Below are 72,089 nucleotides of genomic sequence, written 5' to 3'. Positions count from 1 at the left end.
TCACTCTCAACCTTACACTGCTAGAACACTACAGGCCGGTGTAGTGTGTGAAAATGCATATCTTCCGTCAAAATGTAGATGACTGATTTTAACCTCTTATTATTTTCTGTCTTCTTAAAAAAAATTTTTTTACTTACCTCACTATTCTTAGCTTTGTATACTGTGCTAGGCTTTAATGGACTGGATTTAATGAACTTATGCATTTTGTTGCCTATATTGTTATAATTGCTTCAAATGTTTCCTCGTCTGTAAGTCGCTTTGGATAAAAACGTCTGCTAAATGACTAAATGTAAATTTTATGAAATGTGTAATGTCATGTGTAATGTGTAGTGTGTGGCCTTGAAATTTTAGCATGTCTACGTAATCATGAATTAATGCTTCTTGAGACACACAGTGTTGCTTCTTTGCATGCATCAAATGAATTGTTTCTGGCTATATGCATCCATGCATTAGTTTGAGAGGGGTGGAAATGGGACACTTGGGTGAAACAAAACTGCCCCAAAAGTACCCCCCCCACTTTAAATACAGTTTTTTCTAAGTCAATTTGGTACATTTCTCTGATCCGATTTGAAATTCTCAAAACTTCTTGTTCAATCCTTACATCCTTGTGTCACGTGTGCACATCAAACAAGCATTTTCTCATTTCTTTGAACAAGTTGCAAATGCTTTGGTACATCCATGCAAATGATTATGACAAAATTCTGTGCAGATTCCTACATTATCAATTGCTTATGTCATGTTGATCAAAATGCATTATAATGGGTCTCTGTAGAATAGTATAATCCCCACGACATTTAAGCACTAGTTTTACAATATACAGTAAGTATACTTTAAGTAAACAGTGGCATTTTATTTTACTCAATTTAGTGTTTTGCATTGCTATATTCTTTCCACATAGGACTGCAAGACAACGTCACTGTGTTGCAGACGGCCCCTTTTCACACCTAAACAGTCTTTTGACACTTTCTACAGGGATCTCATCCCTGAACAAGAGAGGGGGCAGATTGGAGATGACCTGCCAAAGTACGTGTTAGTTTGGGACAATGTCAGTTTCCATCGCTCCAACATCATCAGGCAATGGTTTGCGGCCCACAACAGGATGCTGGTGGAGTTCCTCTCACCCTACTCAACCCCGTTGAGGAATTTTTCTCAGCATGAAGATTAAAAGTATATGATGGCCAGCCGCATACACAGATGACCCTTCTGGCTGCCATGGATGTAACGTGTGATGACATCACAGCTGATGCCTGCAGAGGCTGGATTAGACACTCTGAAAGATGATTTTCACGCTGTATCGCAAGAGAAGATATTTGTTGTGATGTGGATGAGAATCCGTTGGCCAAAAGACAGGAACGTCAGGAGGTGTAGGAAGACTGCACTGTAATTCCACTGCACTGCATGTACAGTTTTCCCTAAGGAGATTGTCTTATGTTCAGATTTCTACATTTGTTTGTTCTATGCAGTGCTGTCTTTTCCTGTCTGCATCACAATGACACTGTCTGTCAATAAATTATTGTACAAACAGTAAAAGCGTTAACGTGAATCATGTGCCGTCTCTTGCAATCAAACAATCAAAACCAGAAATGCACTTACTGTTTTGCAAATGACAAGGATGATTCGAGAAATGCTCCACTCATCACTCTCAGGTCACTCCGCTGCACACGTCTGATCACTTCTTTGTCACCCCCGACCTCACCGCTCCAGACAACGCAGATGTCTTACCGCTGGTCACTTTCCGGCGCTACCTACGGTCCCTCCCTCCTGCTTTTCCTCTGCTGTCTTGTCTGCACTCCCCCCCTCTGAGGAGCTCTCTCTTTTGAATACCAACAGTGCCACAGACACTCTGTGTTCCACGTTTACATCCTGCTTGGACAACATATGCCCTCTTACATCTGGACCAGCCCGTGCATCCCTGTCTGCCCCCTGGTTATCGGATGTACCACGTGAGCATCGCACCAGCCTCCGGTCAGCTGAGAGAAAATGGCACAAGTCAAAAGACCATACTGACCTCTCTCTCTCTACCAGTCTCTTCTCTCTACTTTCTCCGTTGACGTCACCTCTGCAAAAACTGATTATAACCACTCGAAGATCAGCAACTCTCCTGACTCTCGCACACTCTTAAAAACCTTCTCTGCTCTCCTCTGTCCGCCTGCTCCCACACCTTCATCGGAGTTAACGGCTGATGATTTTGCATCGTTCTTCGTAAAGAAAACTACCGCCATCAACAGCCAATTTTCTACGCCACCATCACCCGCCTTTTCTCCTATGTCTGAAGATGATGTTTCCAAGGTCATTGGTTCCAACCACCCTACCACCTGCCCACTGGATCCCATCCCCAACCATCTCCTCCTTGCCATCTCTCCAGCAGTTGTGCCTGGTCTGACCCGCATCATCAACTCTTTGCTCACCACTGGGACATTTCCCACTGCTTTCAAAGAGGCCTGCATCACACCGCTACTGAAGAAACTCACTCTCAACCTTACACTGCTAGAACACTACAGGTCGGTGTAGTGTGTGAAAATGCATATCTTCCGTCAAAATGTAGATGACTGATTTTAACCTCTTATTATTTTCTGTCTTCTTAAAAAAATATTTTTTTACTTACCTCACTATCCTTAGCTTTGTATACTGTGCTAGGCTTTAATGGACTGGATTTAATTAACTTATGCCTTTTGTTGCCTATATTGTTATAATTACTTCCAATGTTTCCTCGTCTGTAAGTCGCTTTGGATAAAAACGTCTGCTAAATGACTAAATGTAAATTTTATGAAATGTGTAATGTCATGTGTAATGTGTAATGTGTAGTGTGTGGCCTTGAAATTTTAGCATGTCTACGTAATCATGAATAAATGCTTCTTGAGACACACAGTGTTGCTTCTTTGCATGCATCAAATGAATTGTTTCTGGCTATATGCATCCATGCATTAGTTTGAGAGGGGTGGAAATGGGACACTTGGGTGAAACAAAACTGCCCCAAAAGTACCCCCCCCCACTTTAAATACAGTTTTTTCTAAGTCAATTTGGTACATTTCTCTGATCCGATTTGAAATTCTCAAAACTTCTTGTTCAATCCTTACATCCTTGTGTCACGTGTGCACATCAAACAAGCATTTTCTCATTTCTTTGAACAAGTTGCAAATGCTTTGGTACATCCATGCAAATGATTATGACAAAATTCTGTGCAGATTCCTACATTATCAATTGCTTATGTCATGTTGATCAAAATGCATTATAATGGGTCTCTGTAGAATAGTATAATCCCCACGACATTTAAGCACTAGTTTTACAATATACAGTAAGTATACTTTAAGTAAACAGTGGCATTTTATTTTACTCAATTTAGTGTTTTGCATTGCTATATTCTTTCCACATAGGACTGCAAGACAACTTCACTGTGTTGCAGACGGCCCCTTTTCACACCTAAACAGTCTTTTGACACTCTCTACAGGGATCTCATCCCTGAACAAGAGAGGGGGCAGATTGGAGATGACCTGCCAAAGTACGTGTTAGTTTGGGACAATGTCAGTTTCCATCGCTCCAACATCATCAGGCAATGGTTTGCGGCCCACAACAGGATGCTGGTGGAGTTCCTCTCACCCTACTCAACCCCATTGAGGAATTTTTCTCAGCATGAAGATTAAAAGTATATGATGGCCAGCCGCATACACAGATGACCCTTCTGGCTGCCATGGATGTAACATTTGACTCTCGCACACTCTTAAAAACCTTCTCTGCTCTCCTCTGTCCGCCTGCTCCCACACCTTCATCGGAGTTAACGGCTGATGATTTTGCATCGTTCTTCGTAAAGAAAACTACCGCCATCAACAGCCAATTTTCTACGCCACCATCACCCGCCTTTTCTCCTATGTCTGAAGATGATGTTTCCAAGGTCATTGGTTCCAACCACCCTACCACCTGCCCACTGGATCCCATCCCCACCCATCTCCTCCATGCCATCTCTCCAGCAGTTGTGCCTGGTCTGACCCGCATCATCAACTCTTTGCTCACCACTGGGACATTTCCCACTGCTTTCAAAGAGGCCTGCATCACACCGCTACTGAAGAAACTCACTCTCAACCTTACACTGCTAGAACACTACATGCCGGTGTAGTGTGTGAAAATGCATATCTTCCGTCAAAATGTAGATGACTGATTTTAACCTCTTATTATTTTCTGTCTTCTTAAAAAATAATTTTTTTATTTACCTCACTATTCTTAGCTTTGTATACTGTGCTAGGCTTTAATGGACTGGATTTAATTAACTTATGCATTTTGTTGCCTATATTGTTATAATTGCTTCCAATGTTTCCTCGTCTGTAAGTCGCTTTGGATAAAAACGTCTGCTTAATGACTAAATGTAAATTTTATGAAATGTGTAATGTGTAATGTGTAATGTGTAGTGTGTGGCCTTGAAATTTTAGCATGTCTACGTAATCATGAATAAATGCTTCTTGAGACACACAGTGTTGCTTCTTTGCATGCATCAAATTAATTGTTTCTGGCTATATGCATCCATGCATTAGTGTTTTTACACTTTACCCCACTTTAAATACAGTTTTTTCTAAGTCAATTTGGTACATTTCTCTGATCCGATTTGAATTTCTCAAAACTTCTTGTTCAATACTTATATCCTTGTGTCACGTGTGCACATCAAACAAGCATTATCTCATTTCTTTGAACAAGTTGCAAATGCTTTGGTACATCCATGCAAATGATTATGACAAAATTCTGTGCAGATTCCTACATTATCAATTGCTTATGTCATGTTGATCAAAATGCATTATAATGGGTCTCTGTAGAATAGTATAATCCCCACGACATTTAAGCACTAGTTTTACAATATACAGTAAGTATACTTTAAGTAAACAGTGGCATTTTATTTTACTCAATTTAGTGTTTTGCATTGCTATATTCTTTCCACATAGGACTGCAAGACAACTTCACTGTGTTGCAGACGGCCCCTTTTCACAGCTAGACACTCTCTACAGGGATCTCATCCCTGAACAAGAGAGGGGGCAGATTGGAGATGACCTGCCAAAGTACGTGTTAGTTTGGGACAATGTCAGTTTCCATCCCTCCAACATCATCAGGCAATGGTTTGCGGCCCACAACAGGATGCTGGTGGAGTTCCTCTCACCCTACTCAACCACGTTGAGGAATTTTTCTCAGCATGAAGATTAAAAGTATATGATCGCCAGCCGCATACACAGATGACCCTTCTGGCTGCCATGGATGTAACGTGTGATGACATCACAGCTGATGCCTGCAGAGGCTGGATTAGACACTCTGAAAGATGATTTTCACGCTGTATCGCAAGAGAAGATATTTGTTGTGATGTGGATGAGAATCCGTTGCCCAAAAGACAGGAACGTCAGGAGGTGTAGGAAGACTGCACTGTAATTCCACTGCACTGCATGTACAGTTTTCCCTAAGGAGATTGTCTTATGTTTAGATTTCTACATTTGTTTGTGCTATGCAGTGCTGTCTTTTCCTGTCTGCATCACAATGACACTGTCTGTCAATAAATTATTGTACAAACAGTAAAAGCGTTAACGTGAATCATGTGCCGTCTCTTGCAATCAAACAATCAAAACCAGAAATGCACTTAATGCAAATGACAAGGATGATTCGAGAAATGCTCCACTCATCACTCTCAGGTCACTCCGCTGCACATGTCTGATCACTTCTTTGTCACCCCCGACCTCACCGCTCCAGACAACGCAGATGTCTTACCGCTGGTCACTTTCCGGCGCTACCTACGGTCCCTCCCTCTTGCTTTTCCTCTGCTGTCTTGTCTGCACTCCCCCCCTCTGAGGAGCTCTATATTTTGAATACCAACAGTGCCACAGACACTCTGTGTTCCACGCTTACATCCTGCTTGGACAACATATGCCCTCTTACATCTGGACCAGCCCGTGCATCCCTGTCTACCCCCTGGTTATCGGATGTACCACGTGAGCATCGCACCAGCCTCCGGTCAGCTGAGAGAAAATGGCACAAGTCAAAAGACCATACTGACCTCTCTCTCTACCAGTCTCTTCTCCCTACTTTCTCCGTTGACGTCACCTCTGCAAAAACTGATTATAACCACTCGAAGATCAGCAACTCTCCTGACTCTCGCACACTCTTAAAAACCTTCTCTGCTCTCCTCTGTCCGCCTGCTCCCACACCTTCATCGGAGTTAACGGCTGATGATTTTGCATCGTTCTTCGTAAAGAAAACTACCGCCATCAACAGCCAATTTTCTACGCCACCATCACCCGCCTTTTCTCCTATGTCTGAAGATGATGTTTCCAAGGTCATTGGTTCCAACCACCCTACCACCTGCCCACTGGATCCCATCCCCACCCATCTCCTCCATGCCATCTCTCCAGCAGTTGTGCCTGGTCTGACCCGCATCATCAACTCTTTGCTCACCACTGGGACATTTCCCACTGCTTTCAAAGAGGCCTGCATCACACCGCTACTGAAGAAACTCACTCTCAACCTTACACTGCTAGAACACTACAGGCCGGTGTAGTGTGTGAAAATGCATATCTTCCGTCAAAATGTAGATGACTGATTTGAACCTCTTACTATTTTCTGTCTTTTAAAAAAAATATTTTTTTACTTACCTCACTATTCTTAGCTTTGTATACTGTGCTAGGCTTTAATGGACTGGATTTAATTAACTTATGCATTTTGTTGCCTATATTGTTATAATTGCTTCCAATGTTTCCTCGTCTGTAAGTCGCTTTTGATAAAAACGTCTGCTAAATGACTAAATGTAAATTTTATGAAATGTGTAATGTCATGTGTAATGTGTAATGTGTAGTGTGTGGCCTTGAAATTTTAGCATGTCTACGTAATCATGAATAAATGCTTCTTGAGACACACAGTGTTGCTTCTTTGCATGCATCAAATGAATTGTTTCTGGCTATATGCATCCATGCATTAGTTTGAGAGGGGTGGAAATGGGACACTTGGGTGAAACAAAACTGCCCCAAAAGTACCCCCCCCACTTTAAATACAGTTTTTTCTAAGTCAATTTGGTACATTTCTCTGATCCGATTTGAAATTCTCAAAACTTCTTGTTCAATCCTTACATCCTTGTGTCACGTGTGCACATCAAACAAGCATTTTCTCATTTCTTTGAACAAGTTGCAAATGCTTTGGTACATCCATGCAAATGATTATGACAAAATTCTGTGCAGATTCCTACATTATCAATTGCTTATGTCATGTTGATCAAAATGCATTTTAATGGGTCTCTGTAGAATAGTATAATCCCCACGACATTTAAGCACTAGTTTTACAATATACAGTGAGTATACTTTAAGTAAACAGTGGCATTTTATTTTACTCAATTTAGTGTTTTGCATTGCTATATTCTTTCTACATAGGACTGCAAGACAACTTCACTGTGTTGCAGACGGCCCCTTTTCACACCTAAACAGTCTTTTGACACTCTCTACAGGGATCTCATCCCTGAACAAGAGAGGGGGCAGATTGGAGATGACCTGCCAAAGTACGTGTTAGTTTGGGACAATGTCAGTTTCCATCGCTCCAACATCATCAGGCAATGGTTTGCGGCCCACAACAGGATGCTGGTGGAGTTCCTCTCACCCTACTCAACCCCGTTGAGGAATTTTTCTCAGCATGAAGATTAAAAGTATATGATGGCCAGCCGCATACACAGATGACCCTTCTGGCTGCCATGGATGTAACGTGTGATGACATCACAGCTGATGCCTGCAGAGGCTGGATTAGACACTCTGAAAGATGATTTTCACGCTGTATCGCAAGAGAAGATATTTGTTGTGATGTGGATGAGAATCCGTTGCCCAAAAGACAGGAACGTCAGGAGGTGTAGGAAGACTGCACTGTAATTCCACTGCACTGCATGTACAGTTTTCCCTAATTTGTTTGTGCTATGAAGTGCTGTCTTTTCCTGTCTGCATCACAATGACACTGTCTGTCAATAAATTATTGTACAAACAGTAAAAGCGTTAACGTGAATCATGTGCCGTCTCTTGCAATCAAACAATCAAAACCAGAAATGCACTTACTGTTTTGCAAATGACAAGGATGATTCGAGAAATGCTCCACTCATCACTCTCAGGTCACTCCGCTGCACACGTCTGATCACTTCTTTGTCACCCCCGACCTCACCGCTCCAGACAACGCAGATGTCTTACCGCTGGTCACTTTCCGGCGCTACCTACGGTCCCTCCCTCCTGCTTTTCCTCTGCTGTCTTGTCTGCACTCCCCCTCTCTGAGGAGCTCTCTCTTTTGAATACCAACAGTGCCACAGACACTCTGTGTTCCACGCTTACATCCTGCTTGGACAACATATGCCCTCTTACATCTGGACCAGCCCGTGCATCCCTGTCTGCCCCCTGGTTATCGGATGTACCACGTGAGCATCGCACCAGCCTCCGGTCAGCTGAGAGAAAATGGCACAAGTCAAAAGACCATACTGACCTCTCTCTCTCTACTTTCTCCGTTGACGTCACCTCTGCAAAAACTGATTATAACCACTCGAAGATCAGCAACTCTCCTGACTCTCGCACACTCTTAAAAACCTTCTCTGCTCTCCTCTGTCCGCCTGCTCCCACACCTTCATCGGAGTTAACGGCTGATGATTTTGCATCGTTCTTCGTAAAGAAAACTACCGCCATCAACAGCCAATTTTCTACGCCACCATCACCCGCCTTTTCTCCTATGTCTGAAGATGATGTTTCCAAGGTCATTGGTTCCAACCACCCTACCACCTGCCCACTGGATCCCATCCCCAACCATCTCCTCCATGCCATCTCTCCAGCAGTTGTGCCTGGTCTGACCCGCATCATCAACTCTTTGCTCACCACTGGGACATTTCCCACTGCTTTCAAAGAGGCCTGCATCACACCGCTACTGAAGAAACTCACTCTCAACCTTACACTGCTAGAACACTACAGGCCGGTGTAGTGTGTGAAAATGCATATCTTCCGTCAAAATGTAGATGACTGATTTTAACCTCTTATTATTTTCTGTCTTCTTAAAAAAATATTTTTTTACTTACCTCACTATCCTTAGCTTTGTATACTGTGCTAGGCTTTAATGGACTGGATTTAATTAACTTATGCCTTTTGTTGCCTATATTGTTATAATTACTTCCAATGTTTCCTCGTCTGTAAGTCGCTTTGGATAAAAACGTCTGCTAAATGACTAAATGTAAATTTTATGAAATGTGTAATGTCATGTGTAATGTGTAATGTGTAGTGTGTGGCCTTGAAATTTTAGCATGTCTACGTAATCATGAATAAATGCTTCTTGAGACACACAGTGTTGCTTCTTTGCATGCATCAAATGAATTGTTTCTGGCTATATGCATTCATGCATTAGTTTGAGAGGGGTGGAAATGGGGCACTTGGGTGAAACAAAACTGCCCCAAAAGTACCCCCCCCACTTTAAATACAGTTTTTTCTAAGTCAATTTCGTACATTTCTCAGATCCGATTTGAAATTCTCAAAACTTCTTGTTCAATCCTTACATCCTTGTGTGACTTGTGCACATCAAACAAGCATTTTCTCATTTCTTTGAACAAGTTGCAAATGCTTTGGTACATCCATGCAAATGATTATGACAAAATTCTGTGCAGATTCCTACATTATCAATTGCTTATGTCATGTTGATCAAAATGCATTATAATGGGTCTCTGTAGAATAGTATAATCCCCACGACATTTAAGCACTAGTTTTACAATATACAGTAAGTATACTTTAAGTAAACAGTGGTATTTTATTTTACTCAATTTAGTGTTTTGCATTGCTATATTCTTTCCACATATGACTGCAAGACAACGTCACTGTGTTGCAGACAGCCCCTTTTCACACCTAAACAGTCTTTTGACACTTTCTACAGGGATCTCATCCCTGAACAAGAGAGGGGCAGATTGGAGATGACCTGCCAAAGTACGTGTTAGTTTGGGACAATGTCAGTTTCCATCGCTCCAACATCATCAGGCAATGGTTTGCGGCCCACAACAGGATGCTGGTGGAGTTCCTCTCACCCTACTCAACCACGTTGAGGAATTTTTCTCAGCATGAAGATTAAAAGTATATGATGGCCAGCCGCATACACAGATGACCCTTCTGGCTGCCATGTATGTAACATGTGACTCTCGCACACTCTTAAAAACCTTCTCTGCTCTCCTCTGTCCGCCTGCTCCCACACCTTCATCGGAGTTAACGGCTGATGATTTTGCATCGTTCTTCGTAAAGAAAACTACCGCCATCAACAGCCAATTTTCTACGCCACCATCACCCGCCTTTTCTCCTATGTCTGAAGATGATGTTTCCAAGGTCATTGGTTCCAACCACCCTACCACCTGCCCACTGGATCCCATCCCCACCCATCTCCTCCATGCCATCTCTCCAGCAGTTGTGCCTGGTCTGACCCGCATCATCAACTCTTTGCTCACCACTGGGACATTTCCCACTGCTTTCAAAGAGGCCTGCATCACACCGCTACTGAAGAAACTCACTCTCAACCTTACACTGCTAGAACACTACAGGCCGGTGTAGTGTGTGAAAATGCATATCTTCCGTCAAAATGTAGATGACTGATTTTAACCTCTTATTATTTTCTGTCTTCTTAAAAAATAATTTTTTTATTTACCTCACTATTCTTAGCTTTGTATACTGTGCTAGGCTTTAATGGACTGGATTTAATTAACTTATGCATTTTGTTGCCTATTTTGTTATAATTGCTTCCAATGTTTCCTCGTCTGTAAGTCGCTTTGGATAAAAACGTCTGCTTAATGACCAAATGTAAATTTTATGAAATGTGTAATGTGTAATGTGTAATGAGTATTGTGTGGCCTTGAAATTTTAGCATGTCTACGTAATCATGAATAAATGCTTCTTGAGACACACAGTGTTGCTTCTTTGCATGCATCAAATTAATTGTTTCTGGCTATATGCATCCATGCATTAGTGTTTTTACACTTTACCCCACTTTAAATACAGTTTTTTCTAAGTCAATTTGGTACATTTCTCTGATCCGATTTGAAATTCTCAAAACTTCTTGTTCAATACTTACATCCTTGTGTCACGTGTGCACATCAAACAAGCATTATCTCATTTCTTTGAACAAGTTGCAAATGCTTTGGTACATCCATGCAAATGATTATGACAAAATTCTGTGCAGATTCCTACATTATCAATTGCTTATGTCATGTTGATCAAAATGCATTATAATGGGTCTCTGTAGAATAGTATAATCCCCACGACATTTAAGAACTAGTTTTACAATATACAGTAAGTATACTTTAAGTAAACAGTGGCATTTTATTTTACTCAATTTAGTGTTTTGCATTGCTATATTCTTTCCACATAGGACTGCAAGACAACTTCACTGTGTTGCAGACGGCCCCTTTTCACACCTAAACAGTCTTTTGACACTCTCTACAGGGATCTCATCCCTGAACAAGAGAGGGGGCAGATTGGAGATGACCTGCCAAAGTACGTGTTAGTTTGGGACAATGTCAGTTTCCATCGCTCCAACATCATCAGGCAATGGTTTGCGGCCCACAACAGGATGCTGGTGGAGTTCCTCTCACCCTACTCAACCCCGTTGAGGAATTTTTCTCAGCATGAAGATTAAAAGTATATGATGGCCAGCCGCATACACAGATGACCCTTCTGGCTGCCATGGATGTAACGTGTGATGACATCACAGCTGATGCCTGCAGAGGCTGGATTAGACACTCTGAAAGATGATTTTCACGCTGTATCGCAAGAGAAGATATTTGTTGTGATGTTGATGAGAATCCGTTGCCCAAAAGACAGGAACGTCAGGAGGTGTAGGAAGACTGCACAGTAATTCCACTGCACTGCATGTACAGTTTTCCCTAAGGAGATTGTCTTATGTTCAGATTTCTACATTTGTTTGTGCTATGCAGTGCTGTCTTTTCCTGTCTGCATCACAATGACACTGTCTGTCAATAAATTATTGTACAAACAGTAAAAGCGTTAACGTGAATCATGTGCCGTCTCTTGCAATCAAACAATCAAAACCAGAAATGCACTTACTGTTTTGCAAATGACAAGGCTGATTCGAGAAATGCTCCACTCATCACTCTCAGTTCACTCCGCTGCACACGTCTGATCACTTCTTTGTCACCCCCGAGCTCACCGCTCCAGACAACGCAGATGTCCTCCATGCCATCTCTCCAGCAGTTGTGCCTGGTCTGACCCGCATCATCAACTCTTTGCTCACCACTGGGACATTTCCCACTGCTTTCAAAGAGGCCTGCATCACACCGCTACTGAAGAAACTCACTCTCAACCTTATACTGCTAGAACACTACAGGCCGGTGTAGTGTGTGAAAATGCATATCTTCCGTCAAAATGTAGATGACTGATTTTAACCTCTTATTATTTTCTGTCTTCTTAAAAAAATATTTTTTTACTTACCTCACTATTCTTAGCTTTGTATACTGTGCTAGGCTTTAATGGACTGGATTTAATTAACTTATGCCTTTTGTTGCCTATATTGTTATAATTGCTTCCAATGTTTCCTCGTCTGTAAGTCGCTTTGGATAAAAACGTCTGCTAAATGACTAAATGTAAATTTTATGAAATGTGTAATGTCATGTGTAATGTGTAATGTGTAGTGTGTGGCCTTGAAATTTTAGCATGTCTACGTAATCATGAATAAATGCTTCTTGAGACACACAGTGTTGCTTCTTTGCATGCATCAAATGAATTGTTTCTGGCTTTATGCATCCATGCATTAGTTTGAGAGGGGTGGAAATGGGACACTTGGGTGAAACAAAACTGCCCCAAAAGTACCCCCCCCACTTTAAATACAGTTTTTTCTAAGTCAATTTGGTACATTTCTCTGATCCGATTTGAAATTCTCAAAACTTCTTGTTTAATCCTCACATCCTTGTGTCACGTGTGCACATCAAACAAGCATTTTCTCATTTCTTTGAACAAGTTGCAAATGCTTTGGTACATCCATGCAAATGATTATGACAAAATTCTGTGCAGATTCCTACATTATCAATTGCTTATGTCATGTTGATCAAAATGCATTATAATGGGTCTCTGTAGAATAGTATAATCCCCACGACATTTAAGCACTAGTTTTACAATACACAGTAAGTATACTTTAAGTAAACAGTGGCATTTTATTTTACTCAATTTAGTGTTTTGCATTGCTATATTCTTTCCACATAGGACTGCAAGACAACTTCACTGTGTTGCAGACGGCCCCTTTTCACACCTAAACAGTCTTTTGACACTCTCTACAGGGATCTCATCCCTGAACAAGAGAGGGGGCAGATTGGAGATGACCTGCCAAAGTACGTGTTAGTTTGGGACAATGTCAGTTTCCATCGCTCCAACATCATCAGGCAATGGTTTGCGGCCCACAACAGGATGCTGGTGGAGTTCCTCTCACCCTACTCAACCCCGTTGAGGAATTTTTCTCAGCATGAAGATTAAAAGTATATGATGGCCAGCCGCATACACAGATGACCCTTCTGGCTGCCATGGATGTAACGTGTGATGACATCACAGCTGATGCCTGCAGAGGCTGGATTAGACACTCTGAAAGATGATTTTCACGCTGTATCGCAAGAGAAGATATTTGTTGTGATGTGGATGAGAATCCGTTGCCCAAAAGACAGGAACGTCAGGAGGTGTAGGAAGACTGCACTGTAATTCCACTGCACTGCATGTACAGTTTTCCCTAAGGAGATTGTCTTATGTTCAGATTTCTACATTTGTTTGTGCTATGCAGTGCTGTCTTTTCCTGTCTGCATCACAATGACACTGTCTGTCAATAAATTATTGTACAAACAGTAAAAGCGTTAACGTGAATCATGTGCCGTCTCTTGCAATCAAACAATCAAAACCAGAAATGCACTTACTGTTTTGCAAATGACAAGGATGATTCGAGAAATGCTCCACTCATCACTCTCAGGTCACTCCGCTGCACACGTCTGATCACTTCTTTGTCACCCCCGACCTCACCGCTCCAGACAACGCAGATGTCTTACCGCTGGTCACTTTCCGGCGCTACCTACGGTTCCTCCCTCCTGCTTTTCCTCTGCTGTCTTGTCTGCACTCCCCCCCTCTGAGGAGCTCTCTCTTTTGAATACCAACAGTGCAACAGACACTCTGTGTTCCACGCTTACATCCTGCTTGGACAACATATGCCCTCTTACATCTGGACCAGCCCGTGCATCCCTGTCTGCCCCCTGGTTATCGGATGTACCACGTGAGCATCGCACCAGCCTCCGGTCAGCTGAGAGAAAATGGCACAAGTCAAAAGACCATACTGACCTCTGTCTCTCTACTTTCTCCGTTGACGTCACCTCTGCAAAAACTGATTATAACCACTCGAAGATCAGCAACTCTCCTGACTCTCGCACACTCTTAAAAACCTTCTCTGCTCTCCTCTGTCCGCCTGCTCCCACACCTTCATTGGAGTTAACGGCTGATGATTTTGCATCGTTCTTCGTAAAGAAAACTACCGCCATCAACAGCCAATTTTCTACGCCACCATCACCCGCCTTTTCTCCTATGTCTGAAGATGATATTTCCAAGGTCATTGGTTCCAACCACCCTACCACCTGCCCACTGGATCCCATCCCCACCCATCTCCACCATGCCATCTCTCCAGCAGTTGTGCCTGGTCTGACCCGCATCATCAACTCTTTGCTCACCACTGGGACATTTCCCACTGCTTTCAAAGAGGCCTGCATCACACCGCTACTGAAGAAACTCACTCTCAACCTTACACTGCTAGAACACTACAGGCCGGTGTAGTGTGTGAAAATGCATATCTTCCGTCAAAATGTAGATGACTGATTTTAACCTCTTATTATTTTCTGTCTTCTTAAAAAAGTATTTTTTTTACTTACCTCACTATTCTTAGCTTTGTATACTGTGCTAGGCTTTAATGGACTGGATTTAATTAACTTATGCATTTTGTTGCCTATATTGTTATAATTGCTTCCAATGTTTCCTCGTCTGTAAGTCGCTTTGGATAAAAACGTCTGCTAAATGACTAAATGTAAATTTTATGAAATGTGTAATGTCATGTGTTATGTGTTATGTGTAGTGTGTGGCCTTGAAATTTTAGCATGTCTACGTAATCATGAATAAATGCTTCTTGAGACACACAGTGTTGCTTCTTTGCATGCATCAAATGAATTGTTTCTGGCTATATGCATCCATGCATTAGTTTGAGAGGGGTGGAAATGGGACACTTGGGTGAAACAAAACTGCCCCAAAAGTACCCCCCCCCCACTTTAAATACAGTTTTTTCTAAGTCAATTTGGTACATTTCTCAGATCCGATTTGAAATTCTCAAAACTTCTTGTTCAATCCTTACAACCTTGTGTCACGTGTGCACATCAAACAAGCATTTTCTCATTTCTTTGAACAAGTTGCAAATGCTTTGGTACATCCATGCAAATGATTATGACAAAATTCTGTGCAGATTCCTACATTATCAATTGCTTATGTCATGTTGATCAAAATGCATTATAATGGGTCTCTGTAGAATAGTATAATCCCCACAACATTTCAGCACTAGTTTTACAATATACAGTAAGTATACTTTAAGTAAACAGTGGCATTTTATTTTACTCAATTTAGTGTTTTGCATTGCTATATTCTTTCCACATAGGACTGCAAGACAACTTCACTGTGTTGCAGACGGCCCCTTTTCACACCTAAACAGTCTTTTGACACTCTCTACAGGGATCTCATCCCTGAACAAGAGAGGGGGCAGATTGGAGATGACCTGCCAAAGTACGTGTTAGTTTGGGACAATGTCAGTTTCCATCGCTCCAACATCATCAGGCAATGGTTTGCGGCCCACAACAGGATGCTGGTGGAGTTCCTCTCACCCTACTCAACCCCGTTGAGGAATTTTTCTCAGCATGAAGATTAAAAGTATATGATGGCCAGCCGCATACACAGATGACCCTTCTGGCTGCCATGGATGTAACGTGTGATGACATCACAGCTGATGCCTGCAGAGGCTGGATTAGACACTCTGAAAGATGATTTTCACGCTGTATCGCAAGAGAAGATATTTGTTGTGATGTGGATGAGAATCCGTTGCCCAAAAGACAGGAACGTCAGGAGGTGTAGGAAGACTGCACTGTAATTCCACTGCACTGCATGTACAGTTTTCCCTAAGGAGATTGTCTTATGTTCAGATTTCTACATTTGTTTGTGCTATGCAGTGCTGTCTTTTCCTGTCTGCATCACAATGACACTGTCTGTCAATAAATTATTGTACAAACAGTAAAAGCGTTAACGTGAATCATGTGCCGTCTCTTGCAATCAAACAATCAAAACCAGAAATGCACTTACTGTTTTGCAAATGACAAGGATGATTCGAGAAATGCTCCACTCATCACTCTCAGGTCACTCCGCTGCACACGTCTGATCACTTCTTTGTCACCCCCGACCTCACCGCTCCAGACAACGCAGATGTCTTACCGCTGGTCACTTTCCGGCGCTACCTACGGTTCCTCCCTCCTGCTTTTCCTCTGCTGTCTTGTCTGCACTCCCCCCCTCTGAGGAGCTCTCTCTTTTGAATACCAACAGTGCAACAGACACTCTGTGTTCCACGCTTACATCCTGCTTGGACAACATATGCACTCTTACATCTGGACCAGCCCGTGCATCCCTGTCTGCCCCCTGGTTATCGGATGTACCACGTGAGCATCGCACCAGCCTCCGGTCAGCTGAGAGAAAATGGCACAAGTCAAAAGACCATACTGACCTCTGTCTCTCTACTTTCTCCGTTGACGTCACCTCTGCAAAAACTGATTATAACCACTCGAAGATCAGCAACTCTCCTGACTCTCGCACACTCTTAAAAACCTTCTCTGCTCTCCTCTGTCCGCCTGCTCCCACACCTTCATTGGAGTTAACGGCTGATGATTTTGCATCGTTCTTCGTAAAGAAAACTACCGCCATCAACAGCCAATTTTCTACGCCACCATCACCCGCCTTTTCTCCTATGTCTGAAGATGATGTTTCCAAGGTCATTGGTTCCAACCACCCTACCACCTGCCCACTGGATCCCATCCCCACCCATCTCCACCATGCCATCTCTCCAGCAGTTGTGCCTGGTCTGACCCGCATCATCAACTCTTTGCTCACCACTGGGACATTTCCCACTGCTTTCAAAGAGGCCTGCATCACACCGCTACTGAAGAAACTCACTCTCAACCTTACACTGCTAGAACACTACAGGCCGGTGTAGTGTGTGAAAATGCATATCTTCCGTCAAAATGTAGATGACTGATTTTAACCTCTTATTATTTTCTGTCTTCTTAAAAAAGTATTTTTTTTACTTACCTCACTATTCTTAGCTTTGTATACTGTGCTAGGCTTTAATGGACTGGATTTAATTAACTTATGCATTTTGTTGCCTATATTGTTATAATTGCTTCCAATGTTTCCTCGTCTGTAAGTCGCTTTGGATAAAAACGTCTGCTAAATGACTAAATGTAAATTTTATGAAATGTGTAATGTCATGTGTTATGTGTTATGTGTAGTGTGTGGCCTTGAAATTTTAGCATGTCTACGTAATCATGAATAAATGCTTCTTGAGACACACAGTGTTGCTTCTTTGCATGCATCAAATGAATTGTTTCTGGCTATATGCATCCATGCATTAGTTTGAGAGGGGTGGAAATGGGACACTTGGGTGAAACAAAACTGCCCCAAAAGTACCCCCCCCCCACTTTAAATACAGTTTTTTCTAAGTCAATTTGGTACATTTCTCAGATCCGATTTGAAATTCTCAAAACTTCTTGTTCAATCCTTACAACCTTGTGTCACGTGTGCACATCAAACAAGCATTTTCTCATTTCTTTGAACAAGTTGCAAATGCTTTGGTACATCCATGCAAATGATTATGACAAAATTCTGTGCAGATTCCTACATTATCAATTGCTTATGTCATGTTGATCAAAATGCATTATAATGGGTCTCTGTAGAATAGTATAATCCCCACGACATTTAAGCACTAGTTTTACAATATACAGTAAGTATACTTTAAGTAAACAGTGGCATTTTATTTTACTCAATTTAGTGTTTTGCATTGCTATATTCTTTCCACATAGGACTGCAAGACAACGTCACTGTGTTGCAGACGGCCCCTTTTCACACCTAAACAGTCTTTTGACACTCTCTACAGGGATCTCATCCCTGAACAAGAGAGGGGGCAGATTGGAGATGACCTGCCAAAGTACGTGTTAGTTTGGGACAATGTCAGTTTCCATCGCTCCAACATCATCAGGCAATGGTTTGCGGCCCACAACAGGATGCTGGTGGAGTTCCTCTCACCCTACTCAACCCCGTTGAGGAATTTTTCTCAGCATGAAGATTAAAAGTATATGATGGCCAGCCGCATACACAGATGACCCTTCTGGCTGCCATGGATGTAACGTGTGATGACATCACAGCTGATGCCTGCAGAGGCTGGATTAGACACTCTGAAAGATGATTTTCATGCTGTATCGCAAGAGAAGATATTTGTTGTGATGTGGATGAGAATCCGTTGCCCAAAAGACAGGAACGTCAGGAGGTGTAGGAAGACTGCACTGTAATTCCACTGCACTGCATGTACAGTTTTCCCTAAGGAGATTGTCTTATGTTCAGATTTCTACATTTGTTTGTGCTATGCAGTGCTGTCTTTTCCTGTCTGCATCACAATGACACTGTCTGTCAATAAATTATTGTACAAACAGTAAAAGCGTTAACGTGAATCATGTGCCGTCTCTTGCAATCAAACAATCAAAACCAGAAATGCACTTACTGTTTTGCAAATGACAAGGATGATTCGAGAAATGCTCCACTCATCACTCTCAGGTCACTCCGCTGCACACGTCTGATCACTTCTTTGTCACCCCCGACCTCACCGCTCCAGACAACGCAGATGTCTTACCGCTGGTCACTTTCCGGCGCTACCTACGGTCCCTCCCTCCTGCTTTTCCTCTGCTGTCTTGTCTGCACTCCCCCCCTCTGAGGAGCTCTCTCTTTTGAATACCAACAGTGCCACAGACACTCTGTGTTCCACGCTTACATCCTGCTTGGACAACATATGCCCTCTTACATCTGGACCAGCCCGTGCATCCCTGTCTGCCCCCTGGTTATCGGATGTACCACGTGAGCATCGCACCAGCCTCCGGTCAGCTGAGAGAAAATGGCACAAGTCAAAAGACCATACTGACCTCTCTCTCTCTACCAGTCTCTTCTCTCTACTTTCTCCGTTGACGTCACCTCTGCAAAAACTGATTATAACCACTCGAAGATCAGCAACTCTCCTGACTCTCGCACACTCTTAAAAACCTTCTCTGCTCTCCTCTGTCCGCCTGCTCCCACACCTTCATCGGAGTTAACGGCTGATGATTTTGCATCGTTCTTCGTAAAGAAAACTACCGCCATCAACAGCCAATTTTCTACGCCACCATCACCCGCCTTTTCTCCTATGTCTGAAGATGATTATTCCAAGGTCATTGGTTCCAACCACCCTACCACCTGCCCACTGGATCCCATCCCCACCCATCTCCTCCATGCCATCTCTCCAGCAGTTGTGCCTGGTCTGACCCGCATCATCAACTCTTTGCTCACCACTGGGACATTTCCCACTGCTTTCAAAGAGGCCTGCATCACACCGCTACTGAAGAAACTCACTCTCAACCTTACACTGCTAGAACACTACAGGCCGGTGTAGTGTGTGAAAATGCATATCTTCCGTCAAAATGTAGATGACTGATTTTAACCTCTTATTATTTTCTGTCTTCTTAAAAAAATTTTTTTTTACTTACCTCACTATTCTTAGCTTTGTATACTGTGCTAGGCTTTAATGGACTGGATTTAATGAACTTATGCATTTTGTTGCCTATATTGTTATAATTGCTTCAAATGTTTCCTCGTCTGTAAGTCGCTTTGGATAAAAACGTCTGCTAAATGACTAAATGTAAATTTTATGAAATGTGTAATGTCATGTGTAATGTGTAGTGTGTGGCCTTGAAATTTTAGCATGTCTACGTAATCATGAATTAATGCTTCTTGAGACACACAGTGTTGCTTCTTTGCATGCATCAAATGAATTGTTTCTGGCTATATGCATCCATGCATTAGTTTGAGAGGGGTGGAAATGGGACACTTGGGTGAAACAAAACTGCCCCAAAAGTACCCCCCCCCACTTTAAATACATTTTTTTCTAAGTCAATTTGGTACATTTCTCTGATCCGATTTGAAATTCTCAAAACTTCTTGTTCAATCCTTACATCCTTGTGTCACGTGTGCACATCAAACAAGCATTTTCTCATTTCTTTGAACAAGTTGCAAATGCTTTGGTACATCCATGCAAATGATTATGACAAAATTCTGTGCAGATTCCTACATTATCAATTGCTTATGTCATGTTGATCAAAATGCATTATAATGGGTCTCTGTAGAATAGTATAATCCCCACGACATTTAAGCACTAGTTTTACAATATACAGTAAGTATACTTTAAGTAAACAGTGGCATTTTATTTTACTCAATTTAGTGTTTTGCATTGCTATATTCTTTCCACATATGACTGCAAGACAACGTCACTGTGTTGCAGACAGCCCCTTTTCACACCTAAACAGTCTTTTGACACTTTCTACAGGGATCTCATCCCTGAACAAGAGAGGGGCAGATTGGAGATGACCTGCCAAAGTACGTGTTAGTTTGGGACAATGTCAGTTTCCATCGCTCCAACATCATCAGGCAATGGTTTGCGGCCCACAACAGGATGCTGGTGGAGTTCCTCTCACCCTACTCAACCCCGTTGAGGAATTTTTCTCAGCATGAAGATTAAAAGTATATGATGGCCAGCCGCATACACAGATGACCCTTCTGGCTGCCATGGATGTAACGTGTGATGACATCACAGCTGATGCCTGCAGAGGCTGGATTAGACACTCTGAAAGATGATTTTCACGCTGTATCGCAAGAGAAGATATTTGTTGTGATGTGGATGAGAATCCGTTGCCCAAAAGACAGGAACGTCAGGAGGTGTAGGAAGACTGCACTGTAATTCCACTGCACTGCATGTACAGTTTTCCCTAAGGAGATTGTCTTATGTTCAGATTTCTACATTTGTTTGTGCTATGCAGTGCTGTCTTTTCCTGTCTGCATCACAATGACACTGTCTGTCAATAAATTATTGTACAAACAGTAAAAGCGTTAACCTGAATCATGTGCCGTCTCTTGCAATCAAACAATCAAAACCAGAAATGCACTTACTGTTTTGCAAATGACAAGGATGATTCGAGAAATGCTCCACTCATCACTCTCAGGTCACTCCGCTGCACACGTCTGATCACTTCTTTGTCACCCCCGACCTCACCGCTCCAGACAACGCAGATGTCTTACCGCTGGTCACTTTCCGGCGCTACCTACGGTCCCTCCCTCCTGCTTTTCCTCTGCTGTCTTGTCTGCACTCCCCCCCTCTGAGGAGCTCTCTCTTTTGAATACCAACAGTGCCACAGACACTCTGTGTTCCACGCTTACATCCTGCTTGGACAACATATGCCCTCTTACATCTGGACCAGCCCGTGCATCCCAGTCTGCCCCCTGGTTATCGGATGTACCACGTGAGCATCGCACCAGCCTCCGGTCAGCTGAGAGAAAATGGCACAAGTCAAAAGACCATACTGACCTCTCTCTCTCTACCAGTCTCTTCTCTCTACTTTCTCCGTTGACGTCACCTCTGCAAAAACTGATTATAACCACTCGAAGATCAGCAACTCTCCTGACTCTCGCACACTCTTAAAATCTTCTCTGCTCTCCTCTGTCCGCCTGCTCCCACACCTTCATCGGAGTTAACGGCTGATGATTTTGCATCGTTCTTCGTAAAGAAAACTACCGCCATCAACAGCCAATTTTCTACGCCACCATCACCCGCCTTTTCTTCTATGTCTGAAGATGATGTTTCCAAGGTCATTGGTTCCAACCACCCTACCACCTGCCCACTGGATCCCATCCCCACCCATCTCCTCCATGCCATCTCTCCAGCAGTTGTGCCTGGTCTGACCCGCATCATCAACTCTTTGCTCACCACTGGGACATTTCCCACTGCTTTCAAAGAGGCCTGCATCACACCGCTACTGAAGAAACTCACTCTCAACCTTACACTGCTAGAACACTACAGGCCGGTGTAGTGTGTGAAAATGCATATCTTCCGTCAAAATGTAGATGACTGATTTTAACCTCTTATTATTTTCTGTCTTCTTAAAAAAAATTTTTTTTACTTACCTCACTATTCTTAGCTTTGTATACTGTGCTAGGCTTTAATGGACTGGATTTAATGAACTTATGCATTTTGTTGCCTATATTGTTATAATTGCTTCAAATGTTTCCTCGTCTGTAAGTCGCTTTGGATAAAAACGTCTGCTAAATGACTAAATGTAAATTTTATGAAATGTGTAATGTCATGTGTAATGTGTAGTGTGTGGCCTTGAAATTTTAGCATGTCTACGTAATCATGAATTAATGCTTCTTGAGACACACAGTGTTGCTTCTTTGCATGCATCAAATGAATTGTTTCTGGCTATATGCATCCATGCATTAGTTTGAGAGGGGTGGAAATGGGACACTTGGGTGAAACAAAACTGCCCCAAAGGTACCCCCCCACTTTAAATACAGTTTTTTCTAAGTCAATTTGGTACATTTCTCTGATCCGATTTGAAATTCTCAAAACTTCTTGTTCAATCCTTACAATCCTTGTGTCACGTGTGCACATCAAACAAGCATTTTCTCATTTCTTTGAACAAGTTGCAAATGCTTTGGTACATCCATGCAAATGATTATGACAAAATTCTGTGCAGATTCCTACATTATCAATTGCTTATGTCATGTTGATCAAAATGCATTATAATGGGTCTCTGTAGAATAGTATAATCCCCACGACATTTAAGCACTAGTTTTACAATATACAGTAAGTATACTTTAAGTAAACAGTGGCATTTTATTTTACTCAATTTAGTGTTTTGCATTGCTATATTCTTTCCACATAGGACTGCAAGACAACGTCACTGTGTTGCAGACGGCCCCTTTTCACACCTAAACAGTCTTTTGACACTTTCTACATGGATCTCATCCCTGAACAAGAGAGGGGGCAGATTGGAGATGACCTGCCAAAGTACGTGTTAGTTTGGGACAATGTCAGTTTCCATCGCTCCAACATCATCAGGCAATGGTTTGCGGCCCACAACAGGATGCTGGTGGAGTTCCTCTCACCCTACTCAACCCCGTTGAGGAATTTTTCTCAGCATGAAGATTAAAAGTATATGATGGCCAGCCGCATACACAGATGACCCTTCTGGCTGCCATGGATGTAACGTGTGATGACATCACAGCTGATGCCTGCAGAGGCTGGATTAGACACTCTGAAAGATGATTTTCACGCTGTATCGCAAGAGAAGATATTTGTTGTGATGTGGATGAGAATCCGTTGCCCAAAAGACAGGAACGTCAGGAGGTGTAGGAAGACTGCACTGTAATTCCACTGCACTGCATGTACAGTTATCCCTAAGGAGATTGTCTTATGTTCAGATTTCTACATTTGTTTGTGCTATGCAGTGCTGTCTTTTCCTGTCTGCATCACAATGACACTGTCTGTCAATAAATTATTGTACAAACAGTAAAAGCGTTAACGTGAATCATGTGCCGTCTCTTGCAATCAAACAATCAAAACCAGAAATGCACTTACTGTTTTGCAAATGACAAGGATGATTCGAGAAATGCTCCACTCATCACTCTCAGGTCACTCCGCTGCACACGTCTGATCACTTCTTTGTCACCCCCGAACTCACCGCTCCAGACAACGCAGATGTCTTACCGCTGGTCACTTTCTGGCGCTACCTACGGTCCCTCCCTCCTGCTTTTCCTCTGCTGTCTTGTCTGCACTCCCCCCCTCTGAGGAGCTCTCTCTTTTGAATACCAACAGTGCCACAGACAGTCTGTGTTCCACGCTTACATCCTGCTTGGACAACATATGCCCTCTTACATCTGGACCAGCCCGTGCATCCCAGTCTGCCCCCTAGTTATCGGATGTACCACGTGAGCATCGCACCAGCCTCCGGTCAGCTGAGAGAAAATGGCACAAGTCAAAAGACCATACTGACCTCTCTCTCTCTACCAGTCTCTTCTCTCTACTTTCTCCGTTGACGTCACCTCTGCAAAAACTGATTATAACCACTCGAAGATCAGCAACTCTCCTGACTCTCGCACACTCTTAAAAACCTTCTCTGCTCTCCTCTGTCCGCCTGCTCCCACACCTTCATCGGAGTTAACGGCTGATGATTTTGCATCGTTCTTCGTAAAGAAAACTACCGCCATCAACAGCCAATTTTCTACGCCACCATCACCCGCCTTTTCTCCTATGTCTGAAGATGATGTTTCCAAGGTCATTGGTTCCAACCACCCTACCACCTGCCCACTGGATCCCATCCCCACCCATCTCCTCCATGCCATCTCTCCAGCAGTTGTGCCTGGTCTGACCCGCATCATCAACTCTTTGCTCACCACTGGGACATTTCCCACTGCTTTCAAAGAGGCCTGCATCACACCGCTACTGAAGAAACTCAGTCTCAACCTTACACTGCTAGAACAATACAGGCCGGTGTAGTGTGTGAAAATGCATATCTTCCGTCAAAATGTAGATGACTGATTTGAACCTCTTACTATTTTCTGTCTTCTTAAAAATTTTTTTTTTACTTACCTCACTATTCTTAGCTTTGTATACTGTGCTAGGCTTTAATGGACTGGATTTAATTAACTTATGCATTTTGTTGCCTATATTGTTATAATTGCTTCCAATGTTTCCTCGTCTGTAAGTCACTTTGGATAAAAACGTCTGCTAAATGACTAAATGTAAATTTTATGAAATGTGTAATGTCATGTGTAATGTGTAATGTGTAGTGTGTGACCTTGAAATTTTAGCATGTCTACGTAATCATGAATAAATGCTTCTTGAGACACACAGTGTTGCTTCTTTGCATGCATCAAATGAATTGTTTCTGGCTATATGCATTCATGCATTAGTTTGAGAGGGGTGGAAATGGGACACTTGGGTGAAACAAAACTGCCCCAAAAGTACCCCCCCACTTTAAATACAGTTTTTTCTAAGTCAATTTGGTACATTTCTCTGATCCGATTTGAAATTATCAAAACTTCTTGTTCAATCCTTACATCCTTGTGTCACGTGTGCACATCAAACAAGCATTTTCTCATTTCTTTGAACAAGTTGCAAATGCTTTGGTACATCCATGCAAATGATTATGACAAAATTCTGTGCAGATTCCTACATTATCAATTGCTTATGTCATGTTGATCAAAATGCATTATAATGGGTCTCTGTAGAATAGTATAATCCCCACGACATTTAAGCACTAGTTTTACAATATACAGTAAGTATACTTTAAGTAAACAGTGGCATTTTATTTTACTCAATTTAGTGTTTTGCATTGCTATATTCTTTCCACATAGGACTGCAAGACAACTTCACTGTGTTGCAGACGGCCCCTTTTCACACCTAAACAGTCTTTTGACACTCTCTACAGGGATCTCATCCCTGAACAAGAGAGGGGGCAGATTGGAGATGACCTGCCAAAGTACGTGTTAGTTTGGGACAATGTCAGTTTCCATCGCTCCAACATCATCAGGCAATGGTTTGCGGCCCACAACAGGATGCTGGTGGAGTTCCTCTCACCCTACTCAACCCCGTTGAGGAATTTTTCTCAGCATGAAGATTAAAAGTATATGATGGCCAGCCGAATACACAGATGACCCTTCTGGCAGCCATGGATGTAACGTGTGATGACATCACAGCTGATGCCTGCAGAGGCTGGATTAGACACTCTGAAAGATGATTTTCACGCTGTATCGCAAGAGAAGATATTTGTTGTGATGTGGATGAGAATCCGTTGCCCAAAAGACAGGAACGTCAGGAGGTGTAGGAAGACTGCACTGTAATTCCACTGCACTGCATGTACAGTTTTCCCTAAGATGATTGTCTAATGTTCAGATTTCTACATTTGTTTGTGCTATGCAGTGCTGTCTTTTCCTGTCTGCATCACAATGACACTGTCTGTCAATAAATTATTGTACAAACAGTTAAAAGCGTTAACGTGAATCATGTGCCGTCTCTTGCAATCAAACAATCAAAACCAGAAATGCACTTACTGTTTTGCAAATGACAAGGATGATTCGAGAAATGCTCCACTCATCACTCTCAGGTCACTCCGCTGCACACGTCTGATCACTTCTTTGTCACCCCCGACCTCACCGCTCCAGACAACGCAGATGTCTTACCGCTGGTCACTTTCCGGCGCTACCTACGGTCCCTCCCTCCTGCTTTTCCTCTGCTGTCTTGTCTGCACTCCCCCCCTCTGAGGAGCTCTCTCTTTTGAATACCAACAGTGCCACAGACACTCTGTGTTTTCCACGCTTACATCCTGCTTGGACAACATATGCCCTCTTACATCTGGACCAGCCCGTGCATCCCTGTCTGCCCCCTGGTTATCGGATGTACCACGTGAGCATCGCACCAGCCTCCGGTCAGCTGAGAGAAAATGGCACAAGTCAAAAGACCATACTGACCTCTCTCTCTCTACCAGTCTCTTCTCTCTACTTTCTCCGTTGACGTCACCTCTGCAAAAACTGATTATAACCACTCGAAGATCAGCAACTCTCCTGACTCTCGCACACTCTTAAAAACCTTCTCTGCTCTCCTCTGTCCGCCTGCTCCCACACCTTCATCGGAGTTAACGGCTGATGATTTTGCATCGTTCTTCGTAAAGAAAACTACCGCCATCAACAGCCAATTTTCTACGCCACCATCACCCGCCTTTTCTCCTATGTCTGAAGATGATTATTCCAAGGTCATTGGTTCCAACCACCCTACCACCTGCCCACTGGATCCCATCCCCACCCATCTCCTCCATGCCATCTCTCCAGCAGTTGTGCCTGGTCTGACCCGCATCATCAACTCTTTGCTCACCACTGGGACATTTCCCACTGCTTTCAAAGAGGCCTGCATCACACCGCTACTGAAGAAACTCACTCTCAACCTTACACTGCTAGAACACTACAGGCCGGTGTAGTGTGTGAAAATGCATATCTTCCGTCAAAATGTAGATGACTGATTTTAACCTCTTATTATTTTCTGTCTTCTTAAAAAAATTTCTTTTTACTTACCTCACTATTCTTAGCTTTGTATACTGTGCTAGGCTTTAATGGACTGGATTTAATGAACTTATGCATTTTGTTGCCTATATTGTTATAATTGCTTCAAATGTTTCCTCGTCTGTAAGTCGCTTTGGATAAAAACGTCTGCTAAATGACTAAATGTAAATTTTATGAAATGTGTAATGTCATGTGTAATGTGTAGTGTGTGGCCTTGAAATTTTAGCATGTCTACGTAATCATGAATTAATGCTTCTTGAGACACACAGTGTTGCTTCTTTGCATGCATCAAATGAATTGTTTCTGGCTATATGCATCCATGCATTAGTTTGAGAGGGGTGGAAATGGGACACTTGGGTGAAACAAAACTGCCCCAAAAGTACCCCCCCCCCCACTTTAAATACATTTTTTTCTAAGTCAATTTGGTACATTTCTCTGATCCGATTTGAAATTCTCAAAACTTCTTGTTCAATCCTTACATCCTTGTGTCACGTGTGCACATCAAACAAGCTTTTTCTCATTTCTTTGAACAAGTTGCAAATGCTTTGGTACATCCATGCAAATGATTATGACAAAATTCTGTGCAGATTCCTACATTATCAATTGCTTATGTCATGTTGATCAAAATGCATTATAATGGGTCTCTGTAGAATAGTATAATCCCCACGACATTTAAGCACTAGTTTTACAATATACAGTAAGTATACTTTAAGTAAACAGTGGCATTTTATTTTACTCAATTTAGTGTTTTGCATTGCTATATTCTTTCCACATAGGACTGCAAGACAACGTCACTGTGTTGCAGACGGCCCCTTTTCACACCTAAACAGTCTTTTGACACTTTCTACAGGGATCTCATCCCTGAACAAGAGAGGGGCAGATTGGAGATGACCTGCCAAAGTACGTGTTAGTTTGGGACAATGTCAGTTTCCATCGCTCCAACATCATCAGGCAATGGTTTGCGGCCCACAACAGGATGCTGGTGGAGTTCCTCTCACCCTACTCAACCCCGTTGAGGAATTTTTCTCAGCATGAAGATTAAAAGTATATGATGGCCAGCCGCATACACAGATGACCCTTCTGGCTGCCATGGATGTAACGTGTGATGACATCACAGCTGATGCCTGCAGAGGCTGGATTAGACACTCTGAAAGATGATTTTCACGCTGTATCGCAAGAGAAGATATTTGTTGTGATGTGGATGAGAATCCGTTGCCCAAAAGACAGGAACGTCAGGAGGTGTAGGAAGACTGCACTGTAATTCCACTGCACTGCATGTACAGTTTTCCCTAAGGAGATTGTCTTATGTTCAGATTTCTACATTTGTTTGTGCTATGCAGTGCTGTCTTTTCCTGTCTGCATCACAATGACACTGTCTGTCAATAAATTATTGTACAAACAGTAAAAGCGTTAACGTGAATCATGTGCCGTCTCTTGCAATCAAACAATCAAAACCAGAAATGCACTTACTGTTTTGCAAATGACAAGGATGATTCGAGAAATGCTCCACTCATCACTCTCAGGTCACTCCGCTGCACACGTCTGATCACTTCTTTGTCACCCCCGACCTCACCGCTCCAGACAACGCAGATGTCTTACCGCTGGTCACTTTCCGGCGCTACCTACGGTCCCTCCCTCCTGCTTTTCCTCTGCTGTCTTGTCTGCACTCCCCCCCTCTGAGGAGCTCTCTCTTTTGAATACCAACAGTGCCACAGACACTCTGTGTTCCACGCTTACATCCTGCTTGGACAACATATGCCCTCTTACATCTGGACCAGCCCGTGCATCCCAGTCTGCCCCCTGGTTATCGGATGTACCACGGGAGCATCGCACCAGCCTCCGGTCAGCTGAGAGAAAATGGCACAAGTCAAAAGACCATACTGACCTCTCTCTCTCTACCAGTCTCTTCTCTCTACTTTCTCCGTTGACGTCACCTCTGCAAAAACTGATTATAACCACTCGAAGATCAGCAACTCTCCTGACTCTCGCACACTCTTAAAAACCTTCTCTGCTCTCCTCTGTCCGCCTGCTCCCACACCTTCATCGGAGTTAACGGCTGATGATTTTGCATCGTTCTTCGTAAAGAAAACTACCGCCATCAACAGCCAATTTTCTACGCCACCATCACCCGCCTTTTCTTCTATGTCTGAAGATGATGTTTCCAAGGTCATTGGTTCCAACCACCCTACCACCTGCCCACTGGATCCCATCCCCACCCATCTCCTCCATGCCATCTCTCCAGCAGTTGTGCCTGGTCTGACCCGCATCATCAACTCTTTGCTCACCACTGGGACATTTCCCACAGCTTTCAAAGAGGCCTGCATCACACCGCTACTGAAGAAACTCACTCTCAACCTTACACTGCTAGAACACTACAGGCCGGTGTAGTGTGTGAAAATGCATATCTTCCGTCAAAATGTAGATGACTGATTTTAACCTCTTATTATTTTCTGTCTTCTTAAAAAAAATTTTTTTTACTTACCTCACTATTCTTAGCTTTGTATACTGTGCTAGGCTTTAATGGACTGGATTTAATGAACTTATGCATTTTGTTGCCTATATTGTTATAATTGCTTCAAATGTTTCCTCGTCTGTAAGTCGCTTTGGATAAAAACGTCTGCTAAATGACTAAATGTAAATTTTATGAAATGTGTAATGTCATGTGTAATGTGTAGTGTGTGGCCTTGAAATTTTAGCATGTCTACGTAATCATGAATTAATGCTTCTTGAGACACACAGTGTTGCTTCTTTGCATGCATCAAATGAATTGTTTCTGGCTATATGCATCCATGCATTAGTTTGAGAGGGGTGGAAATGGGACACTTGGGTGAAACAAAACTGCCCCAAAGGTACCCCCCCACTTTAAATACAGTTTTTTCTAAGTCAATTTGGTACATTTCTCTGATCCGATTTGAAATTCTCAAAACTTCTTGTTCAATCCTTACATCCTTGTGTCACGTGTGCACATCAAACAAGCATTTTCTCATTTCTTTGAACAAGTTGCAAATGCTTTGGTACATCCATGCAAATGATTATGACAAAATTCTGTGCAGATTCCTACATTATCAATTGCTTATGTCATGTTGATCAAAATGCATTATAATGGGTCTCTGTAGAATAGTATAATCCCCACGACATTTAAGCACTAGTTTTACAATATACAGTAAGTATACTTTAAGTAAACAGTGGCATTTTATTTTACTCAATTTAGTGTTTTGCATTGCTATATTCTTTCCACATAGGACTGCAAGACAACGTCACTGTGTTGCAGACGGCCCCTTTTCACACCTAAACAGTCTTTTGACACTTTCTACAGGGATCTCATCCCTGAACAAGAGAGGGGGCAGATTGGAGATGACCTGCCAAAGTACGTGTTAGTTTGGGACAATGTCAGTTTCCATCGCTCCAACATCATCAGGCAATGGTTTGCGGCCCACAACAGGATGCTGGTGGAGTTCCTCTCACCCTACTCAACCCCGTTGAGGAATTTTTCTCAGCATGAAGATTAAAAGTATATGATGGCCAGCCGCATACACAGATGACCCTTCTGGCTGCCATGGATGTAACGTGTGATGACATCACAGCTGATGCCTGCAGAGGCTGGATTAGACACTCTGAAAGATGATTTTCACGCTGTATCGCAAGAGAAGATATTTGTTGTGATGTGGATGAGAATCCGTTGCCCAAAAGACAGGAACGTCAGGAGGTGTAGGAAGACTGCACTGTAATTCCACTGCACTGCATGTACAGTTTTCCCTAAGGAGATTGTCTTATGTTCAGATTTCTACATTTGTTTGTGCTATGCAGTGCTGTCTTTTCCTGTCTGCATCACAATGACACTGTCTGTCAATAAATTATTGTACAAACAGTAAAAGCGTTAACGTGAATCATGTGCCGTCTCTTGCAATCAAACAATCAAAACCAGAAATGCACTTACTGTTTTGCAAATGACAAGGATGATTCGAGAAATGCTCCACTCATCACTCTCAGGTCACTCCGCTGCACACGTCTGATCACTTCTTTGTCACCCCCGACCTCACCGCTCCAGACAACGCAGATGTCTTACCGCTGGTCACTTTCCGGCGCTACCTACGGTCCCTCCCTCCTGCTTTTCCTCTGCTGTCTTGTCTGCACTCCCCCCTCTGAGGAGCTCTCTCTTTTGAATACCAACAGTGCCACAGACACTCTGTGTTCCACGCTTACATCCTGCTTGGACAACATGTGCCCTCTTACATCTGGACCAGCCCGTGCATCCCAGTCTGCCCCCTGGTTATCGGATGTACCACGTGAGCATCGCACCAGCCTACGGTCAGCTGAGAGAAAATGGCACAAGTCAAAAGACCATACTGACCTCTCTCTCTCTACCAGTCTCTTCTCTCTACTTTCTCCGTTGACGTCACCTCTGCAAAAACTGATTATAACCACTCGAAGATCAGCAACTCTCCTGACTCTCGCACACTCTTAAAAACCTTCTCTGCTCTCCTCTTTCCGCCTGCTCCCACACCTTCATCGGAGTTAACGGCTGATGATTTTGCATCCTTCTTCGTAAAGAAAACTACCGCCATCAACAGCCAATTTTCTACGCCACCATCACCCGCCTTTTCTCCTATGTCTGAAGATGATGTTTCCAAGGTCATTGGTTCCAACCACCCTTCCACCTGCCCACTGGATCCCATCCCCACCCATCTCCTCCATGCCATCTCTCCAGCAGTTGTGCCTGGTCTGACCCGCATCATCAACTCTTTGCTCACCACTGGGACATTTCCCACTGCTTTCAAAGAGGCCTGCATCACACCGCTACTGAAGAAACTCAGTCTCAACCTTACACTGCTAGAACAATACAGGCCGGTGTAGTGTGTGAAAATGCATATCTTCCGTCAAAATGTAGATGACTGATTTTAACCTCTTATTATTTTCTGTCTTCTTAAAAAAGTATTTTTTTACTTACCTCACTATTCTTAGCTTTGTATACTGTGCTAGGCTTTAATGGACTGGATTTAATTAACTTATGCATTTTGTTGCCTATATTGTTATAATTGCTTCCAATGTTTCCTCGTCTGTAAGTCGCTTTGGATAAAAACGTCTGCTAAATGACTAAATGTAAATTTTATGAAATGTGTAATGTCATGTGTAATGTGTAATGTGTAGTGTGTGGCCTTGAAATTTTAGCATGTCTACGTAATCATGAATAAATGCTTCTTGAGACACACAGTGTTGCTTCTTTGCATGCATCAAATGAATTGTTTCTGGCTATATGCATCCATGCATTAGTTTGAGAGGGGTGGAAATGGGACACTTGGGTGAAACAAAACTGCCCCAAAAGTACCCCCCCCACTTTAAATACAGTTTTTTCTAAGTCAATTTGGTACATTTCTCAGATCCGATTTGAAATTCTCAAAACTTCTTGTTCAATCCTTACATCCTTGTGTCACGTGTGCACATCAAACAAGCATTTTCTCATTTCTTTGAACAAGTTGCAAATGCTTTGGTACATCCATGCAAATGATTATGACAAAATTCTGTGCAGATTCCTACATTATCAATTGCTTATGTCATGTAGATCAAAATGCATTATAATGGGTCTCTGTAGAATAGTATAATCCCCACGACATTTCAGCACTAGTTTTACAATATACAGTAAGTATACTTTATGTAAGAAGTGGCATTTTATTTTACTCAATTTAGTGTTTTGCATTGCTATATTCTTTCCACATAGGACTGCAAGACAACTTCACTGTGTTGCAGACGGCCCCTTTTCACACCTAAACAGTCTTTTGACACTCTCTACAGGGATCTCATCCCTGAACAAGAGAGGGGGCAGATTGGAGATGACCTGCCAAAGTACGTTTTAGTTTGGGACAATGTCAGTTTCCATCGCTCCAACATCATCAGGCAATGGTTTGCGGCCCACAACAGGATGCTGGTGGAGTTCATCTCACCCTACTCAACCCCGTTGAGGAATTTTTCTCAGCATGAAGATTAAAAGTATATGATGGCCAGCCGCATACACAGATGACCCTTCTGGCTGCCATGGATGTAACGTGTGATGACATCACAGCTGATGCCTGCAGAGGCTGGATTAGACACTCTGAAAGATGATTTTCACGCTGTATCGCAAGAGAAGATATTTGTTGTGATGTGGATGAGAATCCGTTGCCCAAAAGACAGGAACGTCAGGAGGTGTAGGAAGACTGCACTGTAATTCCACTGCACTGCATGTACAGTTTTCCCTAAGGAGATTGTCTTATGTTCAGATTTCTACATTTGTTTGTGCTATGCAGTGCTGTCTTTTCCTGTCTGCATCACAATGACACTGTCTGTCAATAAATTATTGTACAAACAGTAAAAGCGTTAACGTGAATCATGTGCCGTCTCTTGCAATCAAACAATCAAAACCAGAAATGCACTTACTGTTTTGCAAATGACAAGGATGATTCGAGAAATGCTCCACTCATCACTCTCAGGTCACTCCGCTGCACATGTCTGATCACTTCTTTGTCACCCCCGACCTCACCGCTCCAGACAACGCAGATGTCTTACCGCTGGTCACTTTCCGGCGCTACCTACGGTCCCTCCCTCCTGCTTTTCCTCTGCTGTCTTGTCTGCACTCCCCCCCTCTGAGGAGCTCTCTCTTTTGAATACCAACAGTGCCACAGACAGTCTGTGTTCCACGCTTACATCCTGCTTGGACAACATATGCCCTCTTACATCTGGACCAGCCCGTGCATCCCAGTCTGCCCCCTAGTTATCGGATGTACCACGTGAGCATCGCACCAGCCTCCGGTCAGCTGAGAGAAAATGGCACAAGTCAAAAGACCATACTGACCTCTCTCTCTCTACCAGTCTCTTCTCTCTACTTTCTCCGTTGACGTCACCTCTGCAAAAACTGATTATAACCACTCGAAGATCAGCAACTCTCCTGACTCTCGCACACTCTTAAAAACCTTCTCTGCTCTCCTCTGTCCGCCTGCTCCCACACCTTCATCGGAGTTAACGGCTGATGATTTTGCATCGTTCTTCGTAAAGAAAACTACCGCCATCAACAGCCAATTTTCTACGCCACCATCACCCGCCTTTTCTCCTATGTCTGAAGATGATGTTTCCAAGGTCATTGGTTCCAACCACCCTACCACCTGCCCACTGGATCCCATCCCCACCCATCTCCTCCATGCCATCTCTCCAGCAGTTGTGCCTGGTCTGACCCGCATCATCAACTCTTTGCTCACCACTGGGACATTTCCCACTGCTTTCAAAGAGGCCTGCATCACACCGCTACTGAAGAAACTCACTCTCAACCTTACACTGCTAGAACACTACAGGCCGGTGTAGTGTGTGAAAATGCATATCTTCCGTCAAAATGTAGATGACTGATTTGAACCTCTTACTATTTTCTGTCTTCTTAAAAATTTTTTTTTTACTTACCTCACTATTCTTAGCTTTGTATACTGTGCTAGGCTTTAATGGACTGGATTTAATTAACTTATGCATTTTGTTGCCTATATTGTTATAATTGCTTCCAATGTTTCCTCGTCTGTAAGTCACTTTGGATAAAAACGTCTGCTAAATGACTAAATGTAAATTTTATGAAATGTGTAATGTCATGTGTAATGTGTAATGTGTAGTGTGTGACCTTGAAATTTTAGCATGTCTACGTAATCATGAATAAATGCTTCTTGAGACACACAGTGTTGCTTCTTTGCATGCATCAAATGAATTGTTTCTGGCTATATGCATTCATGCATTAGTTTGAGAGGGGTGGAAATGGGACACTTGGGTGAAACAAAACTGCCCCAAAAGTACCCCCCCACTTTAAATACAGTTTTTTCTAAGTCAATTTGGTACATTTCTCTGATCCGATTTGAAATTATCAAAACTTCTTGTTCAATCCTTACATCCTTGTGTCACGTGTGCACATCAAACAAGCATTTTCTCATTTCTTTGAACAAGTTGCAAATGCTTTGGTACATCCATGCAAATGATTATGACAAAATTCTGTGCAGATTCCTACATTATCAATTGCTTATGTCATGTTGATCAAAATGCATTATAATGGGTCTCTGTAGAATAGTATAATCCCCACGACATTTAAGCACTAGTTTTACAATATACAGTAAGTATACTTTAAGTAAACAGTGGCATTTTATTTTACTCAATTTAGTGTTTTGCATTGCTATATTCTTTCCACATAGGACTGCAAGACAACTTCACTGTGTTGCAGACGGCCCCTTTTCACACCTAAACAGTCTTTTGACACTCTCTACAGGGATCTCATCCCTGAACAAGAGAGGGGGCAGATTGGAGATGACCTGCCAAAGTACGTGTTAGTTTGGGACAATGTCAGTTTCCATCGCTCCAACATCATCAGGCAATGGTTTGCGGCCCACAACAGGATGCTGGTGGAGTTCCTCTCACCCTACTCAACCCCGTTGAGGAATTTTTCTCAGCATGAAGATTAAAAGTATATGATGGCCAGCCGAATACACAGATGACCCTTCTGGCAGCCATGGATGTAACGTGTGATGACATCACAGCTGATGCCTGCAGAGGCTGGATTAGACACTCTGAAAGATGATTTTCACGCTGTATCGCAAGAGAAGATATTTGTTGTGATGTGGATGAGAATCCGTTGCCCAAAAGACAGGAACGTCAGGAGGTGTAGGAAGACTGCACTGTAATTCCACTGCACTGCATGTACAGTTTTCCCTAAGGAGATTGTCTAATGTTCAGATTTCTACATTTGTTTGTGCTATGCAGTGCTGTCTTTTCCTGTCTGCATCACAATGACACTGTCTGTCAATAAATTATTGTACAAACAGTTAAAAGCGTTAACGTGAATCATGTGCCGTCTCTTGCAATCAAACAATCAAAACCAGAAATGCACTTACTGTTTTGCAAATGACAAGGATGATTCGAGAAATGCTCCACTCATCACTCTCAGGTCACTCCGCTGCACACGTCTGATCACTTCTTTGTCACCCCCGACCTCACTGCTCCAGACAACGCAGATGTCTTACCGCTGGTCACTTTCCGGCGCTACCTACGGTCCCTCCCTCCTGCTTTTCCTCTGCTGTCTTGTCTGCACTCCCCCCCTCTGAGGAGCTCTCTCTTTTGAATACCAACAGTGCCACAGACACTCTGTGTTTTCCACGCTTACATCCTGCTTGGACAACATATGCCCTCTTACATCTGGACCAGCCCGTGCATCCCTGTCTGCCCCCTGGTTATCGGATGTACCACGTGAGCATCGCACCAGCCTCCGGTCAGCTGAGAGAAAATGGCACAAGTCAAAAGACCATACTGACCTCTCTCTCTCTACCAGTCTCTTCTCTCTACTTTCTCCGTTGACGTCACCTCTGCAAAAACTGATTATAACCACTCGAAGATCAGCAACTCTCCTGACTCTCGCACACTCTTAAAAACCTTCTCTGCTCTCCTCTGTCCGCCTGCTCCCACACCTTCATCGGAGTTAACGGCTGATGATTTTGCATCGTTCTTCGTAAAGAAAACTACCGCCATCAACAGCCAATTTTCTACGCCACCATCACCCGCCTTTTCTCCTATGTCTGAAGATGATGTTTCCAAGGTCATTGGTTCCAACCACCCTACCACCTGCCTACTGGATCCCATCCCCAACCATCTCCTCCATGCCATCTCTCCAGCAGTTGTGCCTGGTCTGACCCGCATCATCAACTCTTTGCTCACCACTGGGACATTTCCCACTGCTTTCAAAGAGGCCTGCATCACACCGCTACTGAAGAAACTCACTCTCAACCTTACACTGCTAGAACACTACAGGCCGGTGTAGTGTGTGAAAATGCATATCTTCCGTCAAAATGTAGATGACTGATTTTAAACTCTTATTATTTTCTGTCTTCTTAAAAAAATATTTTTTTACTTACCTCACTATCCTTAGCTTTGTATACTCTGCTAGGCTTTAATGGACTGGATTTAATTAACTTATGCCTTTTGTTGCCTATATTGTTATAATTACTTCCAATGTTTCCTCGTCTGTAAGTCGCTTTGGATAAAAACGTCTGCTAAATGACTAAATGTACATTTTATGAAATGTGTAATGTCATGTGTAATGTGTAATGTGTAGTGTGTGGCCTTGAAATTTTAGCATGTCTACGTAATCATGAATAAATGCTTCTTGAGACACACAGTGTTGCTTCTTTGCATGCATCAAATGAATTGTTTCTGGCTATATGCATTCATGCATTAGTTTGAGAGGGGTGGAAATGGGGCACTTGGGTGAAACAAAACTGCCCCAAAAGTACCCCCCCCACTTTAAATACAGTTTTTTCTAAGTCAATTTCGTACATTTCTCAGATCCGATTTGAAATTTTAAAAACTTCTTGTTCAATCCTTACATCCTTGTGTCACTTGTGCACATCAAACAAGCATTTTCTCATTTCTTTGAACAAGTTGCAAATGCTTTGGTACATCCATGCAAATGATTATGACAAAATTCTGTGCAGATTCCTACATTATCAATTGCTTATGTCATGTTGATCAAAATGCATTATAATGGGTCTCTGTAGAATAGTATAATCCCCACGACATTTAAGCACTAGTTTTACAATATACAGTAAGTATACTTTAAGTAAACGGTGGCATTTTATTTTACTCAATTTAGTGTTTTGCATTGCTATATTCTTTCCACATAGGACTGCAAGACAACTTCACTGTGTTGCAGACGGCCCCTTTTCAGACCTAAACAGTCTTTTGACACTCTCTACAGGGATCTCATCCCTGAACAAGAGAGGGGGCAGATTGAAGTGACCTGCAAAAATACGTGTTAGTTTGGGAAAATGTCAGTTTCCATCGCTCCAACATCATCAGGCAATGGTTTGCGGCCCACAACAGGATGCTGGTGGAGTTCCTCTCACCCTACTCAACCACGTTGAGGAATTTTTCTCAGCATGAAGATTAAAAGTATATGATGGCCAGCCGCATACACAGATGACCCTTCTGGCTGCCATGTATGTAACATGTGACTCTCGCACACTCTTAAAAACCTTCTCTGCTCTCCTCTGTCCGCCTGCTCCCACACCTTCATCGGAGTTAACGGCTGATGATTTTGCATCGTTCTTCGTAAAGAAAACTACCGCCATCAACAGCCAATTTTCTACGCCACCATCACCCGCCTTTTCTCCTATGTCTGAAGATGATGTTTCCAAGGTCATTGGTTCCAACCACCCTACCACCTGCCCACTGGATCCCATCCCCACCCATCTCCTCCATGCCATCTCTCCAGCAGTTGTGCCTGGTCTGACCCGCATCATCAACTCTTTGCTCACCACTGGGACATTTCCCACTGCTTTCAAAGAGGCCTGCATCACACCGCTACTGAAGAAACTCACTCTCAACCTTACACTGCTAGAACACTACAGGCCGGTGTAGTGTGTGAAAATGCATATCTTCCGTCAAAATGTAGATGACTGATTTTAACCTCTTATTATTTTCTGTCTTCTTAAAAAATAATTTTTTTATTTACCTCACTATTCTTAGCTTTGTATACTGTGCTAGGCTTTAATGGACTGGATTTAATTAACTTATGCATTTTGTTGCCTATATTGTTATAATTGCTTCCAATGTTTCCTCGTCTGTAAGTCGCTTTGGATAAAAACGTCTGCTTAATGACTAAATGTAAATTTTATGAAATGTGTAATGTGTAATGTGTAATGTGTAGTGTGTGGCCTTGAAATTTTAGCATGTCTACGTAATCATGAATAAATGCTTCTTGAGACACACAGTGTTGCTTCTTTGCATGCATCAAATTAATTGTTTCTGGCTATATGCATCCATGCATTAGTGTTTTTACACTTTACCCCACTTTAAATACAGTTTTTTCTAAGTCAATTTGGTACATTTCTCTGATCCGATTTGAAATTCTCAAAACTTCTTGTTCAATACTTACATCCTTGTGTCACGTGTGCACATCAAACAAGCATTATCTCATTTCTTTGAACAAGTTGCAAATGCTTTGGTACATCCATGCAAATGATTATGACAAAATTCTGTGCAGATTCCTACATTATCAATTGCTTATGTCATGTTGATCAAAATGCATTATAATGGGTCTCTGTAGAATAGTATAATCCCCACGACATTTAAGCACTAGTTTTACAATATACAGTAAGTATACTTTAAGTAAACAGTGGCATTTTATTTTACTCAATTTAGTGTTTTGCATTGCTATATTCTTTCCGCATAGGACTGCAAGACAACTTCACTGTGTTGCAGACGGCCCCTTTTCACACCTAGACACTCTCTACAGGGATCTCATCCCTGAACAAGAGAGGGGGCAGATTGGAGATGACCTGCCAAAGTACGTGTTAGTTTGGGACAATGTCAGTTTCCATCCCTCCAACATCATCAGGCAATGGTTTGCGGCCCACAACAGGATGCTGGTGGAGTTCCTCTCACCCTACTCAACCACGTTGAGGAATTTTTCTCAGCATGAAGATTAAAAGTATATGATCGCCAGCCGCATACACAGATGACCCTTCTGGCTGCCATGGATGTAACTTGTGATGACATCACAGCTGATGCCTGCAGAGGCTGGATTAGACACTCTGAAAGATGATTTTCACGCTGTATCGCAAGAGAAGATATTTGTTGTGATGTGGATGAGAATCCGTTGCCCAAAAGACAGGAACGTCAGGAGGTGTAGGAAGACTGCACTGTAATTCCACTGCACTGCATGTACAGTTTTCCCTAAGGAGATTGACTTATGTTTAGATTTCTACATTTGTTTGTGCTATGCAGTGCTGTCTTTTCCTGTCTGCATCACAATGACACTGTCTGTCAATAAATTATTGTACAAACAGTAAAAGCGTTAACGTGAATCATGTGCCGTCTCTTGCAATCAAACAATCAAAACCAGAAATGCACTTAATGCAAATGACAAGGATGATTCGAGAAATGCTCCACTCATCACTCTCAGGTCACTCCGCTGCACATGTCTGATCACTTCTTTGTCACCCCCGACCTCACCGCTCCAGACAACGCAGATGTCTTACCGCTGGTCACTTTCCGGCGCTACCTACGGTCCCTCCCTCTTGCTTTTCCTCTGCTGTCTTGTATGCACTCCCCCCCTCTGAGGAGCTCTATATTTTGAATACCAACAGTGCCACAGACACTCTGTGTTCCACGCTTACATCCTGCTTGGACAACATATGCCCTCTTACATCTGGACCAGCCCGTGCATCCCTGTCTACCCCCTGGTTATCGGATGTACCACGTGAGCATCGCATCAGCCTCCGGTCAGCTGAGAGAAAATGGCACAAGTCAAAAGACCATACTGACCTCTCTCTCTCTACCAGTCTCTTCTCTCTACTTTCTCCGTTGACGTCACCTCTGCAAAAACTGATTATAACCACTCGAAGATCAGCAACTCTCCTGACTCTCGCACACTCTTAAAAACCATCTCTGCTCTCCTCTGTCCGCCTGCTCCCACACCTTCATCGGAGTTAACGGCTGATGATTTTGCATCGTTCTTCGTAAAGAAAACTACCGCCATCAACAGCCAATTTTCTACGCCACCATCACCCGCCTTTTCTCCTATGTCTGAAGATGATGTTTCCAAGGTCATTGGTTCCAACCACCCTACCACCTGCCCAATGGATCCCATCCCCACCCATCTCCTCCATGCCATCTCTCCAGCAGTTGTGCCTGGTCTGACCCGCATCATCAACTCTTTGCTCACCACAGGGACATTTCCCACTGCTTTCAAAGAGGCCTGCATCACACCGCTACTGAAGAAACTCACTCTCAACCTTACACTGCTAGAACACTACAGGCCGGTGTAGTGTGTGAAAATGCATATCTTCCGTCAAAATGTAGATGACTGATTTTAACCTCTTATTATTTTCTGTCTTCTTAAAAAATTATTTTTTTACTTACCTCACTATTCTTAGCTTTGTATACTGTGCTAGGCTTTAATGGACTGGATTTAATTAACTTATGCATTTTGTTGCCAATATAGTTATAATTGCTTCCAATGTTTCCTCGTCTGTAAGTCGCTTTGGATAAAAACGTCTGCTAAATGACTAAATGTAAATTTTATGAAATGTGTAATGTCATGTGTAATGTGTAATGTGTAGTGTGTGGCCTTGAAATTTTAGCATGTCTACGTAATCATGAATAAATGCTTCTTCAGACACACAGTGTTGCTTCTTTGCATGCATCAAATGAATTGTTTCTGGCTATTTGCATCCATGCAATAGTTTGAGAGGGGTGGAAATGGGACACTTGGGTGAAACAAAACTGCCCCAAAAGTACCCCCCCCCACTTTAAATAGAGTTTTTTCTAAGTCAATTTGGTACATTTCTCTGATCCGATTTGAAATTCTTAAAACTTCTTGTTCAATCCTTACATCCTTGTGTCACGTGTGCACATCAAACAAGCATTTTCTCATTTCTTTGAACAAGTTGCAAATGCTTTGGTACATCCATGCAAATGATTATGACAAAATTCTGTGCAGATTCCTACATTATCAATTGCTTATGTCATGTTGATCAAAATGCATTATAATGGGTCTCTGTAGAATAGTATAATCCCCACGACATTTAAGCACTAGTTTTACAATATACAGTAAGTATACTTTAAGTAAACAGTGGCATTTTATTTTACTCAATTTAGTGTTTTGCATTGCTATATTCTTTCCACATAGGACTGCAAGACAACTTCACTGTGTTGCAGACGGCCCCTTTTCACACCTAAACAGTCTTTTGACACTCTCTACAGGGATCTCATCCCTGAACAAGAGAGGGGGCAGATTGGAGATGACCTGCCAAAGTACGTGTTAGTTTGGGACAATGTCAGTTTCCATCGCTCCAACATCATCAGGCAATGGTTTGCGGCCCACAACAGGATGCTGGTGGAGTTCCTCTCATCCTACTCAACCCCGTTGAGGAATTTTTCTCAGCATGAAGATTAAAAGTATATGATGGCCAGCCGCATACACAGATGACCCTTCTGGCTGCCATGGATGTAACGTGTGATGACATCACAGCTGATGCCTGCAGAGGCTGGATTAGACACTCTGAAAGATGATTTTCACGCTGTATCGCAAGAGAAGATATTTGTTGTGATGTGGATGAGAATCCGTTGCCCAAAAGACAGGAACGTCAGGAGGTGTAGGAAGACTGCACTGTAATTCCACTGCACTGCATTTACAGTTTTCCCTAAGGAGATTGTCTAATGTTCAGATTTCTACATTTGTTTGTGCTATGCAGTGCTGTCTTTTCCTGTCTGCGTCACAATGACACTGTCTCTCAATAAATTATTGTACAAACAGTAAAAGCGTTAACGTGAATCATGTGCCGTCTCTTGCAATCAAACAATCAAAACCAGAAATGCACTTACTGTTTTGCAAATGACAAGGATGATTCGAGAAATGCTCCACTCATCACTCTCAGGTCACTCCGCTGCACACGTCTGATCACTTCTTTTTCACCCCCGACCTCACCGCTCCAGACAACGCAGATGTCTTACCGCTGGTCACTTTCCGGCGCTACCTACGGTCCCTCCCTCCTGCTTTTCCTCTGCTGTCTTGTCTGCACTCCCCCCTTCTGAGGAGCTCTCTCTTTTGAATACCAACAGTGCCACAGACACTCTGTGTTCCACGCTTACATCCTGCTTGGACAACATATGCCCTCTTACATCTGGACCAGCCCGTGCATCCCTGTCTGCCCCCTGGTTATCGGATGTACCACGTGAGCATCGCACCAGCCTCCGGTCAGCTGAGAGAAAATGGCACAAGTCAAAAGACCATACTGACCTCTCTCTCTCTACTTTCTCCGTTGACGTCACCTCTGCAAAAACTGATTATAACCACTCGAAGATCAGCAACTCTCCTGACTCTCGCACACTCTTAAAAACCTTCTCTGCTCTCCTCTGTCCGCCTGCTCCCACACCTTCATCGGAGTTAACGGCTGATGATTTTGCATCGTTCTTCGTAAAGAAAACTACCGCCATCAACAGCCAATTTTTTACGCCACCATCACCCGCCTTTTCTCCTATGTCTGAAGATGATGTTTCCAAGGTCATTGGTTCCAACCACCCTACCACCTGCCCACTGGATCCCATCCCCACCCATCTCCTCCATGCCATCTCTCCAGCAGTTGTGCCTGGTCTGACCCGCATCATCAACTCTTTGCTCACCACTGGGACATTTCCCACTGCTTTCAAAGAGGCCTGCATCACACCGCTATTGAAGAAACTCACTCTCAACCTTACACTGCTAGAACACTACAGGCCGGTGTAGTGTGTGAAAATGCATATCTTCCGTCAAAATGTAGATGACTGATTTTAACCTCTTATTATTTTCTGTCTTCTTAAAAAAAGTATTTTTTTACTTACCTCACTATTCTTAGCTTTGTATACTGTGCTAGGCTTTAATGGACTGGATTTAATTAACTTATGCATTTTGTTGCCTATATTGTTATAATTGCTTCCAATGTTTCCTCGTCTGTAAGTCGCTTTGGATAAAAACGTCTGCTAAATGACTAAATGTAAATTTTATGAAATGTGTAATGTCATGTGTAATGTGTAGTGTGTGGCCTTGAAATTTTAGCATGTCTACGTAATCATGAATTAATGCTTCTTGAGACACACAGTGTTGCTTCTTTGCATGCATCAAATGAATTGTTTCTGGCTATATGCATCCATGCATTAGTTTGAGAGGGGTGGAAATGGGACACTTGGGTGAAACAAAACTGCCCCAAAAGTACACCCCCCCACTTTAAATACAGTTTTTTCTATGTCAATTTGGTACATTTCTCTGATCCGATTTGAAATTCTCAAAACTTCTTGTTCAATCCTTACATCCTTGTGTCACGTGTGCACATCAAACAAGCATTTTCTCATTTCTTTGAACAAGTTGCAAATGCTTTGGTACATCCATGCAAATGATTATGACAAAATTCTGTGCAGATTCCTACATTATCAATTGCTTATGTCATGTTGATCAAAATGCATTATAATGGGTCTCTGTAGAATAGTATAATCCCCACGACATTTAAGCACTAGTTTTACAATATACAGTAAGTATACTTTAAGTAAACAGTGGCATTTTATTTTACTCAATTTAGTGTTTTGCATTGCTATATTCTTTCTACATTGGACTGCAAGACAACTTCACTGTGTTGCAGACGGCCCCTTTTCACACCTAAACAGTCTTTTGACACTCTCTACAGGGATCTCATCCCTGAACAAGAGAGGGGGCAGATTGGAGATGACCTTCCAAAGTACGTGTTAGTTTGGGACAATGTCAGTTTCCATCGCTCCAACATCATCAGGCAATGGTTTGCGGCCCACAACAGGATGCTGGTGGAGTTCCTCTCATCCTACTCAACCCCGTTGAGGATTTTTTCTCAGCATGAAGATTAAAAGTATATGATGGCCAGCCGCATACACAGATGACCCTTCTGGCTGCCATGGATGTAACGTGTGATGACATCACAGCTGATGCCTGCAGAGGCTGGATTAGACACTCTGAAAGATGATTTTCACGCTGTATCGCAAGAGAAGATATTTGTTGTGATGTGGATGAGAATCCGTTGCCCAAAAGACAGGAACGTCAGGAGGTGTAGGAAGACTGCACTGTAATTCCACTGCACTGCATGTACAGTTTTCCCTAAGGAGATTGTCTTATGTTCAGATTTCTACATTTGTTTTTGCTATCCAGTGCTGTCTTTTCCTGTCTGCATCACAATGACACTGTCTGTCAATAAATTATTGTACAAACAGTAAAAGCGTTAACGTGAATCATGTGCCGTCTCTTGCAATCAAACAATCAAAACCAGAAATGCACTTACTGTTTTGCAAATGACAAGGCTGATTCGAGAAATGCTCCACTCATCACTCTCAGTTCACTCCGCTGCACACGTCTGATCACTTCTTTGTCACCCCCGAGCTCACCGCTCCAGACAACGCAGATGTCCTCCATGCCATCTCTCCAGCAGTTGTGCCTGGTCTGACCCGCATCATCAACTCTTTGCTCACCACTGGGACATTTCCCACTGCTTTCAAAGAGGCCTGCATCACACCGCTACTGAAGAAACTCACTCTCAACCTTATACTGCTAGAACACTACAGGCCGGTGTAGTGTGTGAAAATGCATATCTTCCGTCAAAATGTAGATGACTGATTTTAACCTCTTATTATTTTCTGTCTTCTTAAAAAAATATATTTTTACTTACCTCACTATTCTTAGCTTTGTATACTGTGCTAGGCTTTAATGGACTGGATTTAATTAACTTATGCCTTTTGTTGCCTATATTGTTATAATTGCTTCCAATGTTTCCTCGTCTGTAAGTCGCTTTGGATAAAAACGTCTGCTAAATGACTAAATGTAAATTTTATGAAATGTGTAATGTCATGTGTAATGTGTAATGTGTAGTGTGTGGCATTGAAATTTTAGCATGTCTACGTAATCATGAATAAATGCTTCTTGAGACACACAGTGTTGCTTCTTTGCATGCATCAAATGAATTGTTTCTGGCTATATGCATCCATGCATTAGTTTGAGAGGGGTGGAAATGGGACACTTGGGTGAAACAAAACTGCCCCAAAAGTACCCCCCCCACTTTAAATACAGTTTTTTCTAAGTCAATTTGGTACATTTCTCTGATCCGATTTGAAATTCTCAAAACTTCTTGTTCAATCCTTACATCCTTGTGTCACGTGTGCACATCAAACAAGCATTTTCTCATTTCTTTGAACAAGTTGCAAATGCTTTGGTACATCCATGCAAATGATTATGACAAAATTCTGTGCAGATTCCTACATTATCAATTGCTTATGTCATGTTGATCAAAATGCATTATAATGGGTCTCTGTAGAATAGTATAATCCCCACGACATTTAAGCACTAGTTTTACAATATACAGTAAGTATACTTTAAGTAAACAGTGGCATTTTATTTTACTCAATTTAGTGTTTTGCATTGCTATATTCTTTCCACATAGGACTGCAAGACAACTTCACTGTGTTGCAGACGGCCCCTTTTCACACCTAAACAGTCTTTTGACACTCTCTACAGGGATCTCATCCCTGAACAAGAGAGGGGGCAGATTGGAGATGACCTGCCAAAGTACGTGTTAGTTTGGGACAATGTCAGTTTCCATCGCTCCAACATCATCAGGCAATGGTTTGCGGCCCACAACAGGATGCTGGTGGACTTCCTCTCACCCTACTCAACCCCGTTGAGGAATTTTTCTCAGCATGAAGATTAAAAGTATATGATGGCCAGCCGCATACACAGATGACCCTTCTGGCTGCCATGGATGTAACGTGTGATGACATCACAGCTGATGCCTGCAGAGGCTGGATTAGACACCCTGAAAGATGATTTTCACGCTGTATCGCAAGAGAAGATATTTGTTGTGATGTGGATGAGAATCCGTTGCCCAAAAGACAGGAACGTCAGGAGGTGCAGGAAGACTGCACTATAATTCCACTGCACTGCATGTACAGTTTTCCCTAAGGAGATTGTCTTATGTTCAGATTTCTACATTTGTTTGTGCTATGCAGTGCTGTCTTTTCCTGTCTGCATCACAATGACACTGTCTGTCAATAAATTATTGTACAAACAGTGAAAGCGTTAACGTGAATCATGTGCCGTCTCTTGCAATCAAACAATCAAAACCAGAAATGCACTTACAGTTTTGCAAATGACAAGGATGATTCGGGAGATGCTCCACTCATCACTCTCAGGTCACTCCGCTGCACACGTCTGATCACTTCTTTGTCACCCCCGACCTCACCGCTCCAGACAACGCAGATGTCTTACCGCTGGTCACTTTCCGGCGCTACCTACGGTCCCTCCCTCCTGCTTTTCCTCTGCTGTCTTGTCTGCACTCCCCCCTTCTGAGGAGCTCTCTCTTTTGAATACCAACAGTGCCACAGACACTCTGTGTTCCACGCTTACATCCTGCTTGGACAACATATGCCCTCTTACATCTGGACCAGCCCGTGCATCCCTGTCTGCCCCCTGGTTATCGGATGTACCACGTGAGCATCGCACCAGCCTCCGGTCAGCTGAGAGAAAATGGCACAAGTCAAAAGACCATACTGACCTCTCTCTCTCTACCAGTCTCTTCTCTCTACCTTCTCCGTTGACGTCACCTCTGCAAAAACTGATTATAACCACTCGAAGATCAGCAACTCTCCTGACTCTCGCACACTCTTAAAAACCTTCTCTGCTCTCCTCTGTCCGCCTGCTCCCACACCTTCATCGGAGTTAACGGCTGATGATTTTGCATCGTTCTTCGTAAAGAAAACTACCGCCATCAACAGCCAATTTTCTACGCCACCATCACCCGCCTTTTCTTCTATGTCTGAAGATGATGTTTCCAAGGTCATTGGTTCCAACCACCCTACCACCTGCCCACTGGATCCCATCCCCACCCATCTCCTCCATGCCATCTCTCCAGCAGTTGTGCCTGGTCTGACCCGCATCATCAACTCTTTGCTCACCACTGGGACATTTCCCACTGCTTTCAAAGAGGCCTGCATCACACCGCTACTGAAGAAACTCACTCTCAACCTTACACTGCTAGAACACTACAGGCCGGTGTAGTGTGTGAAAATGCATATCTTCCGTCAAAATGTAGATGACTGATTTTAACCTCTTATTATTTTCTGTCTTCTTAAAAAAATTTTTTTTTACTTACCTCACTATTCTTAGCTTTGTATACTGTGCTAGGCTTTAATGGACTGGATTTAATGAACTTATGCATTTTGTTGCCTATATTGTTATAATTGCTTCAAATGTTTCCTCGTCTGTAAGTCGCTTTGGATAAAAACGTCTGCTAAATGACTAAATGTAAATTTTATGAAATGTGTAATGTCATGTGTAATGTGTAGTGTGTGGCCTTGAAATTTTAGCATGTCTACGTAATCATGAATTAATGCTTCTTGAGACACACAGTGTTGCTTCTTTGCATGCATCAAATGAATTGTTTCTGGCTATATGCATCCATGCATTAGTTTGAGAGGGGTGGAAATGGGACACTTGGGTGAAACAAAACTGCCCCAAAAGTACCCCCCCCCCACTTTAAATACAGTTTTTTCTATGTCAATTTGGTACATTTCTCTGATCCGATTTGAAATTCTCAAAACTCCTTGTTCAATCCTTACATCCTTGTGTCACGTGTGCACATCAAACAAGCATTTTCTCATTTCTTTGAACAAGTTGCAAATGCTTTGGTACATCCATGCAAATGATTATGACAAAATTCTGTGCAGATTCCTACATTATCAATTGCTTATGTCATGTTGATCAAAATGCATTATAATGGGTTTCTGTAGAATAGTATAATCCCCACGACATTTAAGCACTAGTTTTACAATATACAGTAAGTATACTTTAAGTAAACAGTGACATTTTATTTTACTCAATTTAGTGTTTTGCATTGCTATATTCTTTCTACATAGGACTGCAAGACAACTTCACTGTGTTGCAGACGGCCCCTTTTCACACCTAAACAGTCTTTTGACACTCTCTACAGGGATCTCATCCCTGAACAAGAGAGGGGGCAGATTGGAGATGACCTTCCAAAGTACGTGTTAGTTTGGGACAATGTCAGTTTCCATCGCTCCAACATCATCAGGCAATGGTTTGCGGCCCACAACAGGATGCTGGTGGAGTTCCTCTCATCCTACTCAACCCCGTTGAGGATTTTTTCTCAGCATGAAGATTAAAAGTATATGATGGCCAGCCGCATACACAGATGACCCTTCTGGCTGCCATGGATGTAACGTGTGATGACATCACAGCTGATGCCTGCAGAGGCTGGATTAGACACTCTGAAAGATGATTTTCACGCTGTATCGCAAGAGAAGATATTTGTTGTGATGTGGATGAGAATCCGTTGCCCAAAAGACAGGAACGTCAGGAGGTGTAGGAAGACTGCACTGTAATTCCACTGCACTGCATGTACAGTTTTCCCTAAGGAGATTGTCTTATGTTCAGATTTCTACATTTGTTTTTGCTATGCAGTGCTGTCTTTTCCTGTCTGCATCACAATGACACTGTCTGTCAATAAATTATTGTACAAACAGTAAAAGCGTTAACGTGAATCATGTGCCGTCTCTTGCAATCAAACAATCAAAACCAGAAATGCACTTACTGTTTTGCAAATGACAAGGCTGATTCGAGAAATGCTCCACTCATCACTCTCAGTTCACTCCGCTGCACACGTCTGATCACTTCTTTGTCACCCCCGAGCTCACCGCTCCAGACAACGCAGATGTCCTCCATGCCATCTCTCCAGCAGTTGTGCCTGGTCTGACCCGCATCATCAACTCTTTGCTCACCACTGGGACATTTCCCACTGCTTTCAAAGAGGCCTGCATCACACCGCTACTGAAGAAACTCACTCTCAACCTTATACTGCTAGAACACTACAGGCCGGTGTAGTGTGTGAAAATGCATATCTTCCGTCAAAATGTAGATGACTGATTTTAACCTCTTATTATTTTCTGTCTTCTTAAAAAAATATTTTTTTACTTACCTCACTATTCTTAGCTTTGTATACTGTGCTAGGCTTTAATGGACTGGATTTAATTAACTTATGCCTTTTGTTGCCTATATTGTTATAATTGCTTCCAATGTTTCCTCGTCTGTAAGTCGCTTTGGATAAAAACGTCTGCTAAATGACTAAATGTAAATTTTATGAAATGTGTAATGTCATGTGTAATGTGTAATGTGTAGTGTGTGGCCTTGAAATTTTAGCATGTCTACGTAATCATGAATAAATGCTTCTTGAGACACACAGTGTTGCTTCTTTGCATGCATCAAATGAATTGTTTCTGGCTATATGCATCCATGCATTAGTTTGAGAGGGGTGGAAATGGGACACTTGGGTGAAACAAAACTGCCCCAAAAGTACCCCCCCACTTTAAATACAGTTTTTTCTAAGTCAATTTGGTACATTTCTCTGATCCGATTTGAAATTCTCAAAACTTCTTGTTCAATCCTTACATCCTTGTGTCACGTGTGCACATCAAACAAGCATTTTCTCATTTCTTTGAACAAGTTGCAAATGCTTTGGTACATCCATGCAAATGATTATGACAAAATTCTGTGCAGATTCCTACATTATCAATTGCTTATGTCATGTTGATCAAAATGCATTATAATGGGTCTCTGTAGAATAGTATAATCCCCACGACATTTAAGCACTAGTTTTACAATATACAGTAAGTATACTTTAAGTAAACAGTGGCATTTTATTTTACTCAATTTAGTGTTTTGCATTGCTATATTCTTTCCACATAGGACTGCAAGACAACTTCACTGTGTTGCAGACGGCCCCTTTTCACACCTAAACAGTCTTTTGACACTCTCTACAGGGATCTCATCCCTGAACAAGAAATGGGGCAGATTGGAGATGACCTGCCAAAGTACGTGTTAGTTTGGGACAATGTCAGTTTCCATCGCTCCAACATCATCAGGCAATGGTTTGCGGCCCACAACAGGATGCTGGTGGAGTTCCTCTCACCCTACTCAACCCCGTTGAGGAATTTTTCTCAGCATGAAGATTAAAAGTATATGATGGCCAGCCGCATACACAGATGACCCTTCTGGCTGCCATGGATGTAACGTGTGATGACATCACAGCTGATGCCTGCAGAGGCTGGATTAGACACTCTGAAAGATGATTTTCACGCTGTATCGCAAGAGAAGATATTTGTTGTGATGTGGATGAGAATCCGTTGCCCAAAAGACAGGAACGTCAGGAGGTGTAGGAAGACTGCACTGTAATTCCACTGCACTGCATGTACAGTTTTCCCTAAGGAGATTGTCTTATGTTCAGATTTCTACATTTGTTTGTGCTATGCAGTGCTGTCTTTTCCTGTCTGCATCACAATGACACTGTCTGTCAATAAATTATTGTACAAACAGTAAAAGCGTTAACGTGAATCATGTGCCGTCTCTTGCAATCAAACAATAAAACCAGAAATGCACTTACTGTTTTGCAAATGACAAGGATGATTCGAGAAATGCTCCACTCATCACTCTCAGGTCACTCCGCTGCACACGTCTGATCACTTCTTTGTCACCCCCGACCTCACCGCTCCAGACAACGCAGATGTCTTACCGCTGGTCACTTTCCGGCGCTACCTACGGTTCCTCCCTCCTGCTTTTCCTCTGCTGTCTTGTCTGCACTCCCCCCCTCTGAGGAGCTCTCTCTTTTGAATACCAACAGTGCAACAGACACTCTGTGTTCCACGCTTACATCCTGCTTGGATAACATATGCCCTCTTACATCTGGACCAGCCCGTGCATCCCTCTCTGCCCCCTGGTTATCGGATGTACCACGTGAGCATCGCACCAGCCTCCGGTCAGCTGAGAGAAAATGGCACAAGTCAAAAGACCATACTGACCTCTCTCTCTCTACTTTCTCCGTTGACGTCACCTCTGCAAAAACTGATTATAACCAATCGAAGATCAGCAACTCTCCTGACTCTCGCACACTCTTAAAAACCTTCTCTGCTCTCCTCTGTCCGCCTGCTCCCACACCTTCATCGGAGTTAACGGCTGATGATTTTGCATCGTTCTTCCTAAAGAAAACTACCGCCATCAACAGCCAATTTTCTACGCCACCATCACCCGCCTTTTCTCCTATGTCTGAAGATGATGTTTCCAAGGTCATTGGTTCCAACCACCCTACCACCTGCCCACTGGATCCCATCCCCACCCATCTCCTCCATGCCATCTCTCCAGCAGTTGTGCCTGGTCTGACCCGCATCATCAACTCTTTGCTCACCACTGGGACATTTCCCACTGCTTTCAAAGAGGCCTGCATCACACCGCTACTGAAGAAACTCACTCTCAACCTTACACTGCTAGAACACTACAGGCCGGTGTAGTGTGTGAAAATGCATATCTTCCGTCAAAATGTAGATGACTGATTTGAACCTCTTACTATTTTCTGTCTTCTTAAAAAATTTATTTTTACTTACCTCACTATTCTTAGCTTTGTATACTGTGCTAGGCTTTAATGGACTGGATTTAATTAACTTATGCATTTTGTTGCCTATATTGTTATAATTGCTTCCAATGTTTCCTCGTCTGTAAGTCGCTTTGGATAAAAACGTCTGCTAAATGACTAAATGTAAATTTTATGAAATGTGTAATGTCATGTGTAATGTGTAATGTGTAGTGTGTGGCCTTGAAATTTTAGCATGTCTACGTAATCATGAATAAATGCTTCTTGAGACACACAGTGTTGCTTCTTTGCATGCATCAAATGAATTGTTTCTGGCTATATGCATCCATGCATTAGTTTGAGAGGGGTGGAAATGGGACACTTGGGTGAAACAAAACTGCCCGAAAAGTACCCCCCCCCCACTTTAAATACATTTTTTTCTAAGTCAATTTGGTACATTTCTCTGATCCGATTTGAAATTCTCAAAACTTCTTGTTCAATCCTTACATCCTTGTGTCACGTGCGCATATCAAACAAGCATTTTCTAATTTCTTTGAACAAGTTGCAAATGCTTTGGTACATCCATGCAAATGATTATGACAAAATTCTGTGCAGATTCCTACATTATAAATTGCTTATGTCATGTTGATCAAAATGCATTATAATGGGTCTCTGTAGAATAGTATAATCCCCACGACATTTAAGAACTAGTTTTACAATATACAGTAAGAATACTTTAAGTAAACCATGGCATTTTATTTTACTCAATTTAGTGTTTTGCATTGCTATATTCTTTCCACATAGGACTGCAAGACAACTTCACTGTGTTGCAGACGGCCCCTTTTCACACCTAAACAGTCTTTTGACACTCTCTACAGGGATCTCATCCCTGAACAAGAGAGGGGGCAGATTGGAGATGACCTGCCAAAGTACGTGTTAGTTTGGGACAATGTCAGTTTCCATCGCTCCAACATCATCAGGCAATGGTTTGCGGCCCACAACAGGATGCTGGTGGACTTCCTCTCACCCTACTCAACCCCGTTGAGGAATTTTTCTCAGCATGAAGATTAAAAGTATATGATGGCCAGCCGCATACAAAGATGACCCTTCTGGCTGCCATGGATGTAACGTGTGATGACATCACAGCTGATGCCTGCAGAGGCTGGATTAGACACTCTGAAAGATGATTTTCACGCTGTATCGCAAGAGAAGATATTTGTTGTGATGTGGATGAGAATCCGTTGCCCAAAAGACAGGAACGTCAGGAGGTGTAGGAAGACTGCACTGTAATTCCACTGCACTGCATGTACAGTTTTCCCTAAGGAGATTGTCTTATGTTCAGATTTCTACATTTGTTTGTGCTATGCAGTGCTGTCTTTTCCTGTCTGCATCACAATGACACTGTCTGTCAATAAATTATTGTACAAACAGTAAAAGCGTTAACGTGAATCATGTGCCGTCTCTTGCAATCAAACAATCAAAACCAGAAATGCACTTACTGTTTTGCAAATGACAAGGATGATTCGAGAAATGCTCCACTCATCACTCTCAGGTCACTCCGCTGCACACGTCTGATCACTTCTTTGTCACCCCCGACCTCACCGCTCCAGACAACGCAGATGTCTTACCGCTGGTCACTTTCCGGCGCTACCTACGGTCCCTCCCTCCTGCTTTTCCTCTGCTGTCTTTTCTGCACTCCCCCCCTCTGAGGAGCTCTCTCTTTTGAATACCAACAGTGCCACAGACACGCTGTGTTCCACGCTTACATCCTGCTTGGACAACATATGCCCTCTTACATCTGGACCAGCCCGTGCATCCCTGTCTGCCCCCTGGTTATCGGATGTACCACGTGAGCATCGCACCAGCCTCCGGTCAGCTGAGAGAAAATGGCACAAGTCAAAAGACCATACTGACCTCTCTCTCTCTACTTTCTCCGTTGACGTCACCTCTGCAAAAACTGATTATAACCACTCGAAGATCAGCAACTCTCCTGACTCTCGCACACTCTTAAAAACCTTCTCTGCTCTCCTCTGTCCGCCTGCTCCCACACCTTCATCGGAGTTCACGGCTGATGATTTTGCATCGTTCTTCGTAAAGAAAACTACCGCCATCAACAGCCAATTTTCTACGCCACCATCACCCGCCTTTTCTCCTATGTCTGAAGATGATGTTTCCAAGGTCATTGGTTCCAACCACCCTACCACCTGCCCACTGGATCCCATCCCCACCCATCTCCTCCATGCCATCTCTCCAGCAGTTGTGCCTGGTCTGACCCGCATCATCAACTTTTTGCTCACCACTGGGACATTTCCCACTGCTTTCAAAGAGGCCTGCATGACACCGCTACTGAAGAACTTCACTCTCAACCTTACACTGCTAGAACACTACAGGCCGGTGTAGTGTGTGAAAATGCATATCTTCCGTCAAAATGTAGATGACTGATTTGAACCTCTTACTATTTTCTGTCTTTTAAAAAAAAAATTTTTTTACTTACCTCACTATTCTTAGCTTTGTATACTGTGCTAGGCTTTAATGGACTGGATTTAATTAACTTATGCATTTTGTTGCCTATATTGTTATAATTGCTTCCAATGTTTCCTCGTCTGTAAGTCGCTTTGGATAAAAACGTCTGCTAAATGACTAAATGTAAATTTTATGAAATGTGTAATGTCATGTGTAATGTGTAATGTGTAGTGTGTGGCCTTGAAATTTTAGCATGTCTACGTAATCATGAATAAATGCTTCTTGAGACACACAGTGTTGCTTCTTTGCATGCATCAAATGAATTGTTTCTGGCTATATGCATCCATGCATTAGTTTGAGAGGGGTGGAAATGGGACACTTGGGTGAAACAAAACTGCCCCAAAAGTACCCCCCCACTTTAAATACAGTTTTTTCTAAGTCAATTTGGTACATTTCTCTGATCCGATTGGAAATTCTCAAAACTTCTTGTTCAATCCTTACATCCTTGTGTCACGTGTGCACATCAAACAAGCATTTTCTCATTTCTTTGAACAAGTTGCAAATGCTTTGGTACATCCATGCAAATGATTATGACAAAATTCTGTGCAGATTCCTACATTATCAATTGCTTATGTCATGTTGATCAAAAGCATTATAATGGGTCTCTGTGGAATAGTATAATCCCCACGACATTTAAGCACTAGTTTTACAATATACAGTAAGTATACTTTAAGTAAACGGTGGCATTTTATTTTACTCAATTTAGTGTTTTGCATTGCTATATTCTTTCCACATAGGACTGCAAGACAACTTCACTGTGTTGCAGACGGCCCCTTTTCACACCTAAACAGTCTTTTGACAATCTCTACAGGGATCTCATCCCTGAATAAGAGAGGGGGCAGATTGGAGATGACCTGCCAAAGTACGTGTTAGTTTGGGACAATGTCAGTTTCCATCGCTCCAACATCATCAGGCAATGGTTTGCGGCCCACAACAGGATGCTGGTGGAGTTCCTCTCACCCTACTCAACCACGTTGAGTAATTTTTCTCAGCATGAAGATTAAAAGTATATGATCGCCAGCCGCATACACAGATGACCCTTCTGGCTGCCATGGATGTAACGTGTGATGACATCACAGCTGATGCCTGCAGAGGCTGGATTAGACACTCTGAAAGATGATTTTCACGCTGTTTCGCAAGAGAAGATATTTGTTGTGATGTGGATGAGAATCCGTTGCCCAAAAGACAGGAACGTCAGGAGGTGTAGGAAGACTGCACTGTAATTCCACTGCACTGCATGTACAGTTTTCCCTAAGGAGATTGTCTTATGTTCAGATTTCTACATTTGTTTGTGCTATGCAGTGCTGTCTTTTCCTGTCTGCATCACAATGACACTGTCTGTCAATAAATTATTGTACAAACAGTAAAAGCGTTAACGTGAATCATGTGCCGTCTCTTGCAATCAAACAATCGAAACCAGAAATGCACTTACTGTTTTGCAAATGACAAGGATGATTCGAGAAATGCTCCACTCATCACTCTCAGGTCACTCCGCTGCACACGTCTGATCACTTCTTTGTCACCCCCGACCTCACCGCTCCAGACAACGCAGATGTCTTACCGCTGGTCACTTTCCGGCGCTACCTACGGTCCCTCCCTCCTGCTTTTCCTCTGCTGTCTTGTCTGCACTCCCCCCCTCTGAGGAGCTCTCTCTTTTGAATACCAACAGTGCCACAGACACTCTGTGTTCCACGCTTAAATCCTGCTTGGACAACATATGCCCTCTTACATCTGGACCAGCCCGTGCATCCCTGTCTGCCCCCTGGTTATCGGATGTACCACGTGAGCATCGCACCAGCCTCCGGTCAGCTGAGAGAAAATGGCACAAGTCAAAAGACCATACTGACCTCTCTCTCTCTACTTTCTCCTTTGAAGTCACCTCTGCAAAAACTGATTATAACTACTCGAAGATCAGCAACTCTCCTGACTCTCGCACACTCTTAAAAACCTTCTCTGCTCTCCTCTGTCCGCCTGCTCCCACACCTTCATCGGAGTTAACGGCTGATGATTTTGCATCGTTCTTCGTAAAGAAAACTACCGCCATCAACAGCCAATTTTCTACGCCACCATCACCCGCCTTTTCTCCTATGTCTGAAGATGATGTTTCCAAGGTCATTGGTTCCAACCACCCTACCACCTGCCCAATGGATCCCATCCCCACCCATCTCCTCCATGCCATCTCTCCAGCAGTTGTGCCTGGTCTGACCCGCATCATCAACTCTTTGCTCACCACTGGGACATTTTCCACTGCTTTCAAAGAGGCCTGCATCACACCGCTACTGAAGAAACTCACTCTCAACCTTACACTGCTAGAACACTACAGGCCGGTGTAGTGTGTGAAAATGCATATCTTCCGTCAAAATGTAGATGACTGATTTTAACCTCTTATTATTTTCTGTCTTCTTAAAAAATAATTTTTTTACTTACCTCACTATTCTTAGCTTTATATACTGTGCTAGGCTTTAATGGACTGGATTTAATTAACTTATGCATTTTGTTGCCTATATTGTTATAATTGCTTCCAATGTTTCCTCGTCTGTAAGTCGCTTTGGATTAAAACGTCTGCTAAATGACTAAATGTAAATTTTATGAAATGTGTAATGCCATGTGTAATGTGTAATGTGTAGTGTGTGGCCTTGAAATTTTAGCATGTCTACGTAATCATGAATAAATGCTTCTTGAGACACACAGTGTTGCTTCTTTGCATGCATCAAATGAATTGTTTCTGGCTATATGCATCCATGCATTAGTTTGAGAGGGGTGGAAATGGGACACTTGGGTGAAACAAAACTGCCCCAAAAGTACCCCCCCCCACTTTAAATACAGTTTTTTCTAAGTCAATTTGGTACATTTCTCTGATCCGATTGGAAATTCTCAAAACTTCTTGTTCAATCCTTACATCCTTGTGTCACTTGTGCACATCAAACAAGCATTTTCTCATTTCTTTGAACAAGTTGCAAATGCTTTGGTACATCCATGCAAATGATTATGACAAAATTCTGTGCAGATTCCTACATTATCAATTGCTTATGTCATGTTGATCAAAAGCATTATAATGGGTCTCTGTGGAATAGTATAATCCCCACGACATTTAAGCACTAGTTTTACAATATACAGTAAGTATACTTTAAGTAAACGGTGGCATTTTATTTTACTCAATTTAGTGTTTTGCATTGCTATATTCTTTCCACATAGGACTGCAAAACAACTTCACTGTGTTGCAGACGGCCCCTTTTCACACCTAAACAGTCTTTTGACACTCTCTACAGGGATCTCATCCCTGAACAAGAGAGGGGGCAGATTGGAGATGACCTGCCAAAGTACGTGTTAGTTTGGGACAATGTCAGTTTCCATCGCTCCAACATCATCAGGCAATGGTTTGCGGCCCACAACAGGATGCTGGTGGAGTTCCTCTCACCCTACTCAACCCCGTTGAGGAATTTTTCTCAGCATGAAGATTAAAAGTATATGATGGCCAGCCGCATACACAGATGACCCTTCTGGCTGCCATGGATGTAACGTGTGATGACATCACAGCTGATGCCTGCAGAGGCTGGATTAGACACTCTGAAAGATGATTTTCACGCTGTATCGCAAGAGAAGATATTTGTTGTGATGTGGATGAGAATCCGTTGCCCAAAAGACAGGAACGTCAGGAGGTGTAGGAAGACTGCACTGTAATTCCACTGCACTGCATGTACAGTTTTCCCAAAGGAGATTGTCTTATGTTTAGATTTCTACATTTGTTTGTGCTATGCAGTGCTGTCTTTTCCTGTCTGCATCACAATGACACTGTCTGTCAATAAATTATTGTACAAACAGTAAAAGCGTTAACGTGAATCATGTGCCGTCTCTTGCAATCAAACAATCAAAACCAGAAATGCACTTACTGTTTTGCAAATGACAAGGATGATTCGAGAAATGCTCCACTCATCACTCTCAGGTCACTCCGCTGCACACGTCTGATCACTTCTTTGTCACCCCCGACCTCACCGCTCCAGACAACGCAGATGTCTTACCGCTGGTCACTTTCCGGCGCTACCTACGGTCCCTCCCTCCTGCTTTTCGTCTGCTGTCTTGTCTGCACTCCCCCCTCTGAGGAGCTCTCTCTTTTGAATACCAACAGTGCCACAGACACTCTGTGTTCCACGCTTACATCCTGCTTGGACAACATATGCCCTCTTACATCTGGACCAGCCCGTGCATCCCTGTCTGCCCCCTGGTTATCGGATGTACCACGTGAGCATCGCACCAGCCTCCGGTCAGCTGAGAGAAAATGGCACAAGTCAAAAGACCATACTGACCTCTCTCTCTCTACTTTCTCCGTTGACGTCACCTCTGCAAAAACTGATTATAACCACTCGAAGATCAGCAACTCTCCTGACTCTCGCACACTCTTAAAAACCTTCTCTGCTCTCCTCTGTCCGCCTGCTCCCACACCTTCATCGGAGTTAACGGCTGATGATTTTGTCTCGTTCTTCGTAAAAAAAGGAAACGGCATCAACAGCCAATTTTCTACGCCACCATCACCCGCCTTTTCTCCTATGTCTGAAGATGATGTTTCCAAGGTCATTGGTTCCAACCACCCTACCACCTGCCCACTGGATCCCATCCCCACCCATCTCCTCGATGCCATCTCTCCAGCAGTTGTGCCTGGTCTGACCCGCATCATCAACTCTTTGCTCACCACTGGGACATTTCCCACTGCTTTCAAAGAGGCCTGCATCACACCGCTACTGAAGAAACTCACTCTCAACCTTACACTGCTAGAACACTACAGGCCGGTGTAGTGTGTGAAAATGCATATCTTCCGTCAAAATGTAGATGACTGATTTTAACCTCTTATTATTTTCTGTCTTCTTAAAAAAATATTTTTTTACTTACCTCACTATTCTAAGCTTTGTATACTGTGCTAGGCTTTAATGGACTGGATTTAATTAACTTATGCATTTTGTTGCCTATATTGTTATAATTGCTTCCAATGTTTCCTCGTCTGTAAGTCGCTTTGGATTAAAACGTCTGCTAAATGACTAAATGTAAATTTTATGAAATGTGTAATGTCATGTGTAATGTGTAATGTGTAGTGTGTGGCCTTGAAATTTTAGCATGTCTATGTAATCATGAATAAATGCTTCTTGACACACACAGTGTTGCTTCTTTGCATGCATCAAATGAATTGTTTCTGGCTATATGCATCCATGCATTAGTTTGAGAGGGGTGGAAATGGGACACTTGGGTGAAACAAAACTGCCCCAAAAGTACCCCCCCCACTTTAAATACAGTTTTTTCTAAGTCAATTTGGTACATTTCTCTGATCCGATTTGAAATTCTCAAAACTTCTTGTTCAATCCTTACATCCTTGTGTCACGTGTGCACATCAAACAAGCATTTTCTCATTTCTTTGAACAAGTTGCAAATGCTTTGGTACATCAATGCAAATGATTATGACAAAATTCTGTGGAGATTCCTACATTATCAATTGCTTATGTCATGTTGATCATAATGCATTATAATGGGTCTCGGTAGAATAGTATAATCCCCACGACATTTAAGCACTAGTTTTACAATATACAGTAAGTATACTTTAAGTAAACGGTGGCATTTTATTTTACTCAATTTAGTGTTTTGCATTGCTATATTCTTTCCACATAGGACTGCAAAACAACTTCACTGTGTTGCAGACGGCCCCTTTTCACACCTAAACAGTCTTTTGACACTCTCTACAGGGATCTCATCCCTGAACAAGAGAGGGGGCAGATTGGAGATGACCTGCCAAAGTACGTGTTAGTTTGGGACAATGTCAGTTTCCATCGCTCCAACATCATCAGGCAATGGTTTGCGGCCCACAACAGGATGCTGGTGGAGTTCCTCTCACCCTACTCAACCCCGTTGAGGAATTTTTCTCAGCATGAAGATTAAAAGTATATGATGGCCAGCCGCATACACAGATGACCCTTCTGGCTGCCATGGATGTAACGTGTGATGACATCACAGCTGATGCCTGCAGAGGCTGGATTAGACACTCTGAAAGATGATTTTCACGCTGTATCGCAAGAGAAGATATTTGTTGTGATGTGGAGGAGAATCCGTTGCCCAAAAGACAGGAACGTCAGGAGGTGTAGGAAGACTGCACTGTAATTCCACTGCACTGCATGTACAGTTTTCCCTAAGGAGATTGTGTTATGTTCAGATTTCTACATTTGTTTGTGCTATGCAGTGCTGTCTTTTCCTGTCTGCATCACAATGACACTGTCTGTCAATAAATTATTGTAAAAACAGTAAAAGCGTTAACGTGACTCATGTGCCGTCTCTTGCAATCAAACAATCAAAACCAGAAATGCACTTAATGCAAATGACAAGGATGATTCGAGAAATGCTCCACTCATCACTCTCAGTTCACTCCGCTGCACACGTCAGATCACTTCTTTGTCACCCCCGAACTCACCGCTCCAGACAACGCAGATGTCTTACCGCTGGTGACTTTCCGGCGCTACCTACGGTCCCTCCCTCCTGCTTTTCCTCTGCTGTCTTGTCTGCACTCCCCCCCTCTGAGGAGCTCTCTCTTTTGAATACCAACAGTGCCACAGACACTCTGTGTTCCACGCTTACATCCTGCTTGGACAACATATGCCCTCTTACATATGGACCAGCCCGTGCATCCCTGTCTGCCCCCTGGTTATCGGATGTACCACGTGAGCATCGCACCAGCCTCCGGTCAGCTGAGAGAAAATGGCACAAGTCAAAAGACCACACTGACCTCTGTCTCTCTAATTTCTCCGTTGACGTCACCTCTGCAAAAACTGATTATAACCACTCGAAGATCAGCAACTCTCCTGACTCTCGCACACTCTTAAAAACCTTCTCTGCTCTCCTCTGTCCGCCTGCTCCCACACCTTCATCGGAGTTAACGGCTGATGATTTTGCATCGTTCTTCGTAAAGAAAACTACCGCCATCAACAGAAAATTTTCAACGCCACCATCACCCGCCTTTTCTCCTATGTCTGAAGATGATGTTTCCAAGGTCATTGGTTCCAACCACCCTACCACCTGCCCACTGGATCCCATCCCCACCCATCTCCTCCATGCCATCTCTCCAGCAGTTGTGCCTGGTCTGACCCGCATCATCAACTCTTTGCTCACCACTGGGACATTTCCCACTGCTTTCAAAGAGGCCTGCATCACACCGCTACTGAAGAAACTCACTCTCAACCTTACACTGCTAGAACACTACAGGCCGGTGTAGTGTGTGAAATTGCATATCTTCCGTCAAAATGTAGATGACTGATTTTAACCTCTTATTATTTTCTGTCTTCTTAAAAAAAGTATTTTTTTACTTACCTCACTATTCATAGCTTTGTATACTGTGCTAGGCTTTAATGGACTGGATTTAATTAACTTATGCATTTTGTTGCCTATATTGTTATAATTGCTTCCAATGTTTCCTCGTCTGTAAGTCGCTTTGGATAAAAACGTCTGCTAAATGACTAAATGTAAATTTTATGAAATGTGTAATGTCATGTGTAATGTTTAGTGTGTGGCCTTGAAATTTTAGCATGTCTACGTAATCATGAATTAATGCTTCTTGAGACACAAAGTGTAGCTTCTTTGCATGCATCAAATGAATTGTTTCTGGCTATATGCATCCATGCATTGGTTTGAGAGGGGTGGAAATGGGACACTTGGGTGAAACAAAACTGCCCCAAAAGTACCCCCCCAACTTTAAATACAGTTTTTTCTAAGTCAATTTGGTACATTTCTCTGATCCGATTTGAAATTCTCAAAACTTCTTGTTCAATCCTTACATCCTTGTGTCACGTGTGCACATCAAACAAGCATTTTCTCATTTCTTTGAACAAGTTGCAAATGCTTTGGTACATCCATGCAAATGATTATGACAAAATTCTGTGCAGATTCCTACATTATCAATTGCTTATGTCATGTTGATCAAAATGCATTATAATGGGTCTCTGTAGAATAGTATAATCCCCACGACATTTAAGCACTAGTTTTACAATATACAGTAAGTATACTTTAAGTAAACAGTGGCATTTTATTTTACTCAATTTAGTGTTTTGCATTGCTATATTCTTTCCACATAGGACTGCAAGACAACCTTACTGTGTTGCAGACGGCCCCTTTTCACACCTAGACACTCTCTACAGGGATCTCATCCCTGAACAAGAGAGGGGGCAGATTTGAGATGACCTGCCAAAGTACGTGTTAGTTTGGGACAATGTCAGTTTCCATCGCTCCAACATCATCAGGCAATGGTTTGCGGCCCACAACAGGATGCTGGTGGAGTTCCTCTCACCCTACTCAACCACGTTGAGGAATTTTTCTCAGCATGAAGATTAAAAGTATATGATCGCCAGCCGCATACACAGATGACCCTTCTGGCTGCCATGGATGTAACGTGTGATGACATCACAGCTGATGCCTGCAGAGGCTGGATTAGACACTCTGAAAGATGATTTTCACGCTGTATCGCAAGAGAAGATATTTGTTGTGATGTGGATGAGAATCCGTTGCCCAAAAGACAGGAACGTCAGGAGGTGTAGGAAGACTGCACTGTAATTCCACTGCACTGCATGTACAGTTTTCCCTAAGGAGATTGTCTTATGTTTAGATTTCTACATTTGTTTGTGGTATGCAGTGCTGTCTTTTCCTGTCTGCATCACAATGACACTGTCTGTCAATAAATTATTGTACAAACAGTAAAAGCGTTAACGTGAATCATGTGCCGTCTCTTGCAATCAAACAATCAAAACCAGAAATGCACTTAATGCAAATGACAAGGATGATTCGAGAAATGCTCCACTCATCACTCTCAGGTCACTCCGCTGCACACGTCTGATCACTTCTTTGTCACCCCCGACCTCACCGCTCCAGACAACGCAGATGTCTTACCGCTGGTCACTTTCCGGCGCTACCTACGGTCCCTCCCTCCTGCTTTTCCTCTGCTGTCTTGTCTGCACTCCCCCCCTCTGAGGAGCTCTCTCTTTTGAATACCAACAGTGCCACAGACACTCTGTGTTCCACGCTTACATCCTGCTTGGACAACATATGCCCTCTTACATCTGGACCAGCCCGTGCATCCCTGTCTGCCCCCTGGTTATCGGATGTACCACGTGAGCATCGCACCAGCCTCCGGTCAGCTGAGAGAAAATGGCACAAATCAAAAGACCATACTGACCTCTCCCTCTCTACCAGTCTCTTCTCTCTACTTTCTCCGTTGACGTCACCTCTGCAAAAACTGATTATAACCACTCGAAGATCAGCAACTCTCCTGACTCTCGCACACTCTTAAAAACCTTCTCTGCTCTCCTCTGTCCGCCTGCTCCCACACCTTTATCGGAGTTAACGGCTGATGATTTTGCATCGTTCTTCGTAAAGAAAACTACCGCCATCAACAGCCAATTTTCTACCCCACCATCACCCGCCTTTTCTCCTATGTCTGAAGATGATGTTTCCAAGGTCATTGGTTCCAACCACCCTACCACCTGCCCACTGGATCCCATCCCCACCCATCTCCTCCATGCCATCTCTCCAGCAGTTGTGCCTGGTCTGACCCGCATCATCAACTCTTTGCTCACCACTGGGACATTTCCCACTGCTTTCAAAGAGGCCTGCATCACACCGCTACTGAAGAAACTCACTCTCAACCTTACACTGCTAGAACACTACAGGCCGGTGTAGTGTGTGAAAATGCATATCTTCCGTCAAAATGTAGATGACTGATTTTAACCTCTTATTATTTTCTGTCTTCTTTAAAAATTATTTTTTTACTCACCTCACTATTCTTAGCTTTGTATACTGTGCTAGGCTTTAATGGACTGGATTTAATTAACTTATGCATTTTGTTGCCTATATTGTTATAATTGCTTCCAATGTTTCCTCGTCTGTAAGTCGCTTTGGATAAAAACGTCTGCTAAATGACTAAATGTAAATTTTATGAAATGTGTAATGTCATGTGTAATGTGTAATGTGTAGTGTGTGGCCTTGGAATTTTAGCATGTCTACGTAATCATGAATAAATGCTTCTTGAGACACACAGTGTTGCTTCTTTGCATGCATCAAATGAATTGTTTCTGGCTATATGCATCCATGCAATAGTTTGAGAGGGGTGGAAATGGGACCCCCACTTTAAATAGAGTTTTTTCTAAGTCAATTTGGTACATTCCTCTGATCCGATTTGAAATTCTCAAAACTTCTTTTTCAATCCTTACATCCTTGTGTCACGTGTGCACATCAAACAAGCATTTTCTCATTTCTTTGAACAAGTTGCAAATGCTTTGGTACATCCATGCAAATGATTATGACAAAATTCTGTGCAGATTCCTACATTATCAATTGCTTATGTCATGTTGATCAAAATGGATTATAATGGGTCTCTGTAGAATAGTTTAATCCCCACGACATTTAAGCACTAGTTTTACAATATACAGTAAGTATACTTTAAGTAAACAGTGGCATTTTATTTTACTCAATTTAGTGTTTTGCATTGCTATTTTCTTTCCACATAGGACTGCAAGACAACTTTACTGTGTTGCAGACGGCCCCTTTTCACACCTAAACAGTCTTTTGACACTCTCTACAGGGATCTCATCCCTGAACAAGAGAGGGGGCAGATTGGAGATGACCTGCCAAAGTACGTGTTAGTTTGGGACAATGTCAGTTTCTATCGCTCCAACATCATCAGGCAATGGTTTGCGGCCCACAACAGGATGCTGGTGGAGTTCCTCTCACCCTACTCAACCCCGTTGAGGAATTTTTCTCAGCATGAAGATTAAAAGTATATGATGGCCAGCCGCATACACAGATGACCCTTCTGGCTGCCATGGATGTAACGTGTGATGACATCACAGCTGATGCCTGCAGAGGCTGGATTAGACACTCTGAAAGATGATTTTCACGCTGTATCGCAAGAGAAGATATTTGTTGTGATGTGGATGAGAATCCGTTGCCCAAAAGACAGGAACGTCAGGAGGTGTAGGAAGACTGCACTGTAATTCCACTGCACTGCATGTACAGTTTTCCCTAAGGAGATTGTCTTATGTTTAGATTTCTACATTTGTTTGTGGTATGCAGTGCTGTCTTTTCCTGTCTGCATCACAATGACACTGTCTGTCAATAAATTATTGTACAAACAGTAAAAGCGTTAACGTGAATCATGTGCCGTCTCTTGCAATCAAACAATCAAAACCAGAAATGCACTTAATGCAAATGACAAGGATGATTCGAGAAATGCTCCACTCATCACTCTCAGGTCACTCCGCTGCACACGTCTGATCACTTCTTTGTCACCCCCGACCTCACCGCTCCAGACAACGCAGATGTCTTACCGCTGGTCACTTTCCGTCGCTACCTACGGTCCCTCCCTCCTGCTTTTCCTCTGCTGTCTTGTCTGCACTCCCCCCCTCTGAGGAGCTCTCTCTTTTGAATACCAACAGTGCCACAGACACTCTGTGTTCCACGCTTACATCCTGCTTGGACAACATATGCCCTCTTACATCTGGACCAGCCCGTGCATCCCTGTCTGCCCCCTGGTTATCGGATGTACCACGTGAGCATCACACCAGCCTCCGGTCAGCTGAGAGAAAATGGCACAAGTCAAAAGACCATACTGACCTCTCTCTCTCTGCTTTCTCCGTTGACGTCACCTCTGCAAAAACTGATTATAACCACTCGAAGATCAGCAACTCTCCTGACTCTCGCACACTCTTAAAAACCTTCTCTGCTCTCCTCTGTCCGCCTGCTCCCACACCTTCATCGGAGTTAACGGCTGATGATTTTGCATCGTTCTTCGTAAAGAAAACTACCGCCATCAACAGCCAATTTTCTACGCCACCATCACCCGCCTTTTCTCCTATGTCTGAAGATGATGTTTCCAAGGTCATTGGTTCCAACCACCCTACCACCTGCCCACTGGATCCCATCCCCACCCATCTCCTCCATGCCATCTCTCCAGCAGTTGTGCCTGGTCTGACCCGCATCATCAACTCTTTGCTCACCACTGGGACATTTCCCACTGCTTTCAAAGAGGCCTGCATCACACCGCTACTGAAGAAACTCACTCTCAACCTTACACTGCTAGAACACTACAGGCCGGTGTAGTGTGTGAAAATGCATATCTTCCGTCAAAATGTAGATGACTGATTTTAACCTCTTATTATTTTCTGTCTTCTTAAAAAAGTATTTTTTTACTTACCTCACTATTCTTAGCTTTGTATACTGTGCTAGGCTTTAATGGACTGGATTTAATTAACTTATGCATTTTGTTGCCTATATTGTTATAATTGCTTCCAATGTTTCCTCGTCTGTAAGTCGCTTTGGATAAAAACGTCTGCTAAATGACTAAATGTAAATTTTATGAAATGTGTAATGTCATGTGTAATGTGTAATGTGTAGTGTGTGGCCTTGAAATTTTAGCATGTCTACGTAATCATGAATAAATGCTTCTTGAGACACACAGTGTTGCTTCTTTGCATGCATCAAATGAATTGTTTCTGGCTATGTGCATCCATGCATTAGTTTGAGAGGGGTGGAAATGGGACACTTGGGTGAAACAAAACTGCCCCAAAAGTACCCCCCCCCCCACACTTTAAATACAGTTTTTTCTAAGTCAATTTGGTACATTTCTCAGATCCGATTTGAAGACTCAAAACTTCTTGTTCAATCCTTACATCCTTGTGTCACGTGTGCACATCAAACAAGCATTTTCTCATTTCTTTGAACAAGTTGCAAATGCTTTGGTAAATCCATGCAAATGATTATGACAAAATTCTGTGCAGATTCCTACATTATCAAATGCTTATGTCATGTTGATCAAAATGCATTATAATGGGTCTCTGTAGAATAGTATAATCCCCACGACATTTAAGCACTAGTTTTACAATATACAGTAAGTATACTTTAAGTAAACGGTAACATTTTATTTTACTCAATTTAGTGTTTTGCATTGCTATATTCTTTCCACATAGGACTGCAAGACAACTTCACTGTGTTGCAGACGGCCCCTTTTCACACCTAAACAGTCTTTTGACACTCTCTACAGGGATTTCATCCCTGAACAAGAGAGGGGGCAGATTGGAGATGACCTGCCAAAGTACGTGTTAGTTTGGGACAATGTCAGTTTCCATCGCCCCAACATCATCAGGCAATGGTTTGCGGCCCACAACAGGATGCTGGTGGAGTTCCTCTCACCCTACTCAACCCCGTTGAGGAATTTTTCTCAGCATGAAGATTAAAAGTATATGATGGCCAGCCGCATACACAGATGACCCTTCTGGCTGCCATGGATGTAACGTGTGATGACATCACAGCTGATGCCTGCAGATGCTGGATTAGACACTCTGAAAGATGATTTTCACGCTGTATCGCAAGAGAAGATATTTGTTGTGATGTGGATGAGAATCCGTTGCCCAAAAGACAGGAACGTCAGGAGGTGTAGGAAGACTGCACTGTAATTCCACTGCACTGCATGTACAGTTTTCCCTAAGGAGATTGTCTTATGTTCAGATTTCTACATTTGTTTGTGCTATGCAGTGCTGTCTTTTCCTGTCTGCATCACAATGACACTGTCTGTCAATAAATTATTGTACAAACAGTGAAAGCGTTAACGTGAATCATGTGCCGTCTCTTGCAATCAAACAATCAAAACCAGAAATGCACTTACAGTTTTGCAAATGACAAGGATGATTCGGGAGATGCTCCACTCATCACTCTCAGGTCACTCCGCTGCACACGTCTGATCACTTCTTTGTCACCCCCGACCTCAGCGCTCCAGACAACGCAGATGTCTTACCGCTGGTCACTTTCCGGCGCTACCTACGGTCCCTCCCTCCTGCTTTTCCTCTGCTGTCTTGTCTGCACTCCCCCCCTCTGAGGAGCTCTCTCTTTTGAATACCAACAGTGCCACAGACACTCTGTGTTCCACGCTTACATCCTGCTTGGACGACATATGCCCTCTTACATCTGGACCAGCCCGTGCATCCCTGTCTGCTCCCTGGTTATCAGATGTACCACGTGAGCATCGCACCAGCCTCCGGTCAGCTGAGAGAAAATGGCACAAGTCAAAAGACCATACTGACCTCTCTCTCTCTACTTTCTCCATTGACGTCACATCTGCAAAAACTGATTATAACCACTCGAAGATCAGCAACTCTCCTGACTCTCGCACACTCTTAAAAACCTTCTCTGCTCTCCTCTGTCCGCCTGCTCCCACACCTTCATCGGAGTTAACGGCTGATGATTTTGCATCGTTCTTCGTAAAGAAAACTACCGCCATCAACAGCCAATTTTCTACGCCACCATCACCCACCTTTTCTCCTATGTCTGAAGATGATGTTTCCAAGGTCATTGGTTCCAACCACCCTACCACTGGATCCCATCCCCACCCATCTCCTCCATGCCATCTCTCCAGCAGTTGTGCCTGGTCTGACCCGCATCATCAACTCTTTGCTCACCACTGGGACATGTCCCACTGCTTTCAAAGAGGCCTGCATCACACCGCTACTGAAGAAACTCACTCTCAACCTTACACTGCTAGAACACTACAGGCCGGTGTAGTGTGTGAAAATGCATATCTTCCGTCAAAATGTAGATGACTGATTTTAACCTCTTATTATTTTCTGTCTTCTTAAAAAATTATTTTTTTACTTACCTCACTATCCTTAGCTTTGTATACTGTGCTAGGCTTTAATGTACTGGATTTAATTAACTTATGCATTTTGTTGCCAATATTGTTATAATTGCTTCCAATGTTTCCTCGTCTGTAAGTCGCTTTGGATAAAAACGTCTGCTAAATGACTAAATGTAAATTTTATGAAATGTGTAATGTCATGTGTAATGTGTTATGTGTAGTGTGTGGCCTTGAAATTTTAGCATGTCTACGTAATCATGAATAAATGCTTCTTGAGACACACAGTGTTGCTTCTTTGCATGCATCAAATGAATTGTTTCTGGCTATATGCATCCATGCATTAGTTTGAGAGGGGTGGAAATGGGACACTTGGGTGAAACAAAACTGCCCCAAAAGTACCCCCCCACTTTAAATACAGTTTTTCTAAGTCAATTTGGTACATTTCTCTGATCCGATTTGAAATTCTCAAAACTTCTTGTTCAATCCTTACATCCTTGTGTCACGTGTGCACATCAAACAAGCATTTTCTCATTTCTTTGAACAAGTTGCAAATGCTTTGGTACATCCATGGAAATGATTATGACAAAATTCTGTGATGATTCCTACATTATCAATTGCTTATGTCATGTTGATCAAAATGCATTATAATGGGTCTCTGTAGAATAGTATAATCCCCACGACATTTAAGCACTAGTTTTACAATATACAGTAAGTACACTTTAAGTAAACGGTGGCATTTTATTTTTTACTCAATTTAGTGTTTTGCATTGCTATATTCTTTCCACATAGGACTGCAAGACAACTTCACTGTGTTGCAGACGGCCCCTTTTCACACCTAAACAGTCTTTTGAAACTCTCTACAGGGATCTCATCCCTGAACAAGAGAGGGGGCAGATTGGAGATGACCTGCCAAAGTACGTGTTAGTTTGGGACAATGTCAGTTTCCATCGCTCCAACATCATCAGGCAATGGTTTGCGGCCCACAACAGGATGCTGGTGGAGTTCCTCTCACCCTACTCAACCCCGTTGAGGAATTTTTCTCAGCATGAAGATTAAAAGTATATGAGGGCCAGCCGCATACACAGATGACCCTTCTGGCTGCCATGGATGTAACGTGTGCTGACATCACAGCTGATGCCTGCAGAGGCTGGATTAGACACTCTGAAAGATGATTTTCACGCTGTATCGCAAGAGAAGATATTTGTTGTGATGTGGATGAGAATCCGTTGCCCAAAAGACAGGAACGTCAGGATGTGTAGGAAGACTGCACTGTAATTCCACTGCACTGCATGTACAGTTTTCCCTAAGGAGATTGTCTTATGTTCAGATTTCTACATTTGTTTGTGCTATGCAGTGCTGTCTTTTCCTGTCTGCATCACAATGACACTGTCTGTCAATAAATTATTGTACAAACAGTAAAAGCGTTAACGTGAATCATGTGCCGTCTCTTGCAATCAAACAATCAAAACCAGAAATGCACTTAATGTTTTGCAAATGACAAGGATGATTCGAGAAATGCTGCACTCATCACTCTCAGGTCACTCCGCTGCACACGTCTGATCACTTCTTTGTCACCCCCGACCTCACCGCTCCAGACAACGCAGATGTCTTACCGCTGGTCACTTTCCGGCGCTACCTACGGTCCCTCCCTCCTGCTTTTCCTCTGCTGTCTTGTCTGCACTCCCCCCCTCTGAGGAGCTCTCTCTTTTGAAAACCAACAGTGCCACAGACACTCTGTGTTCCACGCTTACATCCTGCTTGGACAACATATGCCCTCTTACATCTGGACCAGCCCGTGCATCCCTGTCTGCCCCCTGGTTATCGGATGTACCACGTGAGCATCGCACCAGCCTCCGGTCAGCTGAGAGAAAATGGCACAAGTCAAAAGACCATACTGACCTCTCTCTCTCTACTTTCTCCGTTGACGTCACCTCTGCAAAAACTGATTATAACCACTCGAAGATCAGCAACTCTCCTGACTCTCGCACACTCTTAAAAACCTTCTCTGCTCTCCTCTGTCCGCCTGCTCCCACACCTTCATCGGAGTTAACGGCTGATGATTTTGCATCGTTCTTCGTAAAGAAAACTACCGCCATCAACAGCCAATTTTCTACGCCACCATCACCCGCCTTTTCTCCTATGTCTGAAGATGATGTTTCCAAGGTCATTGGTTCCAACCACCCTACCACCTGCCCACTGGATCCCATCCCCACCCATCTCCTCCATGCCATCTCTCCAGCAGTTGTGCCTGGTCTGACCCGCATCATCAACTCTTTGCTCACCACTGGGACATTTCCCACTGCTTTCAAAGAGGCCTGCATCACACCTCTACTGAAGAAACTCACTCTCAACCTTACACTGCTAGAACACTACAGGCCGGTGTAGTGTGTGAAAATGCATATCTTCCGTCAAAATTTAGATGACTGATTTTAACCTCTTATTATTTTCTGTCTTCTTAAAAAAATTTTTTTTACTTACCTCACTATTCTTAGCTTTGTATACTGTGCTAGGCTTTAATGGACTGGATTTAATTAACTTATGCATTTTGTTGCCTATATTGTTATAATTGCTTCCAATGTTTCCTCGTCTGTAAGTCGCTTTGGATAAAAACGTCTGCTAAATGACTAAATGTAAATTTTATGAAATGTGTAATGTCATGTGTAATGTGTAATGTGTAGTGTGTGGCCTTGGAATTTTAGCATGTCTACGTAATCATGAAGAAATGCTTCTTCAGACACACAG

The sequence above is a fragment of the Barbatula barbatula genome, assembly GCF_947034865.1.
Source record: "Barbatula barbatula genome assembly, chromosome: 24".
NCBI lineage: Eukaryota > Metazoa > Chordata > Actinopteri > Cypriniformes > Nemacheilidae > Barbatula > Barbatula barbatula.
This window is presented reverse-complemented; position numbering follows the sequence as displayed.